The following is a 72,089-nucleotide window of genomic DNA, read 5'->3' on the forward strand; positions in this document are numbered from 1 at the left end:
TCCTGTTTGTTTTCACCGAGTCACGTGATCTTCCGACGAAAGATGTTGGGAGACACCATTCTGAGCACTGCCAAGGCGGGGACGGCTGACGTCATGCTCCCTCATAATATAAGCTCGATGGCTTATACTAAGAGGACTTCAGGGTAGTATGTATTAAGGAGTTCTAGCTTATACTCACTGAGCTATAAGTAAATTTTACTTTACTAATAGCTCAGTGTTTTTCGCACAGGCATTACATTCATCGATATAAGATACTTAATCGATTACTCTACTCACATCAGTATGGGTAAAAAACGCAAATGCGTCTCAAGAATGTTTCTCATCAGAAAACTAAGACGAGAGATAGTTTTACTTTTTTTTCCCCCCCATCATCATCTCTCATCTTCGCGGGGAGTAGCGAGGGGCGGGGGGAAAGAAGAAGTCGCGTAGTAATAAAAGCAAGGAAAATAACAGTGTGCTGTTGCGCAACAATCCCGAAGTGGGGGGAAATGGTGCCCAGCGATTATAAAAGATAACGACAACATCACCGAGGCTGAGCACCAACGTGCAAAATGTCATAACTTCGCCCGTGAAATCGCGGAGAGAAGAGAAACGGTAATCTATTTTGCCTCCTCGAGCACCTTATCCGGGTAACGGAAGAAATCTTTGGGATAAGTTTAAATTACTTCTGGGTGCATCCAGATGGAGGGATGTTTAGGTATTACGTATTATCTACCATGCTGTCTCAAGTGTAGCCGTGAAGACCCTATTTACCGTGAACTGCGTTGCTCTCGCATACACTTGTGGGTTCTTCCCCAGGTCGGATCAGCGATTCTCAGCTGGGTCCATATGCCCCCCTGCGATCCTGGGGATATTCTGATGGGGGGGGATCCTTGACATGTATAACGTATATCCCCCTATGCTGTGTCAAGTGTTGCCTTGAAAATGTGCCATGTTATATATGTTATTTACCATGAATTGTATGGCTCACACATGTACATGTCCTGGGATATTCTGAGGGGGAAGAGAACCATGTTATATATTACATATAAATGGAATTTTTCATGGGAGTTTAGTCTGTTCTTCCTTTTTTGGTCATGGCAGACTTTCATGTACAGTGTGGGACTGTGAGGTTTTGTTTCCTGCTCTGGTGAAAAATGCAGCAGAAACTGTTGGGATGTTAGAAACAGTGTATGGGGATGCTGCTATGGGTAAAACTCGTTGCCCATAATTAGGCAAGTGCAAATGGAGGCACACAAGTAACCCTTTCAGGGGGGGGGGGGACCTCAAGGAAAAAAAAACTGCCTCAGGGCCCTGAGAAGGCAAGCTACAGCCTTAGTAAAACTCAAGTGTATGGATGTTTTTATACAATCTAGCTGCTAAGAGAAAAGATCGTCATGTGTGAAGAAAAGACCTGATTCGCGTGAGGGACTGGCGACTGGTTTTTGCATCATGACAATGTTCCGTTTCACACATCCTCAACAGTCCAACAATACAACTCTCCTGTGTCCCGCAAGGACTATTTCCCTGATTAGCTCAGTGTGACTTTTCTTTATTCCTATGGATGAAGAAAGACCTGAAATATAAGTTTTTTTGCCAATGTGGATGAGGTGCGAACAAAGACGATGGATGCACTGTCTTACATCATAACAGATGGGTTTCAAAAATGTTTTCAACAAGGAAAGACTTGACAAATGTATTAGCTTTAATGGAGAATAACTTCAAAAGGGAATCAGACTTTTGTAAAAATAAAAAAAATTCTTGTTACTTCCCTCGTATATCTCTCATGTCGTCTTAAGTGTTGACTTTAAGCTTGTTAAAGATGCTATTTACCATGAATTGCTTTTCTCACACATGAACATTGGCTCCCAGAGCCAGACCTCTAGGCCAGTGGTTCTCAGCCTAGGTTCATTGCCTACCCCTTTGTAATCCTAGGATATTATCAAAGAGCCACGGCTGTAGATGAGGTGGAAGGGAACCATGATGTGTACTATGTATATCTGCCATGCTGTCTCAAGTGTAGCCTTGAAGCATGTTAAAGATGCTATTCACCACCATGAATACATGAATTGCTTTGCACACACACACACGAGCGCAGTTTTCCACCAGGGTTAATTTCCTGGTATTTTCTGAAAGGGGGCATGGGTGAAGATGGAATTAAAGGGTACTGTGGCATGTAATACGTATGCTTCCTATGCTCTCTCTCAAGCTTGACCTTGAAGCACGTTGAAGGCGTTATTTACCATGAATTTTATTTCTCACTTACATTGCTACCAGAACCGTGGGACACGAGTCTCCCACTAAATTTTGTGGGCTATTTGAGTGCTCGCCCCAACAATGAATAAACGATGCAAGACACTCTTCCGCTTTGTGCATACAAGCTTGAGTCCCATAGGTACAGGTTGACCGCAACTTTCATCCGCCCAAAGTTGTTAAACAGTTCAAAGATGTTATCTGCAGAGATGTCATGTATACATCCGGACCTGCTACACTCAGCTGTTGCTGGATTTGTGACTTGTCTGCAACAGGGTTTAAGCTGGATAAAAAATTCCTTTTGCAAAAATGCGAGAATGGGGGGAAAAGCTTTAGCAAAATGTTACAATGCTAATACAATGATTGATGGTTGGATGTCTACTCATTTTGTACCTCCTGTAAGCATTTTTGCAAAATGCTTACTACTTTCAACTTACTTACTACTTACAAAAAACTACAACTTTCGCATTGTACGATTTTCTTTCACATTTTGTGAAAAATGTGACCGTAGTTTAAACCCTGGTCTGCAATGTGTTATTCCCTGTGGTGGTGGTCATGTGGAACACATAATGCTGTAATAAACAATTTGGAGGCATTCTGTTCATTATTTGCGTGTCTTTTCTTTGACTTGTGTACATCAGTGTGACCTATCGGCTGCTTTTTGAGTTCTTTTTTTTCCTGTCTTAAAAAAATTCCTGTGACTTAGTGACGCTAATTCTGCAAACTTTTTTATTTCGGTTATTTTTCCTGTTTTTATGAATTTATAAATTTTTTATTGTCTTTTTGCCCACCCTGCTAATACACACATATTTCGTATTGGCTATATTTATAAACAAATGCTTTTCTATGTTACTTTGCGAAAGTGACGGCAATAACCGAATGTCAACATTATCCACGATTCTGTTTAGGGGCATCTACTGTATTTACTTTTTTTTTTATGAAATGAGTGCTGAAACGCATCATGTATTTTCTCAATTTTTTGTGCACTGATATTGTCATTTCCATTTATGTACATTACCATTTTATATTTTTTATTGTTTTGCAGATGTGTTGCTGAAGGCTAGAGGTCATTCATCGCGTAATACTTTTTTGCTTTATTGAGGAAAAAAATGTTATTCTAAGGTCATGAGTCACAGGCTGAAAACTTCCCGAGAGAGCAGCTTTTCTTCTGTCTTTGCTTCAATCGACTTTCCTGCTGATATTGTGAAGACAGGGAATCTGCGGAAACTCAAAGTGAGATTTACTTTCTTCCTCAGTGAAAATTAGTTTTTTTAGAATTGGGTGTACAGTAGTGCTTACTAATTTGATGGCCCCGCACTTCTAATTGCACATGCATGAAATCATGGACTGACATTCTCCCCCAAAAAAAAATTGATAGTTTAATCTTACTTCCTGTGGTCTACTGGGGGGGGGGGGGTCTTACATCCTATGGTCTACTAGTCCACACTTCCAATCTATGGAGATCAGTTCATCATGATGTATGGTCTGGGTGTTCACTGTCGGCTCACCAGCTTTGCATCTACAGCTCCTTTACTTCCATGAGTCTTAGAGGATCACGAAGTGGCCTTGAATGGAATTCAGGAAAAGTCACACACACAGAGACAAGTACCCCATAGCTCGGAGAACCCAACTTCCCACATGGAGTCAGGAATAACCAATGAAGTGAGCAGGCCGCAAAAGTATAAGAGAATGAGGATGGAACAAAGGTGATTGGAGTACAGAGAGAATTCCCCCTCATTCTCTCTGTACTCTGAAGCGCATTATGATCTGTGAATGTGCGCCAACCCGCTTGAGTGATTTGGAACTTTGTCATGAGTCACTTAGGTGATTGGTGATTTTAAATGTGTAGTAGACAGCTTGAGTGATATACAACTGTGCTGTGGTCACTTAGGTGAACTGTAAATGTGTGTTTGTGTGCAGTGAGTTACTTAGGTGATCTGTAAATGTGCTCCGGTTCATTTAAGAGATCTGCAGATGTGCCGCAGTGATCTGTAAATGTTCCGCTGATCACTTAAGTGGTCTATAAATGCACCGCTGGCAACTTATGCGTTTCAGAACTGTACTGCACATCGCTCAAGTGATATGTAAATGTGCTGCGGATCGCATAAGTGATGTTGAATTGAGCGTAGTTAACTTGAGTGGTCTATGCATGCCACACATCTCAAATGTCCTAGTACTGTGTGTGTTCACTGGACACTCAAGTGATGTGGAACTGCACATTGGGTAACTTGAGTGATCTGTTTATTTGACACTTAGTTCATTTTTATGAAATTAGGTTTGAGGTCGTGGGCCACATCAGAGGTCACAATTGGTCTGCAGGCCATGGGTTAAGCATATCTTATGTTAACACCCAGAAAAGTCGAAAAGACATCAGGTTATTTAAGATAATTTTTCTTGAGCAAAAACCATGCTTGGCCCCTAAAAAAATTAGGCTGGCACATGAGATTTTTTTTTGGTTAGTCAAGGCTTGCCTTACTGCTCATGAAATCTCTTAATTGATTTAAAAATTAAACTTCTTTAATACTATATGCACTGAATAATTCCAGGATAAAACTTATTTTTTTAGAAGCTGAAAAGGAAGTTCTTTGTTCTGAGGCGATCGTGCGGCACCAATTCTTCAAGGCTGGAATATTATCCTTCGGAGAAAAAATGGAGGTCCGGATGCGAATCGAAGCGAAGCATAATTTTGAAGACCTGTTTTAATATAAGCAGGAGGCTGCACCCAAAGCACAAGTATGTCATATGCCTGTATGACCATTCCGAGTGTTTCTCTATCTTACTTGATAGCGAAGAAGAGTTGGATGAGTGGTTGTCGCCTTTACTGGAGTTATATTTAAATGATGTAGAAGCAGATGACTTGTTGAGAACGAGACCTTCATATGGTAAGATATTTACTAAAAATTTGAATAAAACCTTTCTTAAAGAACTTTAATGCATCTTATATGTGTTCCAGGTGGATAAGATAGGTCTTCAAGGGCATTCCAAAGGTTTTATTGTATTTTGTTATTGAGTAGGGTGGCCATGTCCCAGTTTTTGCTATTAAATTCAATGGTGTGATCAGTCAGTTTTGAATGATATATTTCCATACACTTCCTCGCTAGGTTTCTCAACCTATTTGTCATCAAGTTTTCGATAAGGTTTCGAAACTATTCATTATTTGCTTGGTTAGACACATATTAAACAAAAACATGATCCACGTGGTGAACATGACATTTTCAGTTTAGGCTTTTTATAATGTATAAATGTATATATTAATTACCAGGGGCGCAGTAGCCCATGTTGATGAGATACTTGCCTAAAGTACCAAAGGATGTTTAGAGGTGTTACGAGTTCGATACCCGGTTCATCCTTGTTGGAAGACTTTCCTGACGTAGGGGTGCAACAAAAACGGTGACGTGACCACAGAAAAAATTGCTACCACAGGGAGTCCCCCATTGAGGGGTTAGCGCACCAACGTCTCGATGAGTATAAAAAAACAAGTCTGCCATAAATTGTAGGTCCTGGTCTAATTACCCCTTGTGTGCACAATCTCAGCCACATCATTGGGCATTTTGTCTGTTGTGGCCTTGTATTTGTATTTATTTGTATCTATTGACTTTTTATCAAATGAAATAATCAGGTCTATAACTCGTGTACATTAGTTACACCTACCAAAAAAAAAAAATCATGTTTGAAAGATGAATCTCGGTAATCCAATTTTTTTCACTTTTCAAATAGGTCTTCCTATGGTTTTATTGTATTTTGTTACTGAGAAATTCATCAATATTCTGTTAAAAAAAGTTTTTTCTCCCTTTTGCTAATGTCAAAAATGTGTAATGAAAAAAAGTTAATGTGTTTTTATTCTTCACAGACCAGGTATGGCCCGTTATTGTCGATGATAGAGAACTGGAATTCAGTAAAGATCTGAATGGGTCATACTGCCTGGGATTAACTGCAAAATCTTTGAGCTTGGTTAAAACTGGTACTGAAAATTTTGAAAGTCTTGACTTTCCAGTAAGTTTATTATTTTTATATTTATACACAATGCCTATTACATTTGGAGTGATCACCTTTCGATCATGAATATAGGGGAGATTGGGTCGTGACAGGTTTTAGTAATATTTAATGGGTGTGGGTCCTACAGGAATTGATAGGTTGGTTGATATATATTCAACATAATTGATTAATGTACATTAATATCACAGGGTTTCCAGTGACCTGGTAAGGCAGGGAAATGAAAAGTGATCGGGGTAAACAAAAAATATTCTATATTAGTCAAGAAAAAGTTCTGTGAAAAAAAAACTGGAACACAAAAAAATATTCAGAAGGCTAAGATTTCAAATTAGTCATACCTTTTCTAATGAAGATAATTTGTTCTGGAATCACACATCTCTGTTAGAAGAAACATGATTTCCTGTAGGTTTTTTTAAATGGAAAATTGTTTAATTCGTATTTTTTCAGGTACGGCCCAGAATTGTAAGGTAAGTTTTATAACACACCAAGAAACATTGTAAAAAAAAGAAAAATGACGGAGGGCTTAAATGAATAGCTTCATAATTAGATAAAAAATTTGAAGACGAGACGTATATCTCGTATATTCAGGCTATGTAGATAACCAAATCAGAATTGTGGGAGTCTATGTGATGTGATCAATTTATTTCTCTGTCTCTGTGACACAGGTGGAAAAGAATAATCTCCTAGAATGTCCAAACCGTTCAGTTTGATGCTAAACATCTTGCACTGAAAGAACCTTTGCAATGAAAACATTAAAGCTTAGGTTTTTTTTAAAAATGAATTTTTGCTTAGCTTAATCTTTCATTCCACATGAAATGGTTTTATGGAAGAGAAATAGCGGTATATGTGGGAAGTGATTCTTAGGAGAGGGAAATAAATTGATCCTTCTTGAAAGGCAGTAATTTTTATAGTAATTGTGCAAAAATTCAGCTCACTAGGTAGCCGTGTTACTTGAGCGTGTGCATCCATGTCAACTAAAATGTTCGTTGTCTGAGGTACAAATATGAGTTCAAAAATTCATAAGCCAAGCTAAGCTATCACTGTATATTTCTTTCTTCGGGAGTTTTAGTCAGGGAAATGATCAAGCAAGTTTGAGTTGTGAACCGTGCATTAATATTCATGCACCTGTGTAAACCTATTGCAGTTGATGCTCGTTATAATGACCCCAACCCTTCCATCAAAAACAGACTATATTGGGTAATATAGGATAGTCATATGAAAACATTTTAAACTGATCATTGTAATGGAACAGTTGCTATAACCTATGGTTGCTATAATGCTCGCCAACTGTATATTATAGGTATATACAGGTCTTGACAAATTTAAAGAAAATAAGACTCCAGAAAAATTTCTTACTAGCCATGCATATTTCTTTTTTCTGAGAAAAATGGACGGAACAATTTTTTAAGGCTTTTTTGAACCATGATGACCTTTCCCTATTTAGTCAGAAATGTTTACATACATTTCAAAATTTTCATGTTCTCGGACTCCAATGCGTTCATCACACATAGAAAATATTAGGTTGGCAATGGCAATTTTTTAGTCACTATAGCAACTTGGTGCTTGTCAAGCCCTGTGTATATATTAATTATACTTGTGTATAACCTGTGTGTGCAGGCTATCCAAGGAAAAAGTTTTTTAATGTTCTTAGGGCCATCCAAACATGCTAGCAATACAATATATATATTTTTTTCATTCCAAAAGTGAGTGAATAATGTTAGTCCAAAAATGTTTGGTTTTCAATCATATTTTGTAACTTTATACCAGTTTTGTAGGAAATGGTAGTCTCAATGTTGCACTGATAATTTGTTAGGTTTTCACTCATCTAGATTACTTCTCTGCAGAGGAATCGTGGTAAGAAATTGTACAAGCTCATAAGCACACACACATGGGCTATATACCAAATTTCTTCCCTTTCAGTAGGAATGTCCTTTCCTGTGGGTGATGCAAGATGGCAGGCTATACACAGTATAAATTATGGTTATATTATTTTATGATTTAGATGTTTTTGAAAAAATTAATATGCTCTATAAAGTTTTTACATGAATTATTAACATTATTGTGACTCCAATTTCTCCCAAAAAAAGTTGCATGGTACACTAACAAAGATTTTATTTTATATTTTGTCTTGCATAGCTTATGAGCATCAGACGTTGTGGTCATTCCGGAAAACATTTCTTCATTGAGCTTGGTCGTTCTGCAATTACTGGTGCTGGTGGTGTTTGGATGGAAACAGAAGGAACGATAGTAGCACAGAACATGCATGAAACCATCCTTAGGTATGTTTTGTTTATCTGCATAATTTTCTATCATCAAAGTTGTATGCATGCTTTTATTAATCCTTCTACATTGGGGAAAAAATAATTGAGCACTAACCATACCTTTTTTTAGGAGTGAAACAAATTTCACTTTCATTGCTGGTACAACCAAACCTCCACTAACAGCCACCTCCGAACAACAGACACATTTTGTTGGAACCAAACGCATTCCATTGACTTAACATTACACAGGTAACCTCCAAACAACGGCCACTTTGAAAGTGGAGTCGGGGGAAAAAAATATGCATATCGAGATGACAAAAAGAAAAAAAAATTCAGGCTAACTTTTAAATTAGTTTTCTCCTCTTCTGAGCTTTATGGGTAAATTGAAATCAGTGCAGTAAAAAGCTTCAAGAGATCATAGAGGACAACTGACCCGATTTCATCACTCTAATCACTAGGAGAAATATGCAAGTTATCCGATTACTAGAAACGCATTCTTTATTTGGTACTCCTCTTACTCCAAGGCAGGGTTTTGTCCAGAAAAGTGCTTACAAATAGGTAATAGAAATATACAGGACATTAATTTTTTTGGAAGGGGTGTGTCAATTTTTTTTAAAACAAGAATATAAGGCAGCGCCTATGTCTTCAACTATCAGATTGGACTTGGGAATGCCCTGGAAAGAAAGTCTAGTGTATCATGGGTGAAAACAAAGAACTATTTGGGGTTGCTGGTACATCATCTTGGTCTACATCAGTTTCTCCTCGCTAAGTCATTTCTGTTGTGTTCAACCTCAGCAGTGCAAGCCTAAATTTTAGGATGCCATAATCGTGTTGTAGATGGATTAATCAACTATTATATCATGAATATAATCATATATTTTAATATAATCAAACATAAATATTGTCATCATTCACAGATTGAATTGTCATTTCATATGCTATAAACGCAAATCACAAATCAAGGGTTTTTTTTTTCAGAAATAAAATTACCATTCCCCATAGCAGCCACATTTTCACGGTTCCGTTAGTAGCCAGTGTTGGGAGGTTTTACTGTGTATAGATTATAGATATAATATAACCATTCAGCTGTGAGCAAGTCTCCCATTTGAAAAAGTCTTTCCACAGAAAGCAAGCAGACCTACAACACGATACTGACATAGCATGAAAATTCAAGCATTTCCATCCTAACTGCAAAATATGGAAGACTGATAGTAGCACCAGCAAGAACACTAAACAAGCACAGCTCGACAACACGATACTGACATAGCATGAAAATTCAAGCATTTCCATCCTAACTGCAAAATATGGAAGACTGATAGTAGCACCAGCAAGAACACTAAACAAGCACAGCTCGACAACCTGAATACATTAGGACCTCACATACACTCACAACAGACATTCCAGCATGTACCGTTTCGTTAGAAATTCTGTAGAGGAATGTGTACAAGGTGCTTGTATGGTTAAGTAGAAGTAGACCTTCAACATAATATTTAAATAATAACTTTAACAACATAAATACATTAGGGACACATGTTTTAGTATACACTCATGCCTTGGCATGTACCAATTTGATAGAAACTTTGCAGATGATGGTTGCGAGGTGTGCATTTATATATATGCAGTTAAGCAGTAGTAGTCGTAGAAAGTTGATTCTTTTTTTTTCCGTGTTCGTAGTGCCATGAAGTCTTCCAGAAACAAAGAGGATCTGGGTCCTCACACACGACCACGCAGTGCCTCAACAAGTGAGAATTCCAAGCCCATTGCTACTAGACGTCCAGTAGGTGTGGTGTTACCGCAGCAGTTGCCACCTCTAAATTCAACTCTTACCACCAGCAGAGAAAGATGTGACACATTGCCACCCAGGGCAAGGACAATAAGTGAGAACATGCAAGATTCTGGGTACAGGTAAATCTTTTCATAAACTATAAACTGTTTTTCCCGATTTTTAAATATTGACTTGTAACGCAGGAAGGGTGAATATGGAATAAATAGTCTTTATATGTCTTTTAATGGTTCTTGATTAGAAGGTATCTGGCAGGACCAACCAGTTTATTTCTTAAATTATGGAAATTGTTTAATTGGGGTACAGCTGAAACATACAAGGTGTCGCTGCACCAGGTTTACAAACTTTTAGGAAAGGTAGGGTGCACCTAGAAAACTCAGAATCAAGTGTAATGCAGGGTTGGAAATGCTTTCTTAGCGTGTTAGATAGTGCTGTAAGTGAACAGTGGTTCCTGATGCTTGGTGCATTGACCTGTTCGACCATCAGATCTATCATGCCTTGATTACTTCTTCCGGAGTCCTCAAACTGGAGACATATCAAGATATTGGTGTGATACCCCTGTTTACAGCACTGAGGAACTTGTGACCTGCATTGCAGGAAAGGCCTAGACATGCTTGGAATCTTTCAGAATGTTCGAAATTCAATGCTCCTCAGATGCAAGACCTGCATTTCAGCTCGTAGATGACACTTAAACACCTTCGACCTGCTACTTTTTTTGAATGAATCACCTTTCACTTCTGGTATTTTCTGCTTACCCTACTTCATCAGGAAAGCATTTCCAACTATGCATTGCTATGCGATTCCAAGTCATCTAGGCATACTGTACCCCTCCTAGAAGTTTCTAAACCCAATGCTGGGACACCCTGCATATATCCATGTAGGGTGATAAATATTTTAATGAAAATGCTATTGGAATAAAAACTGTGACATGAAAAACATTTAAAAAGGGATTATCATACGAGTTCTACATCATCTTCCCGTAATTAAATTCTACATTCAGGTTCAACGTGTCTATAAATTGAAATTCATTTGTGCTCAGCTGAAACTATTCATCAGAAATTCATGAACTTTTTAGAGTGTCTTGATGAAGGAATAGAAAAGATAATACACACCAGTGGGAAAAAAATTGTTTCAAAATTCCCTCATCTACATATAACTGTATATATGTATTTTAATATTCTTAGTCAGTAGTTCCTTCTAATTGTATTTTACATACCAGTCATTTCTCTGTGTAGCAAATCAATCTGTCCTATTCACCAATGGTAAATTTTGGAATATTTCCACTCGCAACACATTGTTCATAGTTACTTATTATAAATTGTATTACAAGAATGCTACTGAAATAGTTTGAAGAACCAAGAGGTTGAGTATAATACGAGTACTGAATAAGAGACAAAGGTTGTAAGTTCTTTGAGAAGCAAATAATATTTTTTGAACAGACGAATATGAATTTATACTAGTAGAATAAATTTTATGGTCATTGTTTTGAAGGAATAGGAATCATTCAAATGCTATTAGCATGAAGAAAACATCAGCGTCTAACTTTATTTGGTATCATTCCTTCAATATCTGATTTTCTCAGACTTATTTCCCTGTAAAGCAAACAGCAGGGAAGGTAATTCCGTAGAGGAATATGTGAGGTGAATGTACAGTTCAGTAGTAGTTGAGCAATCAGGAGTCAAGAATCACCTTAAGTGGGAATCCCTGGTTAGCATGATATCAGTTTTGTATGCTTTTGCTTTTACAATGAAACCCAAGGTTTGCCTCAAACATATCAAGATTTGGTTTGTTCACTTTATTTGCCTTAAGGTTGTTTTTTTTTTTTTTTTCAAAAATGTTTTTTTCCTTCTTTCATAAGAATATATTGGCATCACAGAATTTTAATTTGGTGATTCTTTATGAATATAATCAGTATTATTTGGGGATATGCTAAGTGAGTACAAATCATATGATTACATATCAAAGATAAAATAGTATCTTACCATGCTCTCTCACTTTCAGTACTGTCTCTGGTGTTGGCACATCTAATGGATCAGCACATTTTCGCGAATCATCTCGACCTCATTCATTATACGCTTGGCCTTCTACAAACTCTCCTATTTTGAGTGGCATGAGGTAATCAGGATGCGTTATTGTTTTTTCACTGTCATGAAAGTCGGCTCTGATCTGACTTCAAAGCAGTGAATTATTTTGAAATCCAGCACAAACATATTTAAAATTATTTAATTAAATGAGATAGCAACAGCTTAAAAAGAAAATTAAACTATATCCTGCTCTAATCATTATTTAACCAACTGGCATGAGTGTTTCCTCTTTTTTTTTTCCTTCTATAACTTGATCCGCAAGACTTTCTCAAGTAAAATTATATGTAGCGTTTGTAAGTATAGCAAAATAGTTTTTTAAATGTCAGTTCATTGATTAAACATAGTCTATGAAGCATTGCTGTTGTGAAGGCTTCTATGTTGTATTTATAATACAGTATATATTTATAAAGTGGATGAATGATATTTTCCATTGAATGTGTTTTGATAGAATGTGTCAGAGAAATAAAATAACTATTTTGTATATAAAATTTATATGGAATTTCTAAGTTTCTAGCATTCGTTTTATAATGAATTCAATTATAATTGGCTCTCATTTTTGCAAACTGAAATGGTCGTGAACAATTAGTTTCTACAATCAAAGTTTGTAAATGGGAAAGAAATGGCATATTGTTTCAATTGACATAAGTTTTAAGAAATGACATTGTTTTAGAAATTGGGTGATGACCTGTAGGCCTAATATATTTCTTTATAAAAGTAGCCAGCTATTCTGTTTAAATGCAGTTGAATCCCGTTATAACGAACGCCAAAAGACCGGAGCTATCACTTCGTTAAAACGAAATTTCGTTAAAAAGGAATTCCAGGTTACCTAGCATTGTTCCTTTGTAAACTTATTTGGGAGATTAGAAAAGTGTTCGTTAAAACGAGATTTTTGCTATAACAGTATTCGTTAAAACGGGATTCAACTGTATAATGATTTGCTTTCATATTGAACACAATCCACAATTTCCCTTACCAATATTACTCTCCCTGGTGTATATGTTGAAACCATGCATTTCTACAACTCATTGATGAGCCCTATAAAATTATTATTTTTGTTATCTAAGGTAATCGCCAAAAGTTAACTGAGTTACTTCCTACCTGGCCAGATTTAACTGCACTGAGTTTTTATATTTGTTAGGTTCTGGGTTTTCTCCCCGCTCATAGTAAACGCTCACCTAAAAACTTCGCTCACCTAAAAATCAAGTCAATATGAAATGTATATCATCTGACAGTCACCAAGTTAGTGGGAATATCGAAGTGTGATGCAAATTTATGATGTCCATGTAACACTGGAGGAATGAATGAATCTTGTCTAGTTACTTTATAAATTTACTTCCATTTTTTAGTTCTAGGCATTATAATAAATTTACAAAGTGCACTCCGTAAGAACTGAGAGTAAAATTATACACATATATGTGTAATTTATAGAAAATAATTTATTTTTTTAAAAATATATTTCTCTCAGATGTCTACAGTATATCGTTCGATTCACTTTTCAAAGCAAGTAGGGAAAGCTTTTTCAGGAAGCTTCCTCAGTGAACCCTGCACAGTTGAAATAACTTCGGCATCTTTGTCAAATTTTCTGTCAGAGCTTCTTCAATATCGGAAACATTCAGAAATCGCATGATTCGAGATCCAGCCTGGGGCGGGGGGGGGGGGGGTACGGCATGATTTCAGTATTGAATTTACTAAACTAAAATATTGTTTTTGATATAGTTTAGATATATATTCAACATCCATATTTTTTGTGGGCATCTTTTTTCAGCCACTTCATTGGCCATTTTGTCTTTTGTGGCCTTTGTATTTGCATAACAAAAGTAGCTATATGATTGCAAGTGTTATGGTAATTTAGCATTCAATTTCCTATCAGTTTATAATGCTTTCTCGATATTTATTGTCGTAAACGTTTCAAAACTGAAACATAATATGTTAGTGCAATATTAAAATCATGAAACCCTCTTAAAGTTGGATCTCGTTTTATGCGATTTCTTGTTTTTTCCGATATTGAAAGAGAAACTCCATAGCAGAAAATTTTATTAAGCTGCTGACTTTATTTCAGCTGTGTATGGTGGTTCACTGAGGCAGCTTCCAGAAAAAAGCCTTCTCTACTTGCTTTGAAAAGTGGATTGAATGATGCTGCCATTGCATATCCTGTGAGGGAACATACTTTGAAAAAAAATCAATTATTTTTTGCTGCAAGTATATTTCTTGATTTTTTATGGTTTTAGTCTCGGTTCCTATGGAATGCATCAGGGCTTCACAAATCCCAGGTTGCCATGCTGACTAGAAAATCAGTATTACTACAAAGTTATACATGTGTGATTGTTAATTGCTATTGCGATTCGACTGCCCATTCTATGATCATAAGATCTTGTTTGGGTATCTTATGTCACCGCTTAAAGTTTGTCCCATGAATTTAGAATCACCCTGTATATGAAAAATTTTTCTTTTCCACTTAATCGATTGATGTTGAAAGTAAGAATAACAAAAATTATTTTAAAAAATTGATTTCTTGTGAGTAACTGAGTAAAGCGTTTGTAAAAAGTTCTTCAAAATTAAAATGACTTAATTTTTTTGCTAGCTATAATCCAAGTTCCTTGTCTGCATCATTGTACAGTAACAGCAGTTTGATGTCCTTTGATGAAGCAGATGGATATCAAGAAACAAATTACAGGTAAATATTGTTGCTATTTTCACTTATTGGTTGGGTTCATTTTCTTAAGAATTTTGAGATCATTTGATGGATATGGCAGCATATAGACATTGTTTTGGTTCTGAAATTAAAACACTCAATCAACTCAAACTGTTTTTTATGTGTAAAATAACAAACTGTTTACAAATAACATGCAATAATGTATATAACAATTAAACTTTTTTTTTGTGTGTATTTTTATCACTTGCTTCTGGTTGTCAAGTTGGTATCCACAAGCAACATCACATGAAGATAGCATTTCATCTGACATACCTTCTAGCAGCGAGAAACCCAATGAATATTTGCTGATGTCTCCAACAGATGGTGAGAGTTTTTTAATGCAAATTTTTTTATGCAGTTTCATTTTTTTTGGGAGGAAAAAATTTAATGAAATTTTTATTTTAATCAGTGGGATGTTTTTAAGTTGCTTTCCTTAATAAGATTAGTTGTAGAGAAGTGGAAGGGGGGAACAACTAAGCAAACAGCAGAACCTATTGATAATGGCCACCTATAAAACACAATTTTATCCATCAATAGGGGGAATCTGTTAAGGGATAGTGAAATCCATCAAAACCTGTACCACACGATTAAAAAAAATGTTCATTAATCTTGACTTGGCTGACATGCCCGCATCGGACACAGGCATCCGCTTCTTCCCGAAATTGACTTGCTCATGCTATGCTCAGGCATCATAATCTTTTACACTTCTGTTCTGAGATTTGCTTGTTTTCCCAGTTTTCTTCCTTCAGAAAGTTTTTTTTCTTTTATTCAGTAAATGTCATACTGCACGCTAGTGACAGTAAAAACTTTTGACAGGTGGAAACTTTTATAACTATATTCTTATATTTTCATTAGCATGTTGATTTCCCTGTCATCATTATTAGAACCCGGATTATATGCGCTAAAAAAGTGGCGAAATATGGTCTATAAAAATATGCACTTACAAATTCAAAATATGTACTAAAAAATTCAAAATATGCATTTAAAATGTTGAGATATGAATTAACTTCAAAATATGCATTTAAAATGCTGAGATATGAATTAACTTCAAAATATGCAGTGAAAAATTCTGAAACAATAAAATTTTTTAAAATACTCAGTAATTGGAAAACATGAGCTAAAAAAAATCATACAAAAAAAAGCATGTGTTTTTGGGAAATACATATTTTCTATTTCTTAGTACAATATTCATTCACAAAAAATATCCCCATGTATGTATATACAGCATATGCAAATAACTTTTGCATAGTCATTTAGGCATTTCTAATTTCTAGTTGGTCATAGCTGCTTGGTAATAAAATACCAGTAACAAAAAAATTTGTTTCTGGTATTTCTAGAAATAGTGTCACAGGGGTGAATTTTTGTTTATCTCGTATTTAACATTTGACTCAAAAAATGTGTCGAATGAACAAAGTAGCCTTCCAACTAAGGCCCATCATAGCTAAAACTTGCTGAGGGTTGAGTTGGCAATATTTCGCAGTGCAATCACATCCATTAAACAGTTATAAACTATTGAATTTCTTGTGCTTACGTAAATTCAACCTCATAATATTAAGATATTTTAATTTTGATTACACTATGCTATGGTAGAAAAGAAATTGCTAACTCCTACCAGCATGGGAAAAATAATCTGATATGAAAATATTATGAGCAATATTCATTTAAAAAATTGTAAAAAAAAAAATTATTAAGATTTTGTTAGAATTCAGAAATGTGCACTTATATTCTGAAAATTCTTTGATTTTATTCATTTATATATCAGCGTTTCTCAATCTATGGTCTGTGATGATGGTATAGGTGGCCCTCAACAGACGCTAAAATTATTGACCTGTTGTAATTGACATTAGTAATATCCACATGAGTTCAAATAAAATTACACTTTCACACTTAGGTTCACCATACATCATCAAGGAGAATGCAGAAAATTGCGATATTAAATATGGGATATTACTGTTTCCAAAAATTGCAATTCATTGCTTTAAATGCAATTTGCCAATTATTTCTAAAATTGCTGACAGGAGTGGAAATAAAGGGCTGCTACAAATCACAGTTAACAAAAATGTACAGTATTTCATGAAAAAATATTCAAATTAACCGATAACCATATTTCATTGAGGAAAAGTATGGTATAAACTGGGATCTTAAAAAAAAAAAAAAAAAAAAAAAAAAAAAAAATATATATATATATATATATATATATATATATATATATATATAAATAAAATAATCCATAAAATACAGAACATTGCCAATTGTCATCAAAAAACATTGCCAAAAGTAGGCACAATCACTGATTGCATTTAAAATCGCTGAAATATTGCAGAGAGAATGTTAAACCTGACAAATATGCCAGATGAATATAATTTTTGCCCTAATTATCATAATATAATTTATATTGTGAAAAACCTGTGTGTGTATTATGACTAGTAATTATTACAAATTCAAATAAGAAATGTTGAAAAAACAGGACAAATGTATGAAAACAAAAACGAACGAAAATTACAGGAATGTCCCGTAATACGGGACACAAGTAGTCTGTCATTGTTCTAGACGTTTTACTGGTTCTTATTTTCAGAAAGGTTGAGAAACACTGATTTATATCCATTAATGCTAAAAAAAAAAAGGCTGAAACATGCAAATGCATATAATTCAGGCTCTGGTCATTACATTCTTTGTAAAATAAAAAAACCTGACATTTTTTTTGTCCATGCAGAAAAAATAAAAAAACCCATCAAGCAATTGTTAATTGTAACGTTAATGAGCACTTAAATGAGCTCTTACTTAATAAGGCTGGCTAATGGGGAATGTCCATTATTCCACTGTATAATGTTACTTCCTGATCATGCAACCTTACTAGGGAATGTTACTAGGGAAATAAGCTGCTTAAATTTTCATAGTGTTTACTGTAACTTTTAAAATTCCATTAAATCATTTTGTTTTTGCAGTACCCATCAAAATAAAGTTGAATTAGCCTACTTTTTCAAATTGCATTGATTTTTTTTTTTCTCAGTGACAATGAACTATAGAATTTCTGGTCATTAAAACCTTTAGACCCATTCAATCAATGGTATATTCCTGATTTTTTTCCCCTTTCCAGACAACATGAATATTGTTCACCAGAGAAGTGATTATTTGAATATGAATCCAACAACCAGTCAACGACCTAATTCTTTAGAGGACAAAGCGAACTGTGAATCTATAGGAAGCAGTCCAAGGAGCTTGGGGTTGGTGGATTACATGGATATGAGGTCTCCATCATCATCTAATCCAGGTATCATTTTAATAGACATTTCTCAAGGTTTGACTACCAGAAAGTGGTAAATAATTTGAGATGTAAATACAGTTATGCCCCCTGACTTATGTCCCTAGGGGTGGCTCAAGACAAAAATCTCTCTGTGGTGGACAAATTTGTGGCATCCCTTAATAAAAAATCTCTACCTATGCAGGACCCATTTTGGTGTCCTCTGACACTGATAGTTATACCCTGACTGATGACCCCAGGGACCCGCTCGAGAAAAAATCTCTACCCATGTTGGGCATATTTTTGGCACCCCCCCCCCCCCTCCTTAATAACAAAATCACTACTCGGCCATTTTGATGCCTTCTGAACATGCTTTGTCAATGAAGCGTATTTTGCCCTTTCATGTCGGATTTGGCACCCTTCTTAGACTGGTGCCAAGTCGGCTGCACAGCCTAAGAGCTGTGATACATCCCCCTTGACATGGTCACCCTTCATTTATAATTTCGTCATATATATAAACAATTTTTTTTAATTTGACTCATTTTGAGCGAAACTTGAAAGCTTTTGATATTTCATTCTTACACATATTTTCCAGAGAGATGTTGCATAAAAAAAGATAAGAGATATAAGAAAGAACAATGATAAACTCCTTGTGTACCTCCCTTCTCCTCCTTTACCATTGGGAAAAGTTTACCTAAAAGACTTAAAACTTCAACAGGTCTTTTTCAACTTACATTGTCAGTCTTGTAACAAATTACTGACTTTAGTCAGTGTATCAATGTGCTATAAATTACATACAAGGGCATCAAGAATTTCATTAAACCTTAGATAATGTTGCAGGGTTCAATCTCAAACTTGTAAGTTCCGAAAAAGCACTTTGTTTCCAAGATTCTTGATTCTTCTTCCTTTCATAAAACCATGGATATACATTTACTTCATCTTAAATTAAGTGAAAATTTACAGGACAAAATATTCTGCTGAGAAATAGCAGATTACATTTCTAAATTTTATATAAAATAGCTTATTTAACCATTTTATTAAAAAAAGAGTTGACTTAAACTAATTTATCTGTTGACTGCTGGTCCTTTCGACCTGTATCAATGCCCAGTGTTGAATTGACTGACTTGAAAAATTATTTCTTTTTGCACTAATTTGATTGCATTATGTCGTATTTTACCTATTTTTACGTTCGTTCTGAGAAAATTGAAGCTGTGGACACATTGTTGACAGATGGCGATGAGAAGGTGAACTTTTCATAATGTGGGTTGTCTACACTGTGTTGCAACTATTTTTATTTCTTGTAAATGATTAAAAAAGGGAATTTTTTGGTAAGGGCGGTGGCGAAAACTCTTTTTTTTTTAAACCTCTCTCTTTATGTGTAAGAGTGGGGAGTGTGTGTGTGTTTTAAAATAATAACAACCATGTCAACATATGCATCGGGCAACAAGGAGATGTCGACAACCACATTCAACGTGTTAAGTTGTCTAATCATATAACAAGAGGGTTAAGGAGTTTTCAGTATATTAACATTATACATTTAACTTCCTTAAATAAGTGACTTGTGTGTTTAGGAGAATAACAATTTTTGGGAAACACTACAGTGTTCAAGTAATTGGCTTCCTGTTTGAATTTCTTAATTTTCAGAAAGTTACATTCCAATGAGCATCATTGGATCTTTAAATGCTGATGATTACTTGGGAAAGAAACTGAGCATTTCATCATCAAGTGATCATCAATCTGCTGAGAAGCTTCCTACCAAAGATGGTTACGTTCCGATGGCACCCGGAGGAGCATCAGAAGACTTTCCCGTTCCCATGCAAGATGGTTACTTGAGCATGTCTCCATTATCTTCTTCATTGCCTAAACATTATGTTGAAGGTGAGTAATATAGTAGTTGAATTATTATTATTATATATTTTTTTGCCTGAAAAAACTGAAGGAATTCTAAAATAATTGTCCTTCACAGTGAGAATTCAGATTATTTTTTGATTTTGCACTATAGTTTTGTTTTTTCCAACCAATTTAAAAATGTTTGAAGTTTGGAAAAAATGTAAAGGAGTCTATCATTTTCAACTTAAATTAACGATATGGCATCACATACATTGTCTCTCCCCCCCCCCCCCAGAGAGCTGTGTCAATGACTTACTGATCATATGACGAGGGTTATAGACTAGCATCTATATACACTGCTGGCCACCGTAAATGCAACACCCTGAAGGAAGCATGCAAATAATATGAAATTTACAACATGCATTAGCGGAGGTGAGATATGCAAATGATTAGAATTTCAGCGCAGACGCACATCACGCGCGCCTGTGGCGTCACTTCAAAGCGCTATTTAAGGCTTGGAGATTTCGACAATTTGAAGTACGGCAATTGTGTTTTTCTTGTGGTTTTTTCAAAAAAACGATCAATTATGCCTCGTAGAAAACAGCGATCATCTTTTGATCAAGTATCCGAGTTCGACAGAGGAAGGATAGTGGCCTACCGAGATTGTGGATTATCTTTCAGGGAAATCGTTAGTCGTGTTGGACGAAACCAAACAACTGTAATGCGGATATGTGATCGGTGGATGCAGGAGGGTACGACGGACCGACGTGTTCGATCGCATCCACCTCAGTGCACCACTTCACGTGATGACAGGCGTATTGTGCATATGGCAATGACGGATCGCTCAGCCACATCACGAACCATAGCACAGCACATTCAGTCTGTACCGCATCATCCAGTGTCTGCGTGTACCATTCGACGCCGTTTACAGCAGAGTGGTCTGTCCGCAAGACGTCCATTGCTTCGTCTACCCTTGACGCAGAACCACAGACGTCTCCGCCGCCAATGGTGCGATGAAAGAAGGATGTGGACGGCACAATGGAATGAAATTGTCTTTACTGACGAGTCACGCTTCTGTCTGCAACACCACGATGGTCGGATTCGAGTCTGGAGACACCGTGGAGAGAGGATGCTGAACAGCTGCGTTATGCACCGCCACACTGGTCCTGCTCCGGGTATTATGGTATGGGGCAGTATTGGATATCACTCTCGCACTCCTCTAGTACGCATTGCCGGTACTTTAAAAAGCCAGCGCTACATCTCCGAGGTGTTGGAGCCAGTTGTCCTTCCTTAGCTTCAGGGCTTGCCCACAGCCATATTTCAACAGGATAATGCGCGACCACACGTGGCACGTGGTGGCACCAAAGGTTCTTCGTCAATCGCCAGATTGAATTGCTTCCCTGGTCAGCTCGCTCTCCGGATCTTTCACCGATAGAAAACATGTGGTCCATGGTTGCTCAACGATTGACCCAGATTACATCCCCAGCTGCCACACCAGATCAACTTTGGCAACGCGTGGAAGCTGCTTGGTCTGCTGTACCCCAAGAACACATCCAAAGTCTCTTTGAATCAATGCTGAGGCGTGTGGCAGCGGTGATCTCCAACAATGGCGGCTACTCTGGCTACTGATTTTGGCAGGAACCACACTTCACAGAAGTCTATAAATTTAATCATTTGATGCTTGGTCAACATGTTATCTACAAAATAAATATTGTTGCGATATCTTTTGTCTTTCTTGGTGTTGCAATTTGGGTGGCCAGCAGTGTACAATAAGTAGACAGTCTGCTGCAAGGCACCACAGAGTGGTTCCGTGTATCTATGCTTGCTTTCTTCCATAACCAAGTTAATTGTGTCATTTTAAAGAATATTTGTTATAGAAGCAGTGACACAAAATACAAGTTTGCAGAGACTGGAAGTGGGGGGGGGGGCAATGTAGAACTAACAAGTAATCTTTATCACTGGCAAAAGTGCATTTAAAAAATTATAAACGTTGTCGGAATTCTGGCTTCGTTCTTCGCTCATTTTTGCTTCTCCTTGAAAACGGCAACTATGAGTGCTGAAAAATATAAAAATAGATGGGATGTATAAAAAGATTTAAAGATTTATAAGTTATATATTTTCTTTTCACTTTCGTTTTGTGTCATGTTTGCGGTATATATATAGGTGTAGCTTATATTCCCTAGGGGGAGAGAGCAGGGGGTCATGGTTGGTCTGGAGGTATATGTAGATGAAATTTTGAGAAGATTTGTCAAAATTGTAGATTTGTATTGGGAACATGTATAGTTGCAGCTTAGCTTATTAAACAAAAAAAATTTTGAGGGTATTGTAACTCTACTCATTCGTTATTTGAAGGAAAATGGAGTTGTGCCAACTGCTACGGATTGTCCATAGTTTTTACAGATGGCTGCCCTCAACTATAGAACTACAGGAGATACTGCAGAAATTGTTTTTTTTTCTGACTTTTTTTTCGGAAAAAATCAAGTTTTTTGCAGTATTTTACTTTTTTTGAAATAGTGTCAATCGGTACAGAATAGCTATATATACTCACCCTCTCTTAGAACTTTAATAAGATAATATAGGCAACTTAGCTATAACATAATGACAAATTTGTATACACATGTGTGAGAAAGAAAGAGTTAGAGAAGACAATCATCTAGGGTTGGTAATCAAATTTATGTATCTCTCGCCATTAAGATTGTTGCTACACTAATTTTAAACCAAATTGAAAGGAATATGGTGACAAGTTCACGATCCAGGCTGACGCCAGAGTATAGCTATAAAGTAAATAACAAGCATCTAATATTGAGACTTCTGAAAAGTATCTAAAGAGTATATGGAAACTATCTTCCAAAGTGGCCATGGTTATTTTTACACTGGTTCCCATGTCTGATAAAGCTAGTTCTGGATTTTGGAAATCAAAACTCGCTAGTTTCAGGACTGATTAACATAGGATTTGAATGAATGAAGGCAAATTTTGAGGTCCATGTTTTTACAGCATTTATTTGCCTTATCTTGTGTCACCAAAGTGAGGAAAGTTATTACTCCATTGAAGGGAAATGAGATGAAAAAAAGGGGGGGGGGGAGGAATGCAGTATGAATCTTACGATAATTTCAGTATTCATATGCAACATTCTTTCAATTTTTTTATGTTTTACCTGCGTTGATATGCTTTTGCTGTTCACAGTAAGGTAAGCAATACATCGCAAAAATATATTTGGTAGATTTGTATGAGCAGGACACATTTTCAACGTGTGTGACCGCACTCGCAAAGCTGGTTTCAGAGAGAATGTTCTGCAGGTACCATTAGGATGTCCTTAGGGTACAGATGTACCAATTTTTTAAAAATTATTTTAAGCATATATTTTTACAATAATGTTCCTAATTATTCTAGGTACATTTTTCCCAGACAACATTGGAAGCAGCAACAGTATGGTTGGAAGTAATCCAGCAGAATTCAAGTTGGACAAAGTAAGTTTTTTTCCCTATTCATTTTTAAATTTCCTTAAAATTTACAAATTTATTTATTATCCATTCGATTTATATGTTTTATTCGTGAGTTACCTATAAACAAATTAATGAATTGATTTGTGCATAGCTAATAGAGGGCCCAGTTATATATATATATTACGTAGCCTCCTCGAATAACGACAGCTTAGAGGGTGAATGGGTGGTCCTGGATGAGGTAGAGGGGGATAGTGATAGGGGTTAAATCATCAGCGATTCTATGGTTAGGGAACAGAGTAAATAGGGATTTTTGGGGTTTCGAGCGCTGTTGTCTTCCTGGGGGGAAGATGAGCAACAATTAAAATTTTCATCTCTGAAAGTTGTCCTTGTGGGTAATCCTGTTGGTGGGAACTAATCAGGTAGGAGCGTATATTAGTGAGTCTGTCAGAGTACCGTGATTTACTATTATCTGCTAGGGGTGGGGGTTCAGATGTGGCAGTGATTCCAGTACTGCTGGTAGTAGGGATAAGTGATAATTGTTGCAGGTTCCAGAATGGAAAATGTTGAGACATCACCAAAAATTGTTTTTTGCAACCCATAGGGATGTTCACATTCATGACCCCTTTGCACACTCTTTTGAACCACTCAGAAGACTACCAGATACTTTTCATGTTAATAACATATGTTAATAAGCAATTAACATTGCTTATTTGACACTTTAATATTAAAAATGTGTTTGGATTTTTTGGCACTTACAGTGTTTACTATTTTTACCCTTCAATTTTTCTTTGACAAAGGGCATCTGGAATTGGACATACAACTGGCTCCGTTGGTTTCAATAGTATAGGGCCCCTATCAAACCTAAATCTGGCTCTGGCCGAAGATAAACAAAATTTAACTAACAACCCACCCCAACTGGCACTATTTGAATTTTTTGAAATTTTGAATTTTGTTGCTGTAACCATAACAGCCTCCTCCATATTCCTCCTCCTCCTTGAAGCCATATGAAAAACAGACGTATCTTAAATTTCATGAGCATTAATTGGTCATTGTGAACACTAGGGGCTTGGATATCAATAGAGAAATTTCATGACCTCCCTGTGCAGAAGGTATTTTATTTATCATAAATGCTTTTTCATTCCAGGTTCCATCTTTACTGAAGCATACTGATGATGAATCTGATGATTTTATAAAACCTGTGAGGGCTTATTCAATTGGCAGCCGATCTCAGGTATCGTTAATTTAGTTCGTTTCCAGAAACACGAATTAATCGGATAAAATGATAGTTAAATTCCTTGTGGAACTATTTTTGTCTTTCTGAGTAATAATAGTTTATATGCAAAATAATTATATGTAATAATAATTATGGTATTGTAATACAGGCTTCCCTCACTTTCCACGATTAATTTGTTCTGCGAAATTATCATGCAAGACAAAATCATGGGAAGTGAGTTGAAGGGCTTCCTCATACAAGGATACTGAAATCAATCTCAAGTAGCATGAACCAGAAAGTCCAATTGATTTGAATGAACCGAGTTGTTTTCCCTCACACTGCATTACTGAAAGAATCTCGAAGCCTGGACAATTGAGTAAAAACAACACAGTGTTTAGTTCACCTTATTATCTTCTAGTACAACTGTCATGAGGAAGGTTTACCCTACTGATGATAGGTTGGGGTTCTCCGGATCGACTCAGTGGGGTAGGGCTATTTGCTCAGCACATGTAGTGCAGGACCCTGGGGTCAGCGGCTCTAGCTTTGCAGCTAGGGCTGAAAACCATGTGACAAATATTAAGGGGAGGGGGGTGGCACCTCCCCTTGAATCTCTCTCCACCGGCACTTGGGAATTATTTCCGTTTTGCCCTGCCAGAGCATGTGCTGAGTAGGGTTGTGTGGTGTTCGATTATCACAATTGCCGTATGGCAGAGTCGGAGTAAGTTATCATGAGCTTATCTTCTGTTACATCATAAATTGGATAGAAAAGAATCAAATTTCTAGTAATTCTAGCAGTGATGAAGATGGTATTTTATTACAATAATGTATTGTAAATAATTATTGTACAGTATTATCTCTGCTATAAGAGAAGAAAATTTTAGGTACATCCATGCATTGAAAAGATTATTCATTGTAGATTTTGTTTTGGCACAGGGTTGTCTTAAGAGCATCGTGGACCCTAAGCCAAAATTATTTTTAGCTCCCACCTGGCTAAAAATGCCTTCCTACAAATTAACATGCTCAGTCTTGAAAGTTGGACATAGATTTCATATTCACGAAGCTGCTGGGTGGTTAAAATGGCACTTTTTCGGCCACAGAATTACAAGAACGGTATTCCAAATTATAGCATCCTACGGATAAGGAAATAAGACACTTACCTGGAATTAACTCCTGACATACCACAATTTAAGGAATGTGTGAGCCCTGATGAGAGTGAGTGATTATCCAGAGGTAAGTCGAATCAACATAAAAAATTAACATTTAAATATCCATTATTTTGAACAAGTAGTAGTTCTATAAAATGAAAAAGTCTTTATTTCCTTTCCATAAGAGCTGCTACCGTACCGAGAGAAAAAGAACATAACTGACTTTGTCTTGGAGGGGTATATGGGATTTTTGCTATATCCTCACACAATCACGTGTGTGCATGACCAATATTTACATTACACACATTCCAGTTGAGGGAGATTAGAAGACCAGCATCAGGGAACATTTCAAAAGAAAATACAAATCCAAGGTGTGGTCACCCATTGTACAACCTAGGCCAACAAAAATATAAAGAAATACCATAGAGTCGCTCTACAAATGTTTTATTCCACTAGCATGGCAAGTTGCCAGTGACTCTGTCACATAGGATATCTCATCGACTATCATCATATGAGGAGCACCATTGCAATATATGTGTTTGAACACCTGAATACTGAGTCTCTTATCAGTCACCAGACTTCAGTATCCCCATGTGAGGAGGCCCAAATTTGACGTAAGGTAGGGATGCAAATTTTCTTCATAAGGATTTAAGAAATAAAAGTAAACCCAACTTTTCTAGCAGCAAAATAATATTTTTTTGAATGAATGAATTATTCAAACTTAAAAATAAGTCTTAGTCGATTTAGGCTGTAGGAATGAATTTAATTAATACTTTGTACTCCCACTCTTTGCTACTTCTGATTGATCCTAGTGAGAGTGTGGTTGTTTTCTTTCCTGAAGAGCGTAAAATGATTAGAGGCTAATAACTTTTTTAATGAAAGCAGTCGAGTTTCAGCTAACAAGCAGCATTTTTCATCTCTTTATAAAAGCTTAAGCAGCAATGCTGGAGAATCCTGAGTATCTCTTGCAAATATGAAAATTCTATATTAATTATGATCATTTTCTTTGATTGAAATTCTGATGGCATTGTTGTGTATTAAAAGATGCTCATTAATGAGATAGATTTGAGCATTTCTCCTATACATGAACAAATCCAATAAATTTTGTCATTTTAATCATGTCCTACCTCTAATTACAAGTAATTAGATGTGCGTTATATATAGATTTAAGACTAGATTATACTTCTAATAATCTCATACAAGCCCATTTTCAGGATTAAAATCCAACTACAAACCAAATTCTGCTGGTCGAAATTTCTAAAATTAATTTTTTAAAATTGCATAAAGTGATATTCCGCAAAGCAAGGTATACCTGTAATCACATTCTTGTTAAAAGAATAAGTTGCATTTTAATAAGATTATTCAAAAGAAATTGTAGTTGAATTTAAGCATGTAGGACAATTAAATGCTTTATACAACTTATGTTTCTGTATTCGTGTAAAAAGTTTCTGTAAAAAAGTTTTAACTCAGTATAACCAATTCATGTATAAACTCTTCCGAGGCAAGCAGTCAAATTCAATTACTATTATTTCAGATCTATGAATGCAGAACCCGAGCATATTCTATGGGCAGTGAAAGAGGTAAATCTGATTTCAAATCTTCAGTTGAGAACAAGACCAGTGGACAACGAGAGATGAATGTTTCTTCAAAGTCTTCTAGCGCACCGCTCTTACAGCACTCTGCTCCAAAAAAGAGTTCCTTTACTCTTGGTGATGATAGTGGATATGATCTCATGGAGATCGACTATATGAAGCTACCTGAATCACACTCAGATCAAAAAGAATCTGGAGATATCTCAAAGAAGAACATGTCCAGAAACTGGCAAAGAAGCTCAAACAGATCATCTTGTGCAGCTTCGCCATTACTATCTCTTCATGAAATAAGTGAAAAACCAGTTTCTGAAGCAGGTAAAAATCCTGGTGATGAAAGCGTCACAAAGCAATTGCAAGTTGATCGTGCAGTTACACCTCCTAAAGTTCAGGAAAATAATTCAACAGTTGATGCCAATGCATCTGATTATGTTGAGATGAGTCGAAACAATGAGCGTATTGTTGTTCATTCTTCAGGGAGTGGAACAGTCAAGCCTTCTACAAAAACATCTTTGATCGAAAAAGTTGATGGAAAAATCGTCAAAGAGTCATCAGAGAAATGTGAGAAGATTCCTAATGTTCAAACACAGAAATCAAATGTGACAAAATTGAGTGTGTCTGAGAAATCTTCTATCACACCAAATGAAGTAGCTTCAACATTGAAGTGCTCTGTTCAGGAGTCAAAAGAATTTGGTGACTACGTCAAAGGACCAAACTTCTTATCTTTAGTCACTGATGCTGACAAAACTGCAAACAAAAATAAAGATAGATTGATTAGTAGTTCTGCAGTTGGAAATTCCATAGATACAAAAGTTGCTTGCAGTGTGTCAACACATGCTATGGATAAAAGTTCTGATAATATTCTTTCTTCAAAAGATAGTCAACCAGTTGCTAGATTAAAAGTAGGAGAAGCATCTGTAGGTCGGGGAGAGTATGTGAATCTCATGTTGGGTAGACAGCCAGAGGTCTCGCCGCCTCCTATACCTAGGTCAGGGATCATTGAGCTACCTAAAAAAACGGAGTCTTTAATAGCTCCTCTTCAATCAGAACGGAGTTACATGAACATAAAACTTGGTAAGCCTTTCACTCCGCTGCCAAATCCTGCACTTGTATCATCGACTACACACTCTGCAATTACGAGTGAAGCATACAGATTAAAAAGCTGTGCAGTTAGCATTGGTGCAACTGTTCCACGTACATCGGATGGCCCACATCATTCGCAAATTAATGCTGCCGTTGCATCATCAACCTCGACCAAAGGTGCAACATCATCTAGAAACAGAGGTTTTTGTTTTCAGTCTATACCAGTCATGAGAAAACAGATGTCTGCTCCAGCTGGCCCATCGTCTTTACAGAGTGAAGTTGTCTCTCCAGTTAGAAAGAGCTCTTGTCCAGTTTCTGCCACAACTGGTATGATGAAGTCGAGTGCTTGTTCTGTTAAATCCTGTAGCCTTTCTGCTGCAGGCGCCGCTGGATTGATCAACCTTCTTAAAAGTGCGTCTGGCAACTCACCCGACCATTGCACGCTCAGAGAGAAAGCCAGTTGCAGCAGCGTTGCAATATCCAAATCTCAAACCAGTTCTTCATTGAATACAGATCCCGATGATCAGCTGGAATCACAATACGAAAATGTGAATCTACCGATGTCTGGGTCATCCAGCTCAAGACCTTCATCAGTTAGTAGTGAAAAAGAGTTGAATTATGCATCTCTAGACCTTGCTCCAGCTTCTGGAGGTGAAGTGCCGCATTCACCCTGCACTCTTAAATTGTCGCATCCACAGCCTATTAATGAAGAGCCTTTAACATACGCAGAGATTGATTTTACAAAGTCTGAGGGATTGAGACACACAACAGGAGCTGTACAAGAAGGACGCCTGTAATTTATGGTGGTTATTTACCTAGTCTGTGCAAATTGCGGAGAATTTTTTTTTAATGGTTGTTGCTGTGCTGAACAACAAATTTATGGTCGGGGGGGGGGGGAGAACTGCTTACAAATGTTTATTTTCTTTTGTTAAATATAGCTTATTGGATGTTGCGATGCATTATCTATAATTGTTATATGTTGATGAATTATCTATTGGTACAAATAGGTGTATGTTATGTTTTGGAAACTCTCGTTATGTAAATTGTACTTTCTCTGTTTGAAATCTTGCTAATTTTATTTGTGATTGGCCAAATTTTCTATTTTTTTCAGGATTAATTTCTTCAATTACAAAAAAAAAAAAAAACACTGACAAAAGTTGATTACATAACTGGTCAATCAATGTTTTAAAAAGAAATACCTCATATTTTTAATGGTGGTTGCTCTTTTCATGAGATGAATTAAGTTTCTTGAATTTATCACTTTTTTTTCAAACTTTGAAATATTTTTCATTTACCCCTTAACTGCCATGGACATATATGAAGGGTGTATAGCAAACTGGGGTATGACATTTCGCTGGGGAACTGTTGATCCTAGAGGCATACTTTTAATTAGAAAAAGTTTTCAAATAGTGTGTAGTATTCAGATATGTCATTCATATTTCAAGGTGTCGTATAGTTATTAAAATGAAATAAAATAAACTTTATATAGTCTCAGTGTATCCAAAACCCAATTAAAGTTGTTGCCGTTTCTCTCCTGATGCCAATAAAAAGAATTTCATGTTTCAAAGTGAAACATGAAATTCTGATTCACTGAGACATTAGAATTCAAAATTGGGAGGAAATTTGGGGAAAAAACAGCATTAAATATGAGTAAAACTGTTTTTCCAAGTTGTTTTTTCCAAACTTTCCTCCATTTTTCAAATTCTAATATCTCAATCAGAAACATGAAAATTTTTCTTGTTGACATCAGGAGAGACAGGGCATCTAGTTGGGTTTTGGGACACACAGGGACTGTATAAAAAGTTTATTTTATTTTATCTGAACATGAATGACATATCTGAGTACTACACGTTATTTGAAAACTTTTTTTAATTGGAAGTATACCTCTAAGATCAAGTGTTCGCCAGTAAAATGCCATAACCCCCGTTTGCTATGCACCTTGTATACGCCTCAGGGTATTAACTCTTTGTGATTGAAAAAAGGTAGCACTGGTGTAAGATTTCATTGGCAGTTAAAGGGTTAATGAATAAAATTTAAAAGTTCTGGTGATGTTTGCTGATATTGAGACTGATTCAAAAGTGAGTTTGTTATATGAATGACTATAAATAGGATTATTGTTTAATGTGCAAGATTGATAATGTAGCAATATGGTTCTTTTCTTCCATGTGTTAAGTCATTGCACCTTCACATGAAGAAAAGTTATCGAGTACAAATTTTTTGTCTCAAGTGAAATTCATGAGAAATTCGATTATTTTAAACTGTCATTTTTTTCTTCATCTGTCTGTATTTGTAATGTTCACTAGCTTTGAACAAACTGAGGATTTTTTACATGCCATTACAGTGCCTTATATGTAGCTCTAACATCATTTCTTAATGTTTTTTTTTGCTTTAGAAATGGCTCTGGCAAAGATCAGTTCTGCGAAAGCATAAAAATACATTACTCTTATATACCGGGTGACTATAATTAAACTGACATCACAAAGTTATCTGGTGTTTAATTTAATAACTGAAATGCCGTGAAATTTTGTGTGGGAATAATAAAGAGAGAAAGACATGAGAACAAGGATTCAACAGAAGAAAAATCAGTTCTAAAATTTTGGCGATATAGAAGATTATGGTGCTTTAAATTGCCTAAACCCTTTAAGTGGTTTATAAAACTTTTCTGATCTGCATTATAACTGCCATAGTGGAAATCACTAAACCTTCTAGAAATTGTTACAAAGAATCGTTCCAAAATATTCCTGGTAATTTTAGAACCGGGTGACCAGAGGGTATAAATAGGGGCAATCGTAGCAGTGAGGCTTGCCGAGAGGGGTCTGGGGATGCCCTGAAAGGAGGACACCCAAGACAATTACACACCACTTCTGAAGACACCCTCTGATTATCAGAGCTGATAAATGCTTTTCCTCCAATGTAAAATAATAAAAGGAACTATAATTTTCTGCTATTTATGCTATATGCTTAATCCTATACTACCTTGAAGGGAAAGAAAAAAAATCCTTTCTCTTCCCTTCTGTTACCAGGCTTTGAACAAAGCTGACTCCGCCCACTGACAGTTGATGGATGGGGGGAAGGAAAGCATATCAGGAGAAAACCTTTCAACAGTATTTGGGCTTGGGATGCCGAAATGAGAGAGTTTTAAGAACCCAAGATATTTCAGGATTTCCAAAATAAAGCAGATCAAGTTAGACGAGATATCTTGGGATTGCCTCTGTAAGAGTTACTTGGCAGAGAAAAATATATTAAAGTAGCAAAAACAAAACTGAAGCATTGCCTTTTATTCGAGTTGTGGGATTCATGTTCAATATACCCAGCATTGTTGTCAATCAGGAATTGCATCTTGTGCAGAACACTGTGTAAATTGTCTTTTAAAGTTGCCAAGTTCAAAACCTTGTCCTGAAATTCAGAAAATTCTTACAGCCAGGAATTGCATGAGTTTCGATCCGGGGAATGTGGCAGCCATCCAGTAGGAAAGAAAATTACTGATAACTCTGATCTATGAAGTGATGCTTTGAGAACTTATTTCTGTATACATAACTAAATGTTGTGTGGGTGTGCTCCATCTTGTTTGAAAGTTTAGTCAAGACATTGTCTTTGTTGAAGTTTCAGAATGATGAAACTGTTCATATTTCTTGCTACTTCTGCATGTTAGTGGCCTAGTGAATGTTGAATGATCTATCTAGTAATGCCTTTGTTGAAATAAAACATAACACTCATAATTTTGAGCAGAATTCATGATCAGTGGGCCCTATTATGTGTAATTGAAATTTTCCCTTTTAGACCAGTGCTCCCCAATCTCTAAGCCAATGAAACACTTTCTTGGTGAAAAGTTAATTGCTGAGCACTGATATTCACAGGGATGCCAGAAGTCATGCTCGACCAGTGTGCAACCAACATTTATTTTCATTATACGCCATGACCATGTCCCAATTTCAACAAAAATGTCCTGTTTTTTAAACAAATGTAATTTGATTAAATTTTTTTATTTAGTCAAATTTCCCGTTTTCTGAACTGGCAATTTTTTTTTCTTGGGCCAATTTTTATTTGATTGTAGTTATTCTACCAACAGGTTGATGGTTGAATGATTTATAATTCTACCTGTTCTTTTTTCAAGAGTTATTTTAAATCTGAGGTTTCTGCAACTTTTTGTGGAAGGACATGGACAAGGTGGCAGAGGTTCTGAGATGATGCAGCGACAGAGGATAAGGCCACTCACCTAGTGTTGCCCAGGGTCGATCCGAAACTTGTAGAATTGGCCAGAGAAAAAATTGTTTTTCCTCACCTATTCCACACCACTTCCTTTCCCAACCTACGTGGAGTGGTTTAAAAAGATGAGTTTTAGACAAATGCCTATGCGGGGCATCCCACTTTATTATGCAACTGTCCACCTGCACACAATCCAATTCCACGTGGTGAAACTGAGGGTAGAATTAATGAATTAATAGAGAGTGCTACCGCAAGGATGGCGAGGGACCACAGTTTGGGAACCCGAGTTATAGACTTGGTTATTGATCATATATCGCCATACAGCAATTTCTGACCAGTGGAGAAAAATTTGGATGGGAAATTAAGGCACCATTTATCGTTGGTCGCCTCAGGCTTTGTAGGTAAAAAACTTGTTTCTGATGTTCTTTCTGGGATTCGAACTGGTGGACCTTAATGTAACATTCATAGGGGAAGATGAGCATCTTACCACTGCGCCACTCTGGCGTTCTGATTACTGACTCACTGTCGCAGTTTAAGTCAATGTTGATTTTCATTTCAAGGTTCTCTGGTTTTACTTCATGCAAATTTTTTGCTGTGTATATACCCTTTGGCGAATTATGGAACTGATTTTTTCCTTCGTGGAATCCTTTCCACATCTTTATTGGTCCTCCTACAAAATATCATGCCATCCAGGTTTCTTGATCAAGCTATAGATGGCTTCTAGTAGCGTCAGTTCAATCATAGCTATCCTGTATGTCTCTTATTAAATAAAATTGTTCTATGGGTATCCACTGATGCATTTTATTCAGTGAAATCTTTCTGAGTTCGATTGATTTCCCCCGCCGACGTTGAGTGTAATTTTTATGGGCAATCCCCCTTTTTTATATTTGTTAGCAGCAATTTTTGTAATTGATGTCTTTTTTTTTTGACGGCTCAAATTTTTTACTTGCACTTTCTTGTGAATGATAATATATTTTGCATTTAAATAGTTAATGAAAATAATGTATATTATTTACCAGGGCTGGACAAATCTCAGGTGCCAGGTCACCATGGTGACTAAAAAATTGGTATTGGTGCATAAAATTTTTGTTGTGTAGTTACTAAATTGTGTGTGCGCAAGCTAAGAGCAGCACAAAATGTTCAGAATTTATAGCAGCATATCCACCAACGTGAAAGAAGGTCACCATTCTCTGAAAAAGTCAAAAGAAGCACTATTTTGGACCTTTTTCTTCGGGGTAGAAATTTTTTTGGTGCCTAAAAATTGTTCTGGTGCTTCGATTTTTTTTTTTTTGTGATTTGTTGAGCCCTGTTAGTTCTTGAATTATTAGAACTTCTAACTTTACTGTTGCTATCTATCCCTATCCGATTTTGGAGAAATATGGTTAAGTGCATAGTGAAAAAAAAAATTTTAGGTCATTCTGGTTTCTGCTTAAATTGCCACTAGATTAATTTAATCATAAGGTTTGGGGGGTATATATAACTCACAACTTGAAGCCATAATGTATTTTTTACGCTGTTGGTGACAAGAATTCAAACAAGAGAGATTTTCAGTTTAACTCTTTACTTCGGTCAATGTATTGTGGTAGTCAACTTGTTAAAATGCAAGAAGCGTTTGGTTTTTACTTGTGCATCAAATTCACTAAGACATTTAAATTGTCCACATTTGACTTGAGTCAAACTACAAGTTTGACACAGTATCTTACTCAGTAAGTGATTTGCAAAGTTGCTCTTATATACATATATACTGTACATTATATTCATGCGCAAAACTTTTGTGAAAGTTACTTGATTTATAGAGAATGTTCGTTGGAATTGTTTTTTTCTCATAGGATATTGTTGTGATGGTACTAAGCAGAATATGACAAGAATTGTAAGAGTGTTCATATTTTTAATAAACACATCTGAGGATAATATTTTGCAGATTAGAATCGTTTATTTTTTTCCTCTACTAATGATTGTGCAATTTCTTAATTACTAATTTGAATAATTATTCAAAAAATGATACTGCTTGTTGTTCACGAATGCAGCACAAGGATTGTAATAAAAGTTTGTGTTAAAATTTAAATTTGCATGTTGTCCGGTGAATTTCCTCTCTCTTATACATTGTATAAATATCTAGCGAAAATATATTTTTGGTCACATGTATCATAATATTTTATGTATTGAGCGATGTGCGTGTGTGTAAAGTTTGTTGTGCGAGATGGAAGACAAAAGTGAGAACGTGATATTCAAGGTGATTGTTGTTTCGGATATCATTATAGTGCTGGACAATTTTTTTATTGCTTATCAGTGCTTTTATTCTAAAAAAAAGTGATCGTGTATTTCATCAAGTAAAGATGTTAATACAGCAATTGACTGTGGAAAAAAGTTGCCAGTATGGTGAACTGCCAGGAAAAAAAGAATTATAGCTTAATATATCTAGAAAGTTCTTTTTATGTTAAAAACTAACAAATTTATATTGTATTTGTCACAAACGACTATTTGCTCATTTTTTTCCCCAAGTTCGAATTGGTGATGTGTATTTTGGCCTGCATTTTGTTCTATCGATTCAGCATCGTAAATGGTGCCAAGACATTTCACAGCCCATTGATGTTTGGGAGAGGTCTCAGATTTTTTTTTGTATTTAAAAACTTCTCGCCTATATCGAATATCTGGAATCGATAAACGAACATTTTTACTAGTTCTATATTTTTTGACTTTTAGATGATAAAACAGTTTCAATTCAATAATGCCAAAAATTTGGAAACTGATAATGTGCATGATGATTCAAAATATGCATTACAGCAATCATACATCCTTATGAATATTGGTTGTAGAAAGAATATTTATTTTTAGTACTGCCTGACAGCAGTGTGAATAGTGCACCAACTTTGTGGTTCAAAGGACCTGTAAGTGACATTAAAACATGCCAGTTTGGAATAAGCTTCAAATTGTGAATTCTAGTCTAATTACCCTGGCTGCTATGCAGTTGAGTTGTCATTATGAGGGTCCTGGTTCCAACCCCACGATGGCATGGTAGTTGACTGAAGTTAATTTTCTAACTTTAAGGTGCGAATACGAGCCGATCTCCCACTCAACAAAGTTTCCCCACAGAGAGCAACCAGGCTTACAACATTCAAAAAATTTGAGTATAATACAACATTCACAATTCACGCATAATACAACATGCAAAATAACCTGCAGAGTTGTTTGCATTTGAATTCGGCAGCACTTCTTAAAAATATGCAAAAGCTAATCCTTTTAAATGAATTTCACATTAGGTATACAACACATACTGTTATGTTGGAAAATAACCTTAGAACAATACACAGCACATTCTGCTATGCACCAATTCATTAGAAGTTCCTCAAAGGAGTGTTCATCAGGTGCATGTGTGATTTAGAAGAAATTCAATATATTGCACACGACAAGAATAACATACATCATAACTGAAAAAACCTGAAATTTCAGAATAACGAAAATAAACTTCACTTTTCAATGCAAAAGGCTGTCCATCAGAACAAAACTTTTGCTGCTTAGTGGCCAGTTTTGTAGCTACAGGAATGACTTGTAGAGAAGAAAATTGTTTTGAATCTGGAATCAACTCAAATTTGTGAATTTTTGAGTTGTGACGTTATTCTTGCCATTGTGCGATGCAATGATTGAAAAAAAAATTAAAAAAGTAGTGCATCTCATTTCAAATTAAAATAATAGTATTTATCTTGTCATCAGGGAATTCTCTAGCAATACAGACTCTAATTTTGGTGACAATACAGTGATACGAAAGAATTTAGTTCATTGAATACTTACCGATGATTGCTGTAATATATATTGAACCAACTTGCTATATTGCAATATATTTTGATACAAGTATGAAATTATAGAGTTTATTTGGCTGTGTATATTTTTAAAATGAAACAATATGAGCAGTGTATATACAAACGTGCACCGCTTTATAGTCAGTTCTTCTCTGAAAAGTGTTCATAAGAGAAATATTTTCACAGTAATAAGTTCGTTGAAAATTTTAAAATTTTTGTTGCTTTGTTGCATGTTTAGATATATATTTATATGTGTGTGTACGCGCGTATTAATGTGTTTTGGTTTTGTGTGGTATAAGTCGGTGTTTATTGGTCTTTCATTTGTGGGCAGTTCCATGCTGATGGAATTGTCCCAGTGTTCTTCCGCATTGGTGTAAATTTTTTCTCAATGAGCTGAAAATGCGTTTTTCCTCCCAATATTTTGGGGACTGAAGTACTTCTTTATATTTTGGGACTAAAAATATGTATTTTATTTATAATGAATTGTCTCTTAAAGGGGGTTGTAAAATAACATTTTACAGACTGACGGTTCATGGGTGTCTAATAAAAAGAAATCTACTCGAAGGTTCAGAGTATTGTTACAAAAATCCACTTGATCTCTTGAGTGAATGTCTTTACAAACAGCTCTTGCTGATTTTCCTCTTTATAAACAGCGATATCAGACTTTACTTTGTGTGGTTTGACATTTCTCTCCTGCAGGGCCGCTCTTACCAGATCTTTGGCGTGGTGTGACAACAATAATGGAACTCTTTCACAGACCAGAGCATCTCAGCTAGTGGGCTAGGCATATTCTAATTAAAAAAGTATTTAAAAAAAAAGTGTGTAGACGCGTAATTTATATTGCAAGGGGTTGTATAGTTATTAAAATAGAAAAATTAACTTTTTATTTGCTCACTTTTTCCTATGACACATCATTAGAGGGAGAAAGTTTGTGGCCCTGTCTCTCCTGATGCCAAGAAAATAAATTCTGCATTTATAAGTGCAATGTTCGGTGTGATACTTATATGACGGAGCCCTTTAGGCCTATATTTTTGATTTATTCATCAAATTTACTGATTCATTTTCGTTATTTAAAAATATAATTACTTTATTGCACACGACAAGAATAGCGTCATAACTCAAAAAACCTGAAATTTCAGAATAACGAAAATAAACTTCACTTTTCAATGCAAAAGCGTTGAAAAAAAAACAGCAAATTTTTTCAAATTTGCTGTTTTTTTGTTTTGGTTCTCCTGGAGCAGCTGCAGAGCCCCTGGAGAGTGCACGTGGAGCATCGGTTGAGAACCGCTGCTTTAGAGGATCAAGGGTTTGCCAGTTATGCACCGTGCATATTCTGTAACGATACATGTCTTTTTTGGATGCAGACTCCCATTCCACAAGTTATATGAAATTGGGTTCAACAGGACCTCCAAAGTGTTTGGATCTCTGTCCCCCAGGGCTGTCTCAAAAGCATCATGGGCCTCCGGGAAAAGTGTTTTTCTGAGGCCCCCCTTTACCTGCCTAGAAATGCCTACCAATTAACATGCTTGCATTTTGAACGAGGTCTAATTTTTATGAGGCCTCCAGCCATGCCCAGTGTGTCCATGCCTGAAGACAGTACCTCTATCCCCCCCCTCAAAAATCATTGTTACGCCCCATTTCATGAGATGAATAACTGGAGGCTAATTCTGTACATCATTTTGCTTTTCATAAACATTTTCATTGTTGAACATAAACAATTTTTGTACATTTCTATTACTGCAAGCACAGAGCCTGGTGTGATCGCACCTTCTGCAAACCCTAATGGTGGGTCTGTATACTTGATAATTCAGAAGCACAAATCTTTTCTTGTGTATATGCATTCAGAATCATTTGAAAGAATCTGAGGGAAAGGCATATATGTGAGTACGAACGCTCATATCCTTAGCTGAATTTTTCATCCATAACTTAAAGCTGTTCACCAATCAGGAGCCACAGGGTGTGTCGGGGGAGAAATATTCATTGGCACATATATTCAGAGCCCAAACAAATAAGTGTGGTACAGCACAAGTATAGAGTTTAACTTGTTCCTCTCTAGAGTTACTCTTATCTCGAAGCAAATTTTTCTACTTGAAAAAATAGACCTCTTCAATTCGTTCCACATTCCCGAAAGTCTAATGTTTATATAAAACTAAATTAGTATGATACAGTAGAGTGTATTCTTATGCAGAATTATTTGTTTTTTAATGAAAATTACAGCACCAAGTATAGTCTGATAATCGCTGTCGGCATTGATTTGTTTAAATAACTCACATTTAATGAGCTTCTTTTCAAGCTTGTAAGTTCAAGCATTTATATAGAAAATATTTTTTGCCCTGTAACTTGGATCACTTGCTAGTCGAGACGCTCGAAACTCGAGGCAACTGCAATTCATATTACTGAGGAAAAGTTTTGGCATTAGAATCAAAATTATATTAAAATATTTATTATGTGAGCAAATTTTCAATGTTGGTATTTCAAACATTGATTTCTAAAGAAAATGAGTATAAGGTGGGGGGGGTTTACAGTATTGCTATATTTATTTGTGTTATTCTCGAGTCATGTTATATACAGAATATTTTCAATCATGAGTTTGCTTTAACATGTATTGGAAGATGTATACAATTAGTTGAAATTAGTTTGAAGTCAAGTCTATGTGACTGATTTGTAGTCCGGGTGTGATTGGTTTTTTCTGAGTGATTTCCGTTGATTCAATACAATAGCTTGTTTTTTTCTTTGTATGTTAAGCGAGAGTAGAAAAGATTGACTTAATAGCAAAATAGCCAGTAGTGAGAGTGTAATATATATTGTGGTATACTTCGAATGTTATACGATTTGTTATGTGTTTCTCATTATGTTATTACATTAGAAACATGGAAAATGTTAATCAGTGCATATTCTTTTGAACAATTATCATTTTGTATGTGTTATTTCTGATACATAATTCAGTTTAGGCGTATGGATATACAAACACAAAAGAAAAAGGTTTGGTACAAGTGTTGACCAAAACGTTAGTTATTTAAGCTTTTTATCTCTGAAAAACTCAGTAATTACTGTATGTCATGATGACAGCTTGAATTAGTCATGGGATAAGCTAGTGGTTGTCTTACAATTTGACCTTTAGGGACAACTAGACTCACACTTTTGAATTCCAATGTACCTGATATTATTTTAAAATAAAATCTGCAAACATTTGTAGAATGATGATAATTGAAGCTCCATTTTGAATGTTGTCAGTTTTTTCGTCTATCCTGTGTCAGTGACACAAAGGCGAGTCAGTGTAACAAAAGGAACAAACATAAAAATTGCAAATTGGAAACAAACGTGAAAATTGCAAATTGGAAACAAATTCAAAAATTGGAAACAAAAATTCAAAAATTGCAAATGTGAAAATCGCAAATTGGAAACAAAAATTCAAAAATTGGAAAAAAATGTTAAAATTACAAATTTAAACAAAATTTTGAATTAGAAACAAACAAAATTTTGAATTAGAAACAAACAAAATTTTGAATTAGAAACAAACAAAATTGGAAATTGGGCACGAACAAAAAAATTTCAAGTAGAACATGCTCATGAAAATTTCAAATTGGAGAAACAAACAAAAAATGCAGATTAAAAACGCGTAAAACTTGCAAAATTGGAAACAAACATAAAACTGCAAATTAATTGGTCATGAACAAAAACTGAAAGCAAACATAAAAATTGAAAGCAAACATGAAAATTGAAAAATTGGAAACAAATTGTATGAAAATTGAGGAAACACAAACAAAAATTGGAGATTAAAAACAAACATAAAAATTGCAAATAATGTTCAAATTTCTCCACAAAAACCAATGTTCTTAGAATCATCGGTGGTTTTCAGGTTTACTCTAATGTGAGAATGTCTATGTTACTGTACTCAGAACAGTACTTAATAACTTATATGTGCATAATAGGTATTATATATGCATGGATTTCAGCTTGGTGTGCGAAACAAATTGATCTGAAATAAGAATATGTTATTGGCTTACGTGTGAATTTTAAAAAAAAGATTGCAGTCCATAACAGAGTTTGTCCCGATTGCGCTCTCTGCCTGTGCAGTTCGTTTAAATTATCTTGACTGTGTTGGTGACAAAACACTCATCTCTAATACTTTTTATAAGATGTATAGTGTGTCCAGGAAGTTCTTATGCCTTTTTTTATTCTCAACTGTTAGCCGTAGATAAAAGCTTCCCATTGCAAAAATAAGTAGTAAATATTCATATTGTGGTACTTTAATGCATCCGATTTTTGAGAAAAATTACGTAATTTAACTTTTTGCATCTTCCCCAGATACCTATACCAGTTTTAGTTAATGTGTAAAAATACACTTTAATGTGAATGTTTACTTTATTTGAAACCTTTTTGCAATTGGAAGTTTTATCTATAAATAGTGGTTGAAAAGAAGGCCCGGAGTAAGGAGCTTCCTGGATAGACAGTGTATTCATATTAATACTGGCTTCTAGTATGAAGATCCGTTTACACACGTCAAGTATTTTAGGAGTTACTAAATTTTGAGGCATTAAGTACTTTAAAATGCATGCAGATGTTAAGAGCCGTTTAGTTGTTTAGTTGACGAGTAGATAAACCGGATTCTATTTCTTTTGGTAAAGGCCCTATGCACATGCGCCAGTGAGCATTGACAATGTGATCACTTCCATTGGGACAGTTTTTGTGAGCACTTGACATGTGTAAACAGGTATTAAGTCATAGCAAACCTTTCCAATTTCTTGTTTAATCAGTGATTAACTTCGTAAATAATTTAGTGCATTCAAAGATATCTAATAGTGGGGGGGGGGGGGGGAAGAGTACTTGATGTATCGCTGATTGCGACAATTTTTATATTTTTCAACTTGGTGCTCCATTGTTCAAAGTACAATATGAAAATTTAAGTATTTTTTTATATATGTAATGTATAATGTGCTCTTGATATAATAATAGTGCTTTGTGAGAGTGAACATCGATTTTTTTACTCGGTATGAAATCAAAATTATTGAATACTAATGGGAAAAAAATTGTATGCTTATGTGTTAGTTGAGATGCTTTGTTTGTTAATTATTGTTATTTGTTATATATATATCTATTTCTCTTTTTTTTGTGGAAGCTCGTGGAATTGTAGTTTGCGGTTCAGTGTAATTAAAGTTGATTTTTGAGGAAAAAGTATTTCTTGTTTATGTGTGTGTGTAGTATTCATATATTAGTAGGGCCAGGACCGTAACCATAGACATAAGATTAACTTAAGACCCGAGGCAGTTGCCCCCTCCTCCTAGTTATGGCCTTGAACAACACAACAGAATGTAATTTATTTCGTCGTTTCCCAGCCCAATGAGGCTTTTTTTTCAAACTGAGCACAACTCGGGTCTATCGCCATGAGCAATTTACTACCTAGTGAGTTGTGCCGGAAGTGTAAGCGTGAGTATCTAGTGTTATCTGCAGTACTACCATCTATATTTCAGGAGTGAAGTGTAATGACTGAATACTTGTACTGATTGTAGGCCTGTTGCTCTGTGGTGAGACTTTTTAACGGGGAGATCGTCTTTTGCATTTCCTCCTCGAAGTTGGCAAAGCACAAAAACCAACTTCAGTCTGTCCCACCCACCGCTCTGTCTGAATGAAGCTATACAGTCAATAGTCAATGTCAGTTCGTAAATGGGAGAGACGATGGAAAAAATGCGGGAAATAAAAAATGAGTTGGGCACAATCATCTTTGTTGATGATTTCCATAAAAATCATTTATTTTTGATTGTTTCATCGCAACCTTTTTGGTAAATATAAGATTCCGTAGAATTGATTTTTAGGGTAACGTTTCGCGAATCTCGCTTCTCTAAAATTAAGGAATATTAAGTTTCTTCTCTTCTAAGTGCTCCTCTAAAATTAAGGAAGTTTGCTAATTTTCAGGATGGTGGAATCCCGCTGGAACCACTTGCCGTATAATCAATCTTTTGCAGATCTTTGATTAGGGGCCATTCAAGTATTACGTCAGCAAATTTGTAGCCATTTTTGACCCCCCTTGTCAGCAAAATTTCTTCAGCACTGCCCCCTACCTCCAAACGCATATTGTGGGATCAGAAACGTACGTGTGGTGTGGGAATTTCTTAAAGAGAAATTTAGAGTTCATAGCCTTCAAATAACATTGAAATTAACTGAAATCGATTATAATAACATATAAAGGTTATATGTTATTATAATCGATTGAATTTCAATGAATCGCAATGAATTTCTCTTTAAGAAATTCATTGCGAACCCTTTAAACCATATATGGTAAACCCTTGACCCGCAGGCAGACCAAATGTGGCCCTGAAGGTTATCTGATGTGGCCTGCTCCCTCAAACCTAATTTTGTGAAAATGAACTAAGCGACACATTTATAAATCGCTTAAATCAGTGGTTCTCAACCTTCGAAAGCCCGCGGACCGGTTGATTTCTTTTATGTGAGTGGAAGGCCTGGTCATACGCACGCCTAATTGGAGTATAAATGGGTAAAAATGAATGGGTGAGCTATTCACGGCTCGGTTTGACTGGTGTCAGAGCCCGGTACCAGGCAGCGACCCGGCGGTTGAGAAACACTGGCTTAAATGACCCGCGGCACAATTCCTGAGCATTTAAGTGGCCCGTGGCATATTTTCAGATCACCGAAGTAGGCCTCAAAGATCACTTTCACATTCAAAGATCACTGAAGTAGGCCTCAAAGATCACTTTCACATTCAAAGATCACTGAAGTAGGCCTCAAAGATCACTTTCACATTCAAAGATCACTGAAGTAGGCCTCAAAGATCACTTTCACATTCAAAGATCACTGAAGTAGGCCTCAAAGATCACTGAAGTAGGCCTCAAAGATCACTTTCACATTCAAAGATCACTTAAGTAACCCGCGACACAGTTTCAGAACACTTAAACGATCCGTGGCACATTTAGAGATCCCTTGAGCGACATGTGGCACAGTTGCGGAGCACTTAAGCGGCCCGGACACATTTCCAGAACATTTGAAGGATCCGTGAAACATTTAGAGATCACTAAAGTTTCTCTGTAGGGGACTTATCAATAGGGAGAATGTTAGTTCAGGTGCCCAATAACTATCGAAAGGTTTTGTTCCGTTTTTGGCCCCCTTTCATAAAGGTTGGTTGATGACGTATAAGCATCATCCAACCCCCCCCCAACGATGTTGACGTAATACTTGAATGACCCCTCAGAGAATTCAATGTGTGTTAGGTAATTTCTATCTTTCTACATACAATTAATTAATGAGTTCGCACATTAATTTCTTTCAAAATATTTTTTTAAATCAACTTGTCAAGCGCAATCTTTTCCGGTTTATTGCCATTGCGAGGAGGAAAGCAGACGAACAGCAGTGGGCTGAAGTGTGGCTCTCCCGACTTATAGAAATGGCCTATTAGAAATCAAATGCAGTGATTCTCAAACTTCCGTTACCCGCGGCTCCCTAGCTCAATTCATAATTCCTCTGCGGCTCCCCAAAATATTTTGATGGATATTTGTCTCGTATAAAAAAGCCGCTTCAAAGCTTAAATAGGCACACCAATGAATATCTCCAGCTCGCCGCGGTTCACGCTTTGAGAGAACACTGACCTAATGTATCGTACCATTTCTGAAATCACCAGTTTATCTAATCATAATGCACAAAGAGTGAATTACGTTGTTAACGCATCCTCAATTCATGGTCACCTCCGCTAACAATGAACCCTCCTTCCTGGCACGTGTTCGCAAAACACCTGTACGGTGGTGATGGCAAATTGGTGAAACTCCAGGCCCGTAGCCAGGAATGTCGTTCTGTGGGGGACCAAAGTGATAGAACAATAGATTTGGCCATTCTTTTTTCCCCCTTTTTTCGGTCATTTTCTCCCTTTTCGGGGACAACGACGACGACTTAAGGGTCTGGTCCCCTCGCCACGGCCTTGTGAACCTCCCTCACTGCCTTTATTTGCTCTTAAGCCATATAGAACCGAATTGAAATTTACTTTTGATTACAACGAATTCGGATGCGGCTAGAATAATAAACAACCGAAAATAAAAATGGCGGAAGGAAAAAAAAACAACCTCAATTCGTAAAATAGAGTTGATAGAAATGAGAGTTCGTAAAATAGAAGGAATTTTAGCATTAGCTCTATTGGCACGCTGTTCGAGACCGAGGACCAGTTCGTAAAAAAGAGCGTGTTCGTAAATTGGAGGTTCGTAAAATCGAACGTGTCGACTGTACAAGCAGGTGGTCGAAGAATAAAAGGAATTCCCCCGGGTGTTCCTTGTACCCGGCTCGAAATAGCCGCTTGCCAATCTACAACACTTTCGGGGGGGGGGGGGGGAGAAATGAGGGAAATTTCTAATTTTCTTATGTCACGTGAGAAACATCGTTGATATGAGACTCATGCTGCCACCTATCGCATAAAAACTAAAATATTTCTTATAGTTCTTTAAGTAAAATTATTTGTCGGCTTTTTTAAACTGATGTGCAACATGACCAGAGGGCCATAAATAACATATGGTATCATACCATACATTTTTATATTTTCATGCTACATACTGTTATAAATTTTATGGGTCATATGTACCGGTTATTATGTTTTTAAGTTTGGCACACATTAATGGTAATTTTGTGTTAAACATAAAAACATTGTAACCAGTATTATGGTGCATAAAATCTACACCAGCATGTAGCATAAAAATTAAAAAATATATATATGGTATCTTCCTAATGCACTATTTATTTTCATGCTGCACACCACTATAAAACTAACAGTCAATTTCACTTGAAGAATTTATAACAAATAGTTTTGTTCTAATGTGATAGGGGGCGGCAGGGGTTCTAGCGGTAAGTTATTTATGCTTATTTCTCTTCTATACAAAAATATCGGGAACAGAATTCGAACATATTCATCTATTGTTTTAGGCAACATAATTTATCATCTGCAATTAGCACATTTTATCTATATAGCATCAATATCTGCAACATCTTCCACTCGAGATTCGTCGGTTTTGTTTTTAACACTAAACGCGGCTGAATTTTTTTTTTACGCCAATAGAAATTTTGAAAGTAACTTTTTCACCCCGTCAAACAATGGTGTCGGAGCCGGGATTGCTACTGTGGGTGCTCGAGCAACCCCGGAATTGATTCAGCAACCAAAAGTTGTTACACAAAGCTCAAGACGAGCTCCCACTGGTTCTCGAAACACTTCCGATGCATCCGCCTTCGATAATTCAGCTTCTTAATCGTGCAGTTGCTTCAAGAACTTGGCGAAATATTTCGCGGACTGGCAGGAAATTCCCACTAACTCGTCCGCGGGCCAGCGGTTGAAGAACACACTTCACTCTATGCTATGAAGATAAGCATTTTAGTACAAATCACAACGTTTTGGTAGATTTGTTTTTACTAATTTTCACAATGTGTCATTGATGTTTCGAGCATCATACAGGGTGATTCCAAAATTAATGGGACAAACTTTAAGAGACACCTAAACTAGCATTTCTGATCATAGAATGTGCGGTCGAATCGCAGTAGCAAAAGGTGGTAGAGGGTGGTTTTGTAGAGTGCACAACAGCACTTCACGAAATCCAAATACAGTCGACGCTCGATATAACGGCCCTCTCCGTCCCGTCGAAAACGGACGTTATATTGGGAAGGTCGTTATATCGATAGTAAAACATATATGATAGTCGTTCTATAAAAACATTTGGGACTTATCCTACCGGTCGTTGTAATGAAATGGTCGGTAAAACGTGGGGTCGTTATCATAGGCGCCTGAACCCAGAAGCTGAGGCCATCTGAGCTCCCGAGCTCCCCAGATAAATTTTATAAGGAGACTGAGCCCTCCCCCCCCTCAATAATTTCTGAAAAAAAACCAATGGAATGGGCTTTCCTCTTCCTGCGTACGCGCTTGAGTCCCGTATGTACGGGACGACCTCCAACTTTCATCCCCTCCAATGCATTCTTCACGTCGGCGTTTCTGGTCGTTATGACAAGCGCGGCTGCATATTTTTCCGATAAGTTTGCTGCGATAGGTGCAATCAGCCAATCGAGGGTGCGTATGCACCTTCAGATCGGATTGGAGTTTTTATTTCATTTTGGTGCAAGGACCGTCTAGGTTATGCGGCAATAAACAATGATTAAGCGATACAATGACTTGTGGTAGAATTTGCGTCACCCATTACGTTACATAATTAGAAGGCCTACCGTATTAAATTACTCTGCTTCCTCGAATGGTTGATTGCAATTATTGTAGCAAATCCGTCAGGAAAATATGACACAGAATAACGTCCCGATAACGGACACCCATTTTGTCCGCTAATCCCCCCTCCCCACTTGTCCGCTAATGGGGATGTACGATAAGCAGTGAAACCTCATTTACACGAAGGTTTGGCTTCTGTCGCAATTGGTTCCTATACATCAGAGGTCTTCAACCTTTTTTTCAGTCGCGAAACTGCCTGTACCCATCATCAAAAGAAGAGCACCCGTACGGCAAGTTTAACATACGAATGCATTAAATGACGATGATTTCAATGCTTGAATTCAATTCCTACAAAGTGTTTAATTGGAACGTTGATTAAGTGCTGCTCGCGAGCACGGCATCGGGCACTCTGACTACTTCAGAAAGCACCGTGGTGATCGCGAGCAACGGGTTGAAGATGCCTGCTATACATGTTTATGTTAAAATGCATATGTTACCTGTTACCTGTGTGTGAAAGAGTGGTTCACCGGCGGTTGTGCATAATCACCAATTGTCTCGATAAAGAAAATTTCCCTACATTTGTATTTCACTACATTTAATATTAAAATGTAATATGTTACCGCAAAAGTGATACACCTGTGGTTATGCATAATTACCAATCGTCTCGATATAACGAAAGTTTGATTAAATTTCACTACGTTTATCACTTTTATCGGCGATTATGCATAATTCACAAATACAATTGCAAAGTCTGATAAATATGGAAAAATTGACGCATATAGCCTTTCTTCATTCACGAGCTATTAGTTGATTGCTATCGCCATCCATGTACCGAGCCTTTCAACATATATATACGCTCCAAGGTTGAAATTTTCTCTGTTTCCATAGCTTAGATGGTAGAGCACTCGTCCAGCAAGTGAGGGACTACGGTTAGAGTCCCCGTGGGGGGTGGGGGGGATTTTCTTATTTGTAATCTTCATCTCCACAAATAACTAGTCTTTCAATGAATCTTGCACTACACGTATACTTTGCAACAAAAATTAAAGTAAGCGTCACCTTTGCGATCCGACTACACATTCTATGACCCAAAATACTTGTTTAGGGGAGTCTTAGTTTGTCTCCTGGATTTTAGAATCACCCTGTATTTAAGATTTGTTTTGCCCCCACGGGAATCAAAAGAAACGCCCGTTACGGTAAATTCCACCGTAATTCATTGACAAAAAAGTCATTCTTGTACGGAATGGCTCGAAGAGTAAATTAACAACCAGAGAGAGATGATCTCATTAACGATTTATGCCGTCGTGCATCCCCCATTTGCCTCTTCCGAGAGTGATACATAGACCCCTTCTCACGACGACGTCTTCCTCTGCCGTGGTTCCATAAGCATTGCCAGGAGAGGTTGGTTCTTCCTCAACTTCCGTACAGATAGATAGATAATCGTCCCTCAAGCCAAAAACCTCTTTGAATCCAAGAAGGAGTTAGTTCCCCGCCTTGGCACAAATCCTACCAAATAATAATAATAAATTAAAAAAAACTAGAAAGATTATACGGACGGCACAGGTAAGGTTGTGGCAGAGAGAGAGAGAGAGAGAGAGAGGGGATCCCCCTACCTATTGAAAATAGACTTAGAGGAAATTAACTTTTCCAAGAACTTTTGGGACGGGATTCCTGGATAGGACGATGAGCGCTGTTATATTTAGGATTCTAGACTGCTTGACGCTAGCAACCAACGTTTTTGCTGCTGGACACGAGACAAGATTCTTTTTTTCTTGTTGTTGCTGTCATGTGTAAGTGTGTTCCCACATTAGACCGTTTGCCGTCTCTCTTCGTGTCTCCTTGGCATTGAGTTACCCCAGCTTTGCCTCAATTTGTCGTCATTGTTCTCATACCTTTTCCCACTTGCTACTTTCCGCCACAACCCTTTGAAGTATAATTATTCGCTCTCTCTCTCCTAGAACGAGTTCTCGCACGAGTTATTACTGTCGTCTCTCGTAGACAAGTTGTAACTGTTTGTTTAAGCACATTCTACTTGCGAGAGATGACGCTATTAATCAAAGAAATGCCTCATTCTCTCCTCGTGAGGGAAGAGAAAAAAAAAAATCCAAGCAATTACAAACCGTTTCTTGTAAAACATGGGTGCTCAACTTTTTTTTTTGGAGAGTGCGGGCCGCTTCATTAGTTCGAGAACGTGTCGCGGGCCACTTATTTGAGTGATCTGCAACAGCACCGCGGGTCACTGAAATGATCTGTGAATTTGTCGCGGGTTATTCAAGCGACCTGAAAGCGGGCCGCTTGAGCGATCTGTAACTGTGCCGCAGGTCTTTCAAGGGATCCTACTACGTTCGAGAGCACTTTTCTGTAAAATTATACTGGAGCGAACTTTTAATAACGCTTTTTTGATAGAAAACTCCCCAAAATGATGAAACGAATAATAAATTTTAGACTACCAATGGCATTTTTGATTATTACAGCAGTATGTGTTTTACATGACCACCAACACCACAGTGGATGCATACACATTGCAGACGGGTCACAAATCTAGCAACGGCAGGGTGCAGCAAGTCCACATACACAGTTTACAACGGTGAACTGTTTGTGGATTAGGAGTGTGCAAGTTCTTATAACCGTCTCATTTGCATGTTTCTACCGAAGTCGCCCGTACCAGCGCCATCTATCGGCTGCTTTGAGTTTTTTTCTTGTCTTAAAAATCCCCGTGAAATAGCGATGCTAATCCTGCAAACCGTTTTTTATTTCGGTTTTTATTCATTTTCAAAGTTTCTAAGGACTTTTTGCCCACCCTGTATTACAAATAAGAGAGAAAGAGAAAGAGTATAGTGATGTACTGTTTTCTTCTCTTTCATTTGTTTTTTTTTTCCTTACTTTCCTTTCTTCCCTTCCTTTTTTCTGACATGCCATTACGTTAGAACAAGGTTATCAAAACTTGTATTGTATTAATTACAGATTCATGAAGCAGAGATCATCCGAATTTCTTGCGAATCGCTTGTGAGCGAAGCAGTTAAAGTTTTTGGTTCTGAGTGTCATATAAACATACAAAGCTCGTATTTCGGAATCACAAAAAAATACGGCTCATATTAATAAAAAAAAACGTATTTTCTTCCATAATGATGTTTTAACCAGATACCTTAAGTCAGGGGTGGCCAATCCGTGGCACAAGTGGCACGCCATGATATAAGGAGTGGCACGCGAACCGCTTTTATAAAATTAATTAAATTCTATAAATTCCATTTTTTCAATTAAATAAATTTTCCCCAAATTTGAAACAATCCTTTTCTTATGAACGATTTCCTTGTAGGGTTGCCAAATTTAGTATGCTGGATAGTTGCTTGACGTCCCATGTGTACGAGATTTAGGACCGTCCGCATAGGGAACATGCATTGTATAATAAAATTACATTGCATGTCCATGAATTCTTGGTGGGGGGGGGAAAGGGATTAAGTCACCTCTTACGAAGTTTTATTGGCGGGGTCAAGCCATTACCTCCTACAGATACATGCATATATGTATCTGAAGGAGGTAATGGTCAAGCACCCTTGAATCCTCAGGTTCCGGTATCTATGCCCAACAGTAGTGGGTGTAGGTAAAATGAACTTTTCGATCGGTTTTCGTACATACAAAATCTGTATTGAGATGATCCAATTTATGACTCAAAAACAAAAACAATTTAGAACTCAAAAGAGTGACATACATTTTCAAGGAAAACGGGAGTTCACGGCCGAACAATATTTTGCAGGAACAGAGAGAATGCTTATGCCCCGTAACAACGGGACGCATGTGGTCTCTCTCTCTCTCTGTGCATGTTAAAATTCGTAAAGTGAAATAATTCGAAAATAATTTTGATTGTGACGCGTCTTAGAAAAAGGTTTGCCACCCCCTGCCTTAAGGGATCTGGGACTACGCCGCGGATAAGTTACGCATTTGATCGCAAGCTTCTTACGCAGTTCTCAGAATATGCAAGTTTCCACGGGCTCCCGCATTTCTCAGGGTATACAAGTTTTATGCGCATGATTTGTGGTAAAAAAAAGTATCACCTTGGACTCTTCACGATGCAAGGTGAAGGTGGGGGAACATACCTGGTCTTATCCATCTAAGAAAAGCATCATAGTGACTGTTTACCCAAATAATTTCTAGTGATACGCAGGCTTTGTGTTTCAAAGGAGTACGCAGGTTTTCCCAAGACGTACTTGAATAATAAAAAGTAGAAAAGCACTGCGTATCCAGTGCCCCGTGAAGAGATGATATCGCGTTCACCTATACAGTCCAGTATTGGGAAATGCTGCGCTATATATAGACGAATCAATGGGGGCTCAGTGTTTTTCTATTGAGCTCTAATACGGGACATCACAATAGCTGTTGAAAAGGGGAAATTAATTCACCTTTGGTCGCGTGTATGATTCGAATTATTTATTCTTTGACGTCGGATTCGCGCATCTGACAGAGGCTTGCATTAGTGTTTAGAGCGTTCGACGATCACATTCCGGTGAAATTGCAAATTATTTGGATTCCGCGTACGCGCCATCAACTCTGTCACAAGAATGACGAGTCTCAACAGGCATTGTCTGAACAGAATCAACCACGACATCCGGACCCTGAAGAAAAACCCGCCTCCTGGGATATTCGCCGAACCGGACGAGAACGACGTGACCAAAGTCCACGCCATAGTGACCGGTCCACCCGGGACCCCGTACGAGGGCGGATTCTTCTACTTCGTCTTGGTCTTCCCGAAAAATTATCCGATCAGCCCTCCGGTCGTGAAATTGAGGACGACGAACGGCAACAAGACGACGTTCGTCCCTTACATGTCCATGTACGGCGGCGTGTGCCTCAGCATCCTCAGCAGGTCGAACTCGATGCCCTGGACAGCTGTCCAGACCCTGAGCAGCGTCCTCATATCCCTCCAATCAGTCATGAGGGAGACCAGTTACTTCAGCAACGAGGACACGATGTTCTTGACGATAAGTGTGGCCGTGTGCGGCATGCTGGAACGCAACAGCAAGGACTCTCGGGGAATGCCGGAGCCCTTGAGGAAGACCATGGAGGACTCTTTCCTGGAAAACTACCAGCATTACCGAGAAGCGTGCGCCAAAACCCATAACCCATCCCGCTTGGGCTCGCATTCGCTTCTGAGGATTTCAGGTCTGATGACCCAACTGGAGAAGATCAAGTCGGTACTGGACGCGAGAAGCACTTGATAATGGTCCTAGGATGAGACTATCGTTACGCTGCCCGTCCCTTAACCGGCGAAACCTTTGAACTGTGATCTGAAGCTGCTCAATATCCATCCCATACATAGCCAACGCTCTTAACATTGCACAAAATCACAAACTGTGGTATTAAATCGAACCTTGATTCTTCTTAATTTGGCTCATTGATTCGTATTTTATTGAATGTACAGCTGTCTAGGTTGCCGGTGCCAAGAACTCGCCAATTCCTCACAAAGGACAACCAAATTGGTCATTGCAGTCAATATCATTATTACATATGTTGCAAAGGTTAACATCCTTATGCGGATTATGTTATGTCATATATGAGTTACTTACCTCGCCCGGCGAATAGAATTTGCCATGCGGGGGTTCGCATCTCGCGAGCAGCAACCATATATGCTCAACCCCCCATGGCTCGCGGGGCAAATGTGGCCTTCGGAGTCATCTGATGTGGCTCGTGACCTCAGACGTTATTTTGTAAAAATGTGCTAAGCAACACTTTTCCAAATAACTCGGTACTTCCAGGTACTTCAGTGATCTGGATTGTTGTTCAAGATCACTTCAGTAACCTGGAGGATCGTTTCGGATCACTTTAGTCCCTGACACATTCCCAGATCAATTGAGTGCCCCCGCGGTAAATTTCGAGATCACTTAAGTGATTTTTCGGCACAGATCCAGATAAATTGGGTCCTGTCAGGGCGAAGTGTCGGAGAAAAATTGCAAGGGGCGGAATATCCGAGGTTACATGTGAAGGAAACATTCCAGGGATGAAATGAGGAGGCAAAATGTTCATGGTGAAATGCCAGAAAAGAAATGTCTGGGGCGAAATGACCAGGCTGAAGTAACGGGCGAAATTTATCGGGGAACGAAATGTCGGGGGGGGGGGGTAAGTTTTCGTAAACGATTTCTAGTACGGCGCCCCTGAATATACGAAAAAATTTATATTTATATTTTTTTTGTATAAGGGAATATGGGATGATTTCCAGCAGCTCTAGTTCCTTGATCAACGTCAACACGTGATGTTACACGTAAAGTTTAGTGACTAAACTGACGTAACACCCACGTCTGGATTACCACGTGATTTGTTTCGACCAATCGTCACCTTCCGATTGCAACAGCGTCCTCAGCAACATCTACGCCCAGGGAGTGACCGACTGCGATAACATCATGATGTTCCTGAACGTCAGCACGAGGATGAGCGATGAAGAGAAGGACGCCGTCCTGCCGATCATGATCCGGGGTTTCAGGGACGCCGCGTCCGAAGCCGGCTGCAGAGTCACCGGAGGACAGACCATGGAGAACCCCTGGCTGAGCATCGGCGGCGTCGCGACCTGGGCCTGTCACGACGAGGGGCAGCTCAACCCCAAGAGCGCGGCAACCCCGGGCGACGTACTGGTGCTGACGGAACCGCTCGGGCTGCACATCGCCCTGACCGGCCTGGATTGGCTGGCAGACCCGGAGTTCGCCGCGCGCGTCAACGCCAGCTTAGGTTTCATAACGGAGGCGTGCCTGAGACAGGCCCGGGAAAGGGCCATCGCCGTCATGCTGAGGTCGAACAGGAAGGCCGCGTCGCTGATGAACAAGTACCGCGCCCACTGCGCGACGACCGTCGGGGAGCTCGGCCTGGTGGGTCACGCCAGGGCGCTGGTCAACATGCAGGCGCAGGACGTGAATTTCACGATCCACAACTTGCCCGTGACCGCCCACATGAGGACCATGAATCAGTTTTGCGGGCAAGAGTACCAGCTGATGCGAGGCCTTTTCCCGGGAGGCGGGCTGCTGGTGTGCATCCCGCTTAAGAAGGCCACGGACTACCTCAACCATGTGAAGGCCGAGACCGGACAACCGGCTTGGATCATCGAGATGGTCAAGGCTGGGGAACGCAAGGTCGTGGTGCCCAGTAATGTGCGGGTCATCGAGGTGCCGTCGGAAGATGGCGAGGGCATCCTGTAGTGAAATGCACGAGTGCGCCCCCCGCCCCATTCAATCTGTCAAACAAGCAGCAACTGTGTGTATGAGAGAGAGAGAGAGATAGATAATATATTATACAGTCGAATCCCGTTATAACGAACTCCAAAAGACCGGAGAAATCACTTGTTATAAAGTATAAACTTGGAAAAAATAATATCACAATGTTATAAAGGAATTTCAGTTTTTATGCATTGCTCCTTTGTAAACTTATCTGGTGGATTAGAAATGTGTTCGTTAAAACGAGATTTTCGCTATATCGGTATTCGTTACAACGGGATTCGACTGTATTATTTCGTATAAAATTTCCTCTTCAAATGAAGGGGGGGGGGGAATAGATCAAGAATTCTGATTAGATTTGTATCCTCCCCATCTGAAATTCAGGGGGCCCCGTGCGAATCAAGAGTTTTGATCTTTCTGTATCTAATTAGTTTACCTAGAGGTACCCGCAAAGCTCAGGGCCCCTTTTGGAGTAGCTAATTCTATCAAGAAATATATAATCGATAAATTTGGAGGAAAATCCTTTCGTTCTTGTAACAATGCTCGCAAACTTTGAACAGTGCTTTTTTCCCAACAATACTGTATATGAAATGTTTCTTTTAATATTTTTTCAACAATGTTTCTCGATATTTTTTTTCAACAATTTCTCAAGAATATTTCTTTTTCAACAATGATTTTTGAAGAATGTTAAATATTCTTGGGGACACATTGTTAAAAAATGAGTTCCTAACAATATTTTTCGACTGTTTCTCGAGAATATTTTTCAATGAATAAATAATTCGTAACATTCACCAAGAATATTTTTTTCAACAATGTTTATTTAAGAATTTTTTTTTTTTCAACAACGTTTCTTTAAGAATATTTTTTTTTCAACAACGTTTCTTTAAGAATATTTTTTTTTCAACAACGTTTCTTTAAGAATATTTTTTTTTCAACAATGTTTCTCTAAGAATATTTTTTTTCAACAATGTTTCTTTAAGAATATTTTTTTCAACGTTTCTTTAAGAATATTTTTTTTTCAACAACGTTTCTTTAAGAATATTTTTTTTTCAACAACGTTTCTTTAAGAATATTTTTTTTTCAACAACGTTTCTTTAAGAATATTTTTTTTTCAACAATGTTTCTCTAAGAATATTTTTTTTCAACAATGTTTCTTTAAGAATATTTTTTTCAACGTTTCTTTAAGAATATTTTTTTCAACGTTTCTTTAAGAATATTTTTTTTTCAACAACGTTTCTTTAAGAATATTTTTTTTTCAACAACGTTTCTTTAAGAATATTTTTTTTTCAACAACGTTTCTTTAAGAATATTTTTTTTTCAACAATGTTTCTCTAAGAATATTTTTTTTCAACAATGTTTCTTTAAGAATATTTTTTTCAACGTTTCTTTAAGAATATTTTTTTTTCAACAACGTTTCTTTAAGAATATTTTTTTTTCAACAACGTTTCTTTAAGAATATTTTTTTTTCAACGTTTCTTTAAGAATATTTTTTTTTCAACAATGTTTCTCTAAGAATATTTTTTTTCAACAATGTTTCTTTAAGAATATTTTTTTCAACGTTTCTTTAAGAATATTTTTTTTTCAACAATGTTTCTTTAAGAATATTTTATTTCAACAATGTTTCTTTAAGAATATTTTTTTTTTCTACAATGTTTCTTTAAGAATTTTTTTTTTCAACAATGTTTCTTTAAGAATATTTTTTTTTCAACGTTTCTTTAAGAATATTTTTTTTTCAACAACGTTTCTTTAAGAATATTTTTTTTTCAATGACGTTTCTTTAAGAATATTTTTTTTTCAACAACGTTTCTTTAAGAATATTTTTTTTTCAACAACGTTTCTTTAAGAATATTTTTTTTTCAACAATGTTTCTCTAAGAATATTTTTTTTTCAACGTTTCTTTAAGAATATTTTTTTCAACAATGTTTCTTTAAGAATATTTTTTTCAACGTTTCTTTAAGAATATTTTTTTTTCAACAATGTTTCTTTAAGAATATTTTTTTTCAACAATGTTTCTTTAAGAATATTTTTTTTTCTACAATGTTTCTTTAAGAATTTTTTTTTTCAACAATGTTTCTTTAAGAATATTTTTTTTTCAACGTTTCTTTAAGAATATTTTTTTTTCAACAACGTTTCTTTAAGAATATTTTTTTTTCAACAACGTTTCTTTAAGAATATTTTTTTTTCAACAACGTTTCTTTAAGAATATTTTTTTTTCAACAATGTTTCTCTAAGATTATTTTTTTTCAACAATGTTTCTTTAAGAATATTTTTTTCAACGTTTCTTTAAGAATATTTTTTTTTCAACAATGTTTCTTTAAGAATATTTTTTTTCAACAATGTTTCTTTAAGAATATTTTTTTTTTCTACAATGTTTCTTTAAGAATTTTTTTTTTCAACAATGTTTCTTTAAGAATATTTTTTTTTCAACGTTTCTTTAAGAATATTTTTTTTTCAACAACGTTTCTTTAAGAATATTTTTTTTTCAACGACGTTTCTTTAAGAATATTTTTTTTTCAACAACGTTTCTTTAAGAATATTTTTTTTTCAACAACGTTTCTTTAAGAATATTTTTTTTTCAACAATGTTTCTCTAAGAATATTTTTTTTTCAACGTTTCTTTAAGAATATTTTTTTTCAACAATGTTTCTTTAAGAATATTTTTTTTCCAACAACGTTTCTTTAAGAATATTTTTTTTTCAACAATGTTTCTCTAAGAATATTTTTTTTTCAACGTTTCTTTAAGAATATTTTTTTTCAACAATGTTTCTTTAAGAATATTTTTTTTCCAACAACGTTTCTTTAAGAATATTTTTTTTTCAACAATGTTTCTTTAACAATATTTTTTTTCAACAATGTTTCTTCAAGAATATTTTTTTTTTCAACAATGTTTCTTTAACAATATTTTTTTTCAACAATGTTTCTTTAAGAATATTTTTTTTCAACAATGTTTCTTTAACATTTTTTTTTTCAACAATGTTTCTTTAACAATATTTTTTTTCAACAATGTTTCTTTAACAATATTTTTTTTTCAACAATGTTTCTTTAACAATATTTTTTTTCAACAGTTTCTTTAAGAATATTTTTTTTCAACAATGTTTCTTTAAGAATATTTTTTTTCAACAATGTTTCTTTAAGAATATTTTTTTTTCAACAATGTTTCTTTAACAATATTTTTTTTCAACAGTTTCTTTAAGAATATTTTTTTTCAACAATGTTTCTTTAAGAATATTTTTTTTCAACAATGTTTCTTTAAGAATATTTTTTTTTCAACAATGTTTCTTTAAGAATATTTTTTTTCAACAATGTTTCTTTAAGAATATTTTTTTTCCAACAACGTTTCTTTAAGAATATTTTTTTTCAACAACGTTTCTTTAAGAATATTTTTTTTCAACAATGTTTCTTTAAGAATATTTTTTTTTCAACAATGTTTCTTTAAGAATATTTTTTTCAACAATGTTTCTTTAAGAATATTTTTTTTCAACAATGTTTCTTTAAGAATATTTTTTTTTTCAACAATGTTTCTTTAACAATATTTTTTTTCAACAATGTTTGTTTAAGAATATTTTTTTTTCAACAATGTTTCTTTAACAATATTTTTTTTCAACAATGTTTCTTTAAGAATATTTTTTTTTTCAACAATGTTTCTTTAAGAATATTTTTTTTTTCAACAATGTTTCTTTAAGAATATTTTTTTTTAACAATGTTTCTTTAAGAATATTTTTTTTCAACAATGTTTCTTTAAGCATCATCCAAACCCCCTCCCCCCCTTGTCATCAGAAGGCAGCAAATTGGAAACCCTCCCATCGATGCTGACGTAATACTTGAATGACCTCACACTGCCGATAGAAAAAATTACAAATAACTAAATAATAAATGCAGAAAACAGTTGGAAATGAAAAAAATGTTTGGTGAGAGTTAGGATTGTTACCCATACTGACTACAACAGATAAAGTGTTGATGTCTAAATAAAGTTTTAAAGCATTGTATTTATCAAATTTTTAGTGGCAAATATTGATATTGAAGTGAAAGAAATTTGATAAGTTTCGTGAATAAAAAACATGAAATGGGAAACAGTATTTTAAGTCGGGGGAACTCGATCATATGCACCATAGTTTCCCAACCTTTTTTGTCCTATCGCCCCCTAACGCAATTTAACCCGTAGGATCTCATGTTGTACTCGTAGCTTCTACCGCCCCTCTGGAACATTACAATTCCCCCCAGGGGGCGTTAACGCCAACGTTGGGAATCACTAATATACACAATGAAAGAAAAAAATTCAATAATTGATGAAAATTCACATCACATACCATAATCTATGAAAATTCGAATCATAATTGATGAAAATTCAGAAGTTATGAAAAAATAATCCCACATACAGAATTGATGAAGAAATAATTGCAGAACTCCATAGTTGTGTGTGAAGCTCGGTCAACCGTTTTTACTTCAATAAATTTTGTACGATATATTTTTTTTTCGTTTCTGTTACGTAAATGCGGGGGGGGGGGGTCCCAAAAACGCACCTGTCGTTCATCCCCCATAAGAGAGGGCGTCTCTGCATTAATTCTATATACATAAAATTGATTTTCTGTGTGTGTGTGTATGTTCTCTATACAAATCTATAATTTTAGACCGATCGTCGCCAAATTTTGCATATATACCAAATGGGACCCGACTTGAACGATAGGCTACTTTAAAATTTCGTGAGAGCAGGGCAAATGCCCCAAATGGGCAAAAAACACTCGAGCAACAATGGTTTTTGGGCTTCAACAATCACTTTCGGAACGTTTACTTTGGTTACCGTGGTTCTTTAGCAATGCATTTCAGACGTGTATATTTTACAATAGTTTGTCATTTCTTCAAGGCTGTCAGTATATGTATAATATTTATGCCTTTTTATAATGGTTTGCCACATTTTCAATACTCTCAGTAATGAGGCTTTTTGAATAGACGTCATAATCATCATCACTTTGAGGGTCAGAAAAAGGGTGATCCTCATAGAAATCAGTGTTAAAATTAAAATTGCCGATTTTACTGTAGAAATGCGGAAATTTCGTGGGGTTTTCTGTCACATCAATAATTTTAGAAATTGTATTGAATTCTCGATTTTTGAAATATTGAGTTCGCTTAGAGATATACGAAGCCCAGGAGATTAAATATGAAGTAATTATCCGGACCTACTTTTGAGTTGGATGTCTAGACAATAACATTGATTTGAACTTTTTATTTATAACTTCTCAAGCATGAAAAATAATGTCTCCGTATTGTCTTTTAATATTGAACTGCATAAATTCATGTGGGTTAGGATATTTTGAAATTAATTATGGGCCCCTAAAAAGTACATCGAAAAAATTCCACAGCTTTAATTAAGCACTTTTTGAAGTAGAAACAGGCAGAGACGGATAACTTGAAATTCAAAGGGGGGGGGGAATCGAAATACCTAGCACCATAGGGGGAGATAGAGTTGGAAGTCTGGGGGCGGGTCACGATGATGATGTCAATTCATATATACATATATACATTAGATCACAGTCGACTCCACCTTTGACGCTGGGGGGGGGGGGGCAATGCCACCCCACGCCCCTCCCCCATATCTCTGCCCATGCCTAACACCCCTGTAAATATATATATATATATATATATTTATTTATTTTTACGTTTCTTTTTACAGCTAGATTTGTTTCTTTCATGAGTCGCGCAGGAAGTCGCCATATTGGTGAACTTAGACACGGTTTGCATGTCCCTCAAAGAAAGAGGAAGATATCACGTGATCCAAAAAGCCTTATTGAAGAAAACCCTGGCAACGCCGGGTAATATAGCTAGTTCTATATAAAATTATTTGCCTAAATATTTCTGAACTTTTTATTAGTGTTGCGAAATCCTTTCCTTCATTTCTAAATCTTCAGTAATTCTGAAGTGATTTCTTTCCAAATTTTTGGAATTTCAATTGATTCTGAAATTATTTCTTCCATTACTTCTGAATTATCAAAACGGCAATTTTTATTCATTTCATTCATTATTTTTGTTCAATGCTATTTTCGGCATTTCTGTACGTTCTGTTTGGGGGAGAGAAGGGACCTCTCAAACGTGTTGAGACGTCCCTGCACTTATGGATGGTCGAACTGCGTAGTACAGTAAAACCCCCTCTTAACGGACACCCTCTCGGATGCGGTCACCCTTCCTTTACGGTCAAATAATATAATTTCCCGATGACAGGACTCTAGCCCTGCGGCCCGGGACGGTTCTGATCATTTTTGCTTTTTCTCGCTATAAATTAACTACAAAAGGGTCCCGCAAAAGATCCCAGACTAGGGGCCCCGCTACAGGATGTGGGGACCATGAATTTTTCCCTAGTATAATAAAAGTGTGCATTTCAAACCCCTGATTAACGTTCACCCCCCTTTTTACGGTCGAATTTTTCTTGTAGCGCCCATGCCCGCAAAAAAGTGTTTTAACTGCATTACATAATAAGCAAGGACTATTTTACGATTTTGTACAACACGCACGCAGTTTCTTGAGCTTGATGGTATCGGAGTGAAAGTTGTATTTTTAGAATGTCAAAAAAAAAGTGTGTAAATGCGACGTGTAGTGGGTGATTTTTTAATTTTTATTTATATCACTTCATTCATCGGATGTTCGAGGGAAGTTCCGTTTCGACTTCACAGATGGCGCTACAATATCTGAAAAAAAACCGAAAGTTGATATTGGCGGGATAAAGTGATTGCGTCATTAGTTTCCGTACCATCTCTGCCTCTCAAAACAGCTGTACTAATATATGCATGCCCCCCCCTCCCCTCCCCCTCATGTTGCATTCAGTGTCCAGACGCGGGGCCCCCGGTGCGAAAATAATTGCGGGGGGGGGGGCCCTAGCACTGTTTTTTCTCTCTGAGAGGGGCAGTGAAAATTCAGAATAATTTCAGAATCAGTGAAAATTCAGAATAATTTCAGAATCAGTGAAAATTCAGAATAATTTCAGAATCAGTGAAAATTCAGAATAATTTCAGAATCAGTGAAAATTCAGAATAATTTCAGAATTAGTGAAAATTCAGAATAATTTCAGAATCAGTGAATTCAGAATGAAAAAAGAAAGAAATAAATTATTTAGGAATCGATTAAAATTTAAAATAATTGAAAGAAATAATTCTAGAACTGATGAAAATTTTTTCAGAATGAGTGAAAGAAATAGTTTCAGAATTTACGAAAATTCAGAATATTTCTTAAAAAAAAAACAATTTCAGATATGGTGGAAATTTAGAATTTATGAAAGAATTAATTCTAAATCATTACTTTTTATATGAAAACGAGAAAATCCAGAACTATTTCTATGTAGATAAAAATACAGAGCGATTTAGAATTATTTCCTTCTAGATCAATGTTTCCCAAAGTGGACAATATCACCCACTGAAGGAGGGGGGGGGGGTGCCGATAGAAGCTACTAACTTAGCATAGGATCTTTAGGTTGGCTTGAGTTGTTCGGGTCTCTGGACTGGAACCATGTCAGCCTTACCCTTGTGGGAAGGAATGCCATGCCAATATGCATTATATTCTGTTCAGATCGGATTGATTTGAATTCACTTGCCTCTGTTGATCCGTAAATGATAAACGAAACGATTGTATCATTAGTTTTTACTGAATTTTTATATTTCTAAATTAGCAAATATTACACGATGCAGGGCCGGCCCTTACTAACAGGCTCATTGTTTTTTATCAACTTTCCTGAAAGGTATTTTATCAAAACCTTTATAGTGTACTGAATGCACTATAAGATATTTTATAAAAGTTCTTTTGTAAAACGAAAAAAATGCAATCAATAAGCGCGTCTGTTACATTCTAGCGAATATAACCAATAGGCTTGTTGGTTGCTTTTTTCGAATCTTGTGAAGGAATTTTAAGTCCTGGCCTTATTTTTATTGACTCCAAACTTTTAATTTGTTGCAAAAAGCCACAAATTCGTTCTTTACGTGACCATATTTCTAATTTCAATGCGTCGCATAGAGTCATGTGACGTTTTTGCAGATTTTTTGATTTTTCTCTTTCATTGAAGAAGTTAGCGTCGTCTATGAGCTTGAAAAAGAACAAAAATAAAATATTTTTTTTTATGCACTGAAGACAGCTTAAGACAGCAAGCCTAAATTTCTCTCGTAAGTTTTAAATGACAAAAACATTTATTATTATTTTCAAATGTTTCATCTAATATGTAGCGTTCAATAGATATTTACAGTTATCTTGTAGATCCCCTAATGTTATCTGCGACTCCTAATATTTCTCAAAGTGTGCTACGCGGACCACTACGTTACCGATTAAGCGCGGCCAACGTGTTAAATTAGTGTTAAGACATCTGATTAGTCAGCTAATGTATGAAGCCTCAGGAATATGTCCTACGTGCCCATGAGGAGAAATCAGGCTCTCTTCCTAAATTACGGTGCCTATAGAGACATTTCTCCACAACACACACCGGTTTAGGTGTATATATATATATCTCAGCCCTGTTACTTTGTCACAATTTTTATTCTCAGATATCCCACGGGCAACTCAAAGTGCCGCGGCACACCGTTCGAGAAATTTCTTCCCCATACCAGATACTACCGGCGAGAGAGAACACGGAGATGATCTTCATTATCTTGGCAAAAGCCGCGTCCCAAATGACGTACATACTCCGAGAGGAAAAAGAGAAGAAAAATCCAAACGCGGACTAACACAGTGGGCAAATCCGACTCCGACCAATCACGATCCCCAGAAGTGACGTCTGACCCATTTTTAGAAGCAACAGTTCCAGGAACTAGATAGAAGTAAAACCCAGAGAAAATATAGTTCCCGATTACAATAATCATTAAAAAAATAATTCACAGGAATTAAACGGAAGGAAAATTTTTTAATGACATGAATAGGTGGTGGTTATAGTCCTTGTTGAGATTTAACGCTGGAAACAAACAGGGAATTAATATTTCGATCGGAACCTGTTGATCCCAGCTGAGAGGGGTCGGAAGGATACACGGTGGAGAAGGCGGTGACGCGGCTCCGCGAGTGAGTGAGAGTGACGTGTGTTTTATCTCTAAGCGCGCAGTACCTTGCTCGTCAGATCTGAGTGAGAACTCGTGAGTGAAACGTTGTCTCTTTTCCAGAGAGGACTCGTGTTATTGTGTTGGATTGAATAATATTATTTTTCTTCTTACGTCGTCGAGATAAGGCAGTGGTGTTGTGTGTGTTACACCGCTGTGGTGCAATCATTCTGCCTCCAACCATCGACGAGAGAGGTCGTGTCTTCTCTCTCCTCTTGGATTATTAGACAAAAAAGAAGTGTGGATTTTCTTGTGTGTTTGCTTCCCCCTCTTCATCAATTTCGGTTCTGGTTTCCATTTTATCCCTTCCGTCGGACTTACTGAGAAGGAAAAATATCCGTCCGTTAGCAGTAGCAGCATCTTTTGCTCACTTAATAATTACCGGTGGAAGCGTGCGTTCCTATCGGGGCGTGCTCTTCGTAACTGCGCCCCCAAGACGGCCACTCCACATACCTGGTTTGATCTGGACCGACGTAACTTGTCGCCATGCTACTCTCAGAGCATGAGCTCCCCTCACATGTATGATCCCGCGTTCCCCAGTGTGGACGATTTGAAAGCCAAGCTGAATCTAACCAAGAACCCGATCCCCACCATCGACTTAAGTGAGGGATCCGTGCCGGACTTGTCGGACTTGAACTCGCCGGAACTTTCGTTCGATCTGCAAACTATCATCGGGCCTGACAGTGGCCAGCCGGGAGCCTCGCTGGACGAGTCTTCTAGCCTCTTCTCAGACATTCTTGCCGAACAGCAGCAGCAGCAGCAAACGAGCAACAAGAGTCACCAGAGGAACGGGTTCGGTGGCGCTTCGCCGGGACAGCACCAGAACCTCGTGCACGCGGGTCAGGTTCCGAGCAATTCGTACCTGAGGTACTCTATGCCCCAGCAAGCGAAGCTTGGTACAGACCAGTACGGTGCCGAAGCCAACCTTTCCATAAAGCAAGAGCCCATCGACCACATCGACTTGAGCAGCTGTAGTCAGAGGTCGTATCCGAACGGCTCAAGTATTTACGCCTATTCCCAAATAACGGATCGTCAGGGATCCGGAGCCGCAGCCCAGTTGGGTCAGCACGTGCTGGGTACGTACCTGCCAAACCTCGGCCGACCGGGTGCGGCATCGTCCGTGGGGTCCTCCTCTGCGTCGTCGTCGTCCTGCCACCAGAACGGCAACTCCATGAAGGCATTGAGCATCTCGTCCCCATCCGGAAAGCACTCCAAGTCCAAGAAGAACGTGGACAAGAGCTCGGACGAGTACCGCAGGAGGCGGGAGAGGAACAACATCGCTGTTCGCAAGTCCCGGGAGAAGGCCAAGCAGCGGAGCCGCGAGACCGAGCGCAAAGTGTCCGAGCTGGTCCGCGAGAACGATTTCCTGCGCAAGCGGGTCGAGCTGCTCACCAAAGAACTCAACGTCCTGAAGTCGCTCCTGGCCAATGTCGGCGTCTCACCGGACAACGTGGACGCGGAACTCGCGGCCAAGACGCTGCAGATGGACACTTTCCACGGACTCCAGGACATGTGAAACGCAGTTGTCCATTCCTCCTACTCCTCCTCTCCTAGATCGTCGAATCCAGGACGGTGGTGATCGTGTCGTCGTTGTCATTATCCGCCGGTTACCGACGTACTTTTACTACAGAACCCTCAGTGTTTTACCGCCGTTGCCGCAACTGCCGCCGATGTTGCGCGTCAAAGATCCACCACCACCACGTACCATCGTCGTCACCGCTCACGATGATGACGATGACCGAAGGAGCGATGACTCTTCTTCTTCTAGTAGTGCTCTGTTCCTGAGTTTCTGTACTGTGTTCTTGTACTACGCCATCGAGTACGTGGTGAAGGACCGCGTTTTACGTTACTTGTTTTTTTACAAGACGGATGTCCGGTTGACCATCCGCGCGTGTGTGTGCTTGGAGAGATGAGTATCCATCCCCTAAAAAACAAAAAAAAAACAGAACTAAAAACGAACATTTGACACTTTTTCCCACTCCAATAGACATTAAAATTGTTATCTCCAATAGACTGAAAAAATATATATATCGGATTATCCATAATCACCGGATTATTCTCTACAAAACAAAAACAAAAAAACCCGGTAAATTAACCTAAAATATATCTTTTTTCAATTATTTTCTAAACGACAAAAATATTTTGAGATTATCAAATATACATAATTCATTCCTTATCTAGCAAAAAAAAAAAAAAATTTCTGATAATCCTATTTTTATTTGAAGGAGAAAAAATAATAATTATTCGGTTATTATTTCGGATTTAAAAAAAAAAATTCAATTTTTTTTTTAAATCTCTTCTCCCGCATGTGTGATAATTGATAATTACATTTTTTTTGAAGGAAAAAAAAAATGTTCTTAATAGTTAATTGCGGGTGTTGTTAATTATTATTATTATATATATATATATATATATGATAATTCCGATGTTATATATTTACTGAGAGTTTTTAATTGATTTTTCTTACTGAGAGAGAATAATTTTTTTTGAGAGAAATAGTAATCGACGTAAAAAATGCAGGAGCTGTGTTGATATAAAAAAAAAGAAAAATTATTATTATACGTTGTGAATTTTTTTACATATTTCCGAAATACTTTGACGTATGAGCCAAACTTTTTAAGAAGAAAAAAAAAAATTATTATATGTGTGTATGTATATGTATGAATCAATTTCGTCACACGGGTGCTGTTTACTTCTTTTTAAATAATTTAATTTAAAAAATTTTTAAATTTGTTTTTTTTTGGAAACAGAACAAGGAATCGTGTCAATTACGAAGCATTTGGTGCACTATTTGCTATCATTTTATATATATACATATATATATTATATACATATGTACACGTATACCTTTCTCCTCTCCCCCCTCGTAATTTATTGTGATAGCAGATTCGTGTGCAATGACTTTTTATTATTATTATTACCACCATCACTATTATTATTTTCTATACCATCATCATCATTACTCATCACTTCATTATGTCAAAAGTGAATTTAAATTTTTTTAAATAATTTAGTTTAATTTTTTTTTTATTGAATTTAAATTTTTCTTTAAATAATTGAATTAAAATGTTTTTTTTAAATAATTAAAATCTGACCATAAGGAATTATTTTAGTCATTAAATTTTTCTTTTTCAAATGAGCGGTGTTGAAATTTTTCATGAAAATTTTTTTAAATGTTTTTTGTGTGATTAATGTTTCATTATAATTATATTCTCCCGCTCATGATAATTATATACATATATTTTTTAATTTATATGAAAAATGAGACTGGATGTGAGAGTCATTGCCTTGTTGTTTGTTGTGATTTATTATTAATTATTATTGTCGCCTCCCACATTTTTTTTTGGAGAAAGAAGATGAGAAATAATTTATCATGATTCATGTGTATGTTACATTTGTTGTTTCGTGTGAAGTCATGTGCATATAATTATTGGAAAAAAAAACACGAAAAAAATCTTTTTTTTTTTATACAAATCTGAGGTGTTGGATGCAGAAAAGGGCATTATAAAGCGAAGAAAATTAACTTTTCTTGCTCATTTCTGTTTGCGATTATTGTGATGTTTGATGTTTTTAGCACTTAGAAGTCATTCATTAAAACAAAAAAAAATTGTGTTTTCAAAAAAAACATTTTTTGTCTGTCTTTTTTCATTTTTCATGAGTGAAATCATTTTTACATCAGTAGTTTTTCATTATTTTTGCATCAGTAGTTTTTTAAATTAATTTTTCATTACATTTACGTCAGTGATTTTTCATTATTTTTACAATAGTAATTTTCATTATTTTTACAACAGTAATTTTTCATTACTTTTGCATCAATCATTTTTCATTATTTTATTTCAGTAACTTTTCATTATTTTATTTCAGTAACTTTTCATTGTTTTATTTCAGTAACTTTTCATTATTTTATTTCAGTAACTTTTCATTATTTTATTTCAGTAATTTTTCATTATTTTTACATCAGTAATATTTTGAAGTAATTTTTTATTGCATTTACATCAGTTATTTTTCATTAATTTATTTCAGCAATTTTTCATTATTTTTACAACAGTAATTTTACATTACTTTTACATCAGTAATTTTTTAAAGTAATTTTTCATTACTTTTGTATCACTAATTTTTAAAGTAATTTTTTATTATTTTGCTATCAGTAATGCTTCATTGCATTCACATTAGTAATTTTTCCATCAGTAATTTTTAATTTGTTCCTCAATAATTTCATCATTTTATCATTAATACATTCGTAATTTTTCATTACATCAGTAAGTGAAAGAAAATTTTACGGATCACCATTAATCTGATTTCAATGGGTCAAATTATTTAATATTAATAATGTGTTAAATATGTGAAACCTTGAAAAAACTTTAATTTGATTACATACAGCGTGGGAAAAAAAATTGGCAATTTTTTTGGTATGGATATATACGGTAATTTTTTCATAATATTCACAGAAAATGTATAAAGGAGTTAGCTCTAAAAAATTGGAGAAATCTATGTATTAGAAATTATATCAAAGGGAAGCGCTTCGGAAATTTAGTTGAAACGAGAACTAAATTTTACTAATTTTTTTTTTCAGGAAAATCGGAAAAAATCATTAGAAAAATTATTAAATGAATTTGAAATTCATTAACTTGAAAATTTAAGAAAGAAAAAGGCAAATAAAGATTTCAGATCAATATGCAGTTTTTTTTAAATTTCAATAAAAGGTCATACAAATATATTTATTATTTGTTATGATTTTTCCATTACTTTTTCATTAGTGATAATTATTCATTACTTTTACCATTATTAATCATTAGTGTCCATTATATAAATAAAAAGTTTTTTTAATGTATAAAATTTGATGTTATCATCAATATGGATATTTCGTATTTTTCATTATTCCCCTGGAATAAATTATTGAAATTATTGATATTGAGTTTGATATGTGAAAGCATGGGAAAAAAAATTTAATTTCACTTCAAAATGAAAAATTTACCTTAATAATTAAAATAAGTAGAAAAACAGCTTATACGGAAAAAATTATATGTACAGAAACTTCCTTAACGTTATGCAAAGGATGCTCTGTAGAAAATTACATTCCGAAATCAGAAATTATTCAATCCATGTATCGAGCTTTTTTTTAAAGAGTTATTAATTTTGAATTTTATTTGAAAGTTATATAAAAAAAAAAGAAAACTCGGAATTTTATTCGGAAAAAGAACGAAATTTATTCAATAAATTTTATTTTTCAGATACATTTTTTTGGTAATCGGAGGTATAAATTCTATGTTGAAAACGGCTGATCTAATCATGAAATTTAGATAGAGATTGAAGAAATTCATAAAAAATCAATATTGAAAAGGTGATTTTTATTTTCTTTAGGTCAATGAAATGTCAAGGTCATAAGAATGGAATTTATAATGATTTATATGTTCAATTTCACATGAAAAATTTCACATCAATTTCACATGAAAAATTTCACATCAATTTCACATGAAAAATTTCACATCAATTTCACATGAATAATTTTACATCAATTTCATACTTCACATCAATTTCACATGAATAATTTTACATCAATTTCATACTTCACATGAATAATTTTACATCAATTTCATACTTCACATGAATAATTTTACATCAATTTTATACTTCACATGAATAATTTTACATCAATTTCATACTTCACATGAATAATTTTACATCAATTTCATACTTCACATGAATAATTTTACATAGATTTCGCATGAATAATTTTACATCAATTTCGCATGAATAATTTTACATCAATTTCGCATGAATAATTTTACATCAATTTCGCATGAATAATTTTACATCAATTTCACATGAATAATTTTGCATTAATTTCGCATGAATAATTTTACATCAATTTCACATGAATAATTTTACATCAACTTCATACTTCACATAAAAAATTTTATGTCAATTTCGCATGAATAATTTTACATCAATTTTGCGTGAATAATTTACATCAATTTTGCATGAATAATTTTACATCAATTTCGCATGAATACTTTTACATCAATTTTACATTAATAATATTTCATCGATTTCACATGAATACTTTTTCATCAATTTCACATGAATACGTTTTCATCAGTTTCACATGAATACTTTTTACATCAATAATGTTTCACCAAATTCTAAAAATTTTCCTCAATTTCAAAATTTTTTTTCAATTTCCAAAAATATTCTTCACTTCCACACCAATAATGTTTCATCAATTTCGAAAATTTTTCTTTACTTAATATTCAAAATTTTTCACAAAATAAAAAAAATTCCATTAATTTCATCGCTTTTACAAAATTTCCATCAACTTCACATTCAAAATTTTTCATCAATTTCACAAAATTTCGACCAACTTCACATGAAATTTCTCCCTCTGTTTCACCAAATTCTCATCAATTTCACATAAAAACTTTCTTTATCATCTATTTTTCACCAATTTTACATTAAAATTTTTTCACCTAAATTAAAAAATTTTCATTAAAAGATTCCATTAGTTTTACATTGACCATTAGAGCCCATTACAGCGTTGTATAAAAAAATAACGGAAATAATCACTACGAGAACTAAATAGTTCTCTTTAAACTCAAATATGTGAAACAAAAAGCTTGCTTCATTTTAAAATAAAATTTCTCATACAAAAAAAGTAAAAAAAATCGAAAAAAAAATCTCATGCAGCTATACAAAAACTTTAATTAATTTTCGCTATAATATAATACCACAAAAAATTTATGAAGGCATTTGCTCGACGAAAAATGAGAAGTATATTTTATATGGATATATTAATTAATAAATTGCATTTGGAAGTTTATACCGAGAGAAAACGGCTCGGAATTTTACTTGCAAGAAGAACTAAGCTAAATTTCATTTTAAAAATTTATCTTTGTAGAACAATTTAATAAATTTTTAATTAATGATATCAATTTAAACTACGACGAGAGAGAGAGAAGCTCTTCTATATGGAAGTCCAAAAGTTAATCGAGAGAAGCTAAATGACTAGAAATATGAATGATATGTGAGATCGATATTGCACAGCTGCTGGTTTTATTATGTGGTTTAACGAAGTATCAAGGTCATAGGAATGATTATTTGTGATCGATCAAATGAAGTTCCTGACGGATATGGATCATGGAAAGCCCTTTCTTTCCTCAATGATCAATGGCACAATTTCTCGTACGCGGTATAAGCATATGTGCGAGCCTCAATATACACTACTATAGCAGTGTTCTTTAAGCTTTTCTACATGTGCTGACCGATGAAAGAGGTTGGATAGTTTTGAAAACCGTGTCGGAAATATGGGAGAAATAATTTTGCGTACCTGCGAAAACTAAATGAATGGGAGAAATCATTTTTTGTGCCGGCAAAAACTAAAATAATTTTGCGTACCGGCAAAAACTAAATAAATGGGAGAAATAATTTTGCGGACCGGCGTAAACTAAATGGATGAGAGAAATGATTTGGGGATTCGCGAAGAATACTGTGGATAGGAGAAATAATTTTCTGTCCGGTCAAAACCGAAGAAATAATGAATAATAAATAATCGGGATAAATAATTTGGGGTCCGGAAATATACTGTGAATATACGAGAAATAATTTGCGGACCGTAAAGATACTGTGAATGCAGGAGAAATAATTTGCGGACCGGCAAAAAATGGAAGAAATAATTTGAAGATTGGCAAAATGAGGATAAATAAATAATAAGGGTTCAATCAATAAAGAGGATAAATAATTTGCAGACCAGCAAAAAATGAAAAAAAAAAAAAAATGCAGAAAAGAAAAAAAACGCATTAAATCCCAGAATAAGTTTTGCTCTATGTGAAAGGTCATCTTCAACAGCATTATGGATCTCAGGGTAAAGCCCATTCTATCTTCCAGTTGATGTTATTGGCATTTGCAATGAAGGATGCAATTGAGGACCCACGTGCATTGATGGTCCCTTGGGCTGAACATCGCCTTAAGAAGGCCCTAACCAGAGCTTCCCCCCTCTCTATTTACTGCTATTTACTGTACATACCATATCTCTGGGGAATAATAAAGTACGGGACATGGATTTACGGGATCTGTGTTACTTGAATATTTGGAAAAAAAATCATGTTCAAAAAGGATAAACCCCGGTGATCTTAATAGATTCAGATTGCGGGGTTCTACTCATGGCCGTCTCACTGCTAGGGACCCTCTCGGACACGGCACGGGTGCCGTACATGGGGAGGGGGGAGGCCTTATGATAATGAGAAATTCAGTACTACAATTTTCGAAAGTAAGCATGTGAATTTGAAAGCAGGCATTTTCAGCTAGGGGCTCCAGAATATTACTTTCCCGGGAGAACTATGGTACTCTTGAAACGGCCCTGGTTCTACTGTATTTTAATAGTCATGCAAATTTTTTTCTGGTTATGATTTCAAAATAAAAAAAGAACCATAGACTTTTGTCTTTCTCTCACTGGTCATTGGCTGATAACCATACGGTTTATCTCAGTTTTTTTGAGTTATCATCAGTTATCGTGTAGTTATTTCCTCCCGAATTTCCATGTTTTTTGCGTGTTTTATGACAGATAATAGAGGTAAAAAAAAAAAATTTGCTGAACACGGGCAGGAAAAATGAATGTGTTATGTGTCATCATGAGAGAAAAATACTCATTTTTTTCATCACCTGATCATGATTAGATCAAAATTGATGACGGAGGTGCCCAGACATGTTCGGCCGTGAACCCGATACTTAATACTAGAAAAATTAGCTCTGATTCATGATTTTTTTCCCTTCCGTTTAATTCATGATTACATCATCATCATCATCACGGAGAGAAAAGTATCATTCCGTATTGACATGCATTCATTATTCATGGAGTAACCTCTGTTTCCTCGATTGACAGTGCATTTTTAGAAACGTGTATACTTCCATTAGCATACCGCCGATGTTATATGAATTTAAGCGTGTTAATCAATAATTATCACGACTCTACGTAATTATTAAATTAATCGTATACAGGGTGTTTCACAAAATGCGTTCGAAAGAAATTTTAAATCTACGGTTCATTTTATAATTTAAGGTAAAAACAT

At 36.0% G+C, this 72,089-nt stretch overlaps 2 protein-coding genes and 2 pseudogenes across 3 annotated transcripts; all 4 read left to right on the top strand.

Annotated features, from left to right (window-relative positions):
- Positions 1-373: 373 nt before the first annotated feature.
- LOC149069111 (uncharacterized) lies at positions 374-29,720 on the top strand. Of its 2 annotated transcripts, XM_089251238.1 has the most exons (14): positions 374-594; positions 3,278-3,465; positions 4,799-5,114; positions 6,083-6,225; positions 8,362-8,504; positions 10,161-10,391; positions 12,271-12,384; positions 14,935-15,027; positions 15,269-15,369; positions 18,143-18,316; positions 19,931-20,164; positions 23,508-23,584; positions 24,705-24,791; positions 27,453-29,720. In XM_089251238.1, the coding sequence occupies exons 2-14, from the start codon at positions 3,358-3,360 to the stop codon at positions 29,385-29,387; spliced, it is 3,756 nt and encodes a 1,251-aa protein (XP_089107364.1). In that variant the 5' UTR covers positions 374-594; positions 3,278-3,357; the 3' UTR covers positions 29,388-29,720. The 2 variants fall into 2 exon arrangements, with proteins under 2 accessions (XP_089107364.1, XP_089107365.1); XM_089251239.1 differs by lacking the exon at positions 12,271-12,384 and having other exon boundaries at positions 416-594.
- A 21,615-nt stretch (positions 29,721-51,335) lies between these two features.
- LOC149069112 (ubiquitin-conjugating enzyme E2 Z pseudogene) lies at positions 51,336-51,992 on the top strand (annotated as a pseudogene).
- A 1,179-nt stretch (positions 51,993-53,171) lies between these two features.
- Positions 53,172-53,957, top strand: LOC149069113 (inactive selenide, water dikinase-like protein pseudogene; annotated as a pseudogene).
- A 9,077-nt stretch (positions 53,958-63,034) lies between these two features.
- Positions 63,035-65,049, top strand: LOC149069114 (uncharacterized). Its single transcript, XM_089250609.1, has one exon. It carries the CDS (start codon positions 63,530-63,532, stop codon positions 64,541-64,543), a length of 1,014 nt encoding a protein of 337 aa, XP_089106735.1. The 5' UTR covers positions 63,035-63,529; the 3' UTR covers positions 64,544-65,049.
- Positions 65,050-72,089: the final 7,040 nt, after the last annotated feature.

Source organism: Pholcus phalangioides, unplaced genomic scaffold (assembly GCF_987345545.1).
Source record: "Pholcus phalangioides strain wild (caught in Gottingen) unplaced genomic scaffold, Ppha-v1.0 ptg000024l_1, whole genome shotgun sequence".
In the NCBI taxonomy this organism is placed as follows: Eukaryota; Metazoa; Arthropoda; class Arachnida; order Araneae; family Pholcidae; genus Pholcus; species Pholcus phalangioides.

Coding starts and splice junctions, on each gene's coding strand:
- LOC149069114 (XM_089250609.1), top strand. CDS start 63,530: ATGAGCTCCCCTCACATGTATGATCCCGCGTTCCCCAGTGTGGACGAT.
- LOC149069111 (XM_089251238.1), top strand. CDS start 3,358: ATGAGTCACAGGCTGAAAACTTCCCGAGAGAGCAGCTTTTCTTCTGTC. Junction 10,392..12,270: donor ATGCAAGATTCTGGGTACAG/GTAAATCTTTTC, acceptor TCTCACTTTCAG/TACTGTCTCTGGTGTTGGCA. Junction 20,165..23,507: donor GCCTAAACATTATGTTGAAG/GTGAGTAATATA, acceptor TAATTATTCTAG/GTACATTTTTCCCAGACAAC.